The 70,857-nt window shown below is 46.6% G+C and overlaps 2 protein-coding genes and 1 long non-coding RNA gene across 3 annotated transcripts in view; 2 read left to right on the top strand and 1 right to left on the bottom strand.

The window, feature by feature from the left end:
* The window catches only part of TRNP1 (TMF1 regulated nuclear protein 1), a 1,746-nt gene extending 535 nt beyond the window's left edge, over positions 1 to 1,211 (top strand). The window contains exon 3 of the mRNA XM_044435280.1: positions 16 to 1,211. Within this exon, the coding sequence (XP_044291215.1) occupies positions 16 to 529 (514 nt within the window). The 3' untranslated portion in view covers positions 530 to 1,211. The remainder of the gene's footprint in view (positions 1 to 15) is intronic.
* An 8,929-nt stretch (positions 1,212 to 10,140) lies between these two features.
* Positions 10,141 to 20,047, top strand: LOC123026045 (metal transporter CNNM4-like). Its single transcript, XM_044435279.1, has 7 exons — positions 10,141 to 11,344; positions 12,802 to 12,942; positions 15,061 to 15,189; positions 15,906 to 16,075; positions 17,203 to 17,271; positions 19,439 to 19,603; positions 19,868 to 20,047. Exons 1-7 carry the CDS (start codon positions 10,141 to 10,143, stop codon positions 20,045 to 20,047), a joined length of 2,058 nt encoding a protein of 685 aa, XP_044291214.1.
* Positions 20,048 to 23,555: 3,508 nt separating this feature from the next.
* Positions 23,556 to 37,956, bottom strand: LOC123025871. Its single transcript, XR_006415204.1, has 3 exons — positions 37,844 to 37,956; positions 34,126 to 34,236; positions 23,556 to 24,564 (listed from the first exon to the last, which is right to left on the bottom strand). It is a non-coding gene; the product is annotated as an uncharacterized LOC123025871 (long non-coding RNA).
* Positions 37,957 to 70,857: the final 32,901 nt, after the last annotated feature.

Raw genomic sequence — 70,857 nt, 5'->3', positions numbered from 1 at the left:
GACACCGCGGCGCAGGCCAGACGCCCGCGAGCCGGAGGCGGCGGCTGCTGCGGCGGCCCGCCGAGAGCTGGAGGTGCGCGGCGGCGGGGCCGCGTCGTCGCCGCCGCTGCCCGCGGCGGTGCGGGGCGCGCTGGAGCTGGCGGAAGCCCGGCGGCGGCTGCTGGAGGCGGAGGGCCGGCGGCGGCTGGTCTCGGAGCTGGAGGGGCGCGTCCAGCAGCTGCACCGCGTCTTCATCGAGGCCGAGCTGCGCATGGCCACCCGCGCCGAGAGCCTGGGCCGCCTGGGCAGCGGCGTGGCGCAGGCCGAGCTGCACCTGACGGCGCACGGGCAGCGCCTGAAGAAGACTCTGCGGCGCTACAAGAAGGCCCGGCCGCCGGCCCTGCTGGCCTCGGCGCTGGGACTGGGCGGCTGCGTGCCCTGGGCGGCCTGGCGGATGCGCCGCGGTCGAGCGGGCGGCGCGGAGCCGCCGGAGTCCCCCTTCAAGAGGAGCCTCCAGGGGGCGACAGCGCCACCCGCCCCGCGGCCGTAGCAGGGCGGCGCAAGGCTGGCTGAAGGGTCGGGTGCGCGCGGGCGCCCGTCGGTTCCCTGCGGAACGTCCTTGGAGGAGGAGGAGGAGGAGGAGGAAGGCATTTGCCGAGGCGGAGGCAGGAGCGAAGGGTGGCCTTACCAGTGGCAGTCCTCTCGCCTCCCTCTCCACGCGCTCGTGGCCACCGAGTCCTCCGTGGCTCGTTCTCCACCAGCAGAGGACCCAGCGCCCCGCTCCAGCTGCGCCCTTGGAGACGACCGGTTCTCGGGACCATCTCATCCGGCGAAGGCTGCACTGCGGGGGTGGGGCCGCTCCGGCCAGCCTTTTCGAAACCCAGATTTTCACATTTCAGATTTAAAAAAACGCTAACGATTTGAGTTGAAACCAATAAAAGGCAAAACCTCTTAAGCTGAGAAAGGAGCCTTATAAATAACTTAGATATCAGCAAGTATTCTAAAGATCGGTAATTAGCAAAACACGTTCAATATTAATCAGTGTCCTTAGCTATATAAATATTACATATTTCATGTCTAAATTGCAAGATAAGTATCTGCAGAGGTGCACGACTCAAACAACTTGTGCTATTCTTTTGCAGTTCAATTTCTTTAATTGAAACTCATTTGAAATGTATGAAACTACGTCAATATACAATTTAACCTTCACAAACAGGATAAATGCTTCCCAATCACCATTAAAATTTCCAGTTTTAAAATGTTTCCATCTTTTTATTTAATATAGTCAGTGATACTATTTTACGATATCCCTTAATTTTTGCAAACCATGATTTTCATGTTGGCATTTTTTGAGACAAGAGTTCTTGATCAATTTGTAAGGTCACCATAATGTTTAGGCGTAAATACATAGGCTTAAAGATACCATATACCCAGAGGATCAGTTCTTGACCATACTTGACCTTTCATCAAAATAACCGTCTTCGTGCATCTCTGTCACTTGTTGGCCATGAAATCTTAAGGCCAGCTGGTTGTCAGACACATGGTTCAAAATCATCCAAGAGACAGCTGTTGGTTTGTTGCTGCCTGCTGGCTTAGTGGATCCCTGAAGACTACGGAGCTGGCTTTTGGGGTGGGGTGGGGGACTATGGTAGGGTGAGATGATAGTGAGAATCAGCTGGAAAAGCTTTGCCTTAAGAAGCAACATTTTACCACCTGATTGCAGCAGATAAGTCCAGTCCATTTGCTACTGCTATCATGCATTGGCACTGATCTCTGGGACTGTTCCTCATGTCTAGGGTTTCTACATGGTGCATCCCAGACAAAATGAGGAGTCGTGGCTTTAGGAAACCTTGAGGGGAGCAGAAGGTGGGGAAGTCTGTATCACTTGCTTCTTAGGAAATGAGAAAAGTGGCCACTTATTCTGCAGAAGCTCCTCTTTTGTCTAAGCATATGCACCTGCTATTTCATGACAGCTTCTGTATTTTCAGAACTTGGAAACATTTCAGTGTGAATAATTCCTAAAGCAGACAAGTTTTCCTGAAACAGGACATGCTGCTTCCATGGTATCTATGGGGCTTTGAATAATGAGGAGCAGGAGAAGAACAAGCCATCAGAAAGAGAAGAACAAGCCATATTGGAGTGTGTTTTTTGATGAGAGAGTTCCCAGATTATCTGCCAAAGATTCAAGCTCAAAGTTGTTCCACTGGCTTTAGGACTTTGATGCAGAGGGCTGGTTTACTCAAATGTTGGCATCTGTTGGACAGACTTTGGCCTTCACCTGAGAACCCTGCTAGTTCTTCCTTGAGACAGGTTCTTCTATCCCAGCAAGCTGTGAACCATGCTTAGCTTCTGATCTTCCACCCCACATCAGCTGCAGGGAACTAGATCCAAGCAAACTGCCTTAATTTTGCCCTTGTACATATGAACGCTTCTCTTATCTCCTAAGAAAAAATGACTAAGGAACTGCAACCAAGCCAAGAGGTACCATGAATCGCCCCTTCCTGCTCTTTTGGACAATACTTCTAAGAGAGGACTCAGAAGCCATGTTTTCTCCAGGGATTGCATTAACTATTCCATAACCAGCTGCACAGCATTTACTGACCCAGGTTGTGGGTGGGGATCACTCTTTTGAATGTGCAAGGTCTAGCACACAGAAACACTGCTATTTCTCATGTTGAGAATCTGTCCTGATTATGGGGGTGGGGGGCAATTCATCCAAGTGTAATGACGCATTGGGGTTAATGTCTGCGCCCTTCCAGTTAGCTGATGGGAACTTTTGAAGGTATTTTTACAGCACTTTTAATGTAGAAAGTGACATTTCCTTGCCATTTGAGTTCCACAGGGTATTTATTTGGGGCAGAATATCCAGTGAATATTGTATGCTTGCATCCAACTGGTTTGTGTGTATGAGGCAGTAAAGACTTCTAATCTCAGTATACAAATGATAGCTGCACTTTAGGTCACTTCACTGAGGGACTAGATTGAATCACCCTTCAAAGCATGTACCAACCAAGTCTGCAATAAAGCCATGCTAGTTGTGGTTAGGTAGGGCTGTGTATTTAGACAAATGCATTGTGCCCTCTAAGCAGAATTGGGCAAAGTCATATAATATTTTAATTGCAAAAGGAGCTAGAATTTTGTAGAACTTGGCTTGTAATGTATTATTCTTTTGCAGCAAAAATAATAGAGTGCTATAGTAGTTTAAATATTAATGAGAACCGATTGGCAGGAACTGGACTGATGGGGAAGAACAATCAGACACTGGGAGACAGTGGGCGTAGGGACTGGGGCTGAAGACGATGTGTTCATGAGAGCCCCATGCAAAAGTATGCACCAAATCTACAGGAATTATTTGGATTGTCTCACAGATCTTAAATGTGCAACCAAGAGGGCTAGAAACTTAAGAAAGAAAGATGCCTGACACTTCAGGATTGGAATAAAAGTACCAAACCAACAAAATGTTATCGTAAGCATAATTGGTTGGTTCATTAGTGCCCACAGCGGAAAGGTCTGGGGTGAGGGCGAGAAAAGGATATTAACACAGAGATTTCGAGCACAGCTCTCTAGACTTTGCCACACACATTTTCAGATGTGCATTTTAAGTGCTAAGTGAACCTTGAACTTTTGTGATGCGGTTTGAGTTTCCACCTTTCCACTTTTTAGGCTCAAACATCAAGAGGTTTGTTCCTGAACACTGTTCTACAAATTACATTTTGTCTAGTATTTGAAAGTGACATTCCCAGTATCAGAAGGGAGAGCAGATGGTGATTTTGACAGTCATTTGCATGGTATCCTAATACTCTTAAGTAAGCTTAGAAATTAATTTTAAGGAGTGCGTGATACTCTTTAAATATCAACTTTTGAATTGGCCAGATTCACAGAATGTCAATTTTATGTGCTGTTTTTCCCAGCTCTGTTAACAATCCAATATCCAGTCAGATATGTTAAGGCTCCACTGAAATCAATGTAGCGCGGCTTGCCATCTTTTTTCGGGCTTCGCTCTTGAGCCTTGGCAGCAGCCTGGCTCAGAAATGGCGCCAAGGAGCTTTCTGCCTTGCCATCCTAGTGCTGTTAAAGACAGAAGAGCAGATGCCAGCCATAAATAGGGCTACAATGCAACTCCTTGTCTCTAAGGCTAAAGACGTTGGAACATGTTGTGTGATGGGTTAAGTTCATCATGAAGAGTGACCATATACAAACAACTGTAACCGATATACAAATAAATCTCAACCTACTCAGAAGCAAGCCCTGTTGAGTTCAGTGGAGATTAGTCTCAGGTGAATGGGCATAGGACCGCGGTCAGAGAATCGTACAAGTTCCCAGGATCTCTAATAACCAGCTGTTTTAGTAAGCAGATTAGTTGTTAACAGCGTTGCACTGATAGAGCAAAGCAAATTTGGATAAACGAGGTTTGGGTAATGTATCTCACTGTACTTCAGGGAAGAGGATCAGCACTGACTCAGATCTTGCAATATTCCCTGTCCTGAATTGCAAAGCATGGCCCATTATAAGAATGTCAAAGATAGGAAGGTTTATATAGGCATAGATTCCCCCATCCCCACCTCGCATTTCTTTTGGCATCAGGAGGGACTCTCATCAATCTTTGTACCCCACCAGGAGTGGGTATATTCACACATTTTTTCTGTCTTTTGAAAAGAACTTGAAGCTAATTGCTGACATGTGTGCATGTTTAAAAAAAGCAGATTGCTAGCAATTTTGTGAAAGTGCAAAGGGTACCTTAGTGTGGATGAGAAACAGCCGGTCTGTTACATAATCTTTGCATCCCCATATGCTTCCCATGGATGAAAGCCGTCTTGCAGATGCAGCATGAGGTCTGTGGTGGGACGAATGTACTGTACGTACTTGGCCACGGGCACTCCTTGGAAGAGAGCACACGGTTTAGACTAAATAAACTTATGTTCATTGCTTATTACGTGTCTTTTGAGGATTATTACTTGAGGTGAGATGGAGAAGTAAGTACCTGCAGAAAATGCTGCTAACATTTGTATTTGCTTCGTCAGCCCAAGGCAAAGATCACAAAAGGCTGTGCAAGCTTTTGAGTTCTTCACAACTCTTCCTCGAGCAGCGCAGTAAAGAAACCAATGCAAGGACAACTGGGTGGTGGTGGGGAAAACGGGTCTGTGATCCACGAATCGTGGCAATCCAGAGCATCATTCAGACTCTGTAGTGCCACGGGGGCTGCATCTCTGCTTATAGACATAGGTGGAAAGTGGGAAGGGGCAAGAAGCATTTCTGCCTATCTGGCAGGGATTGCTAGCTCTTTTGAGTTAGTGGAAATTGGAGGTAATTTTGCAGGTGGGCTTGCAAAACGGCTGCTGTGCAGGGCTTACCCATTCATAAGCTGGCTGCCTTGATAGGTTTGGCCAATCACAAAGCACCCATTTCCCAGATGGCAAGCTGATGAAATTAAAGGAAATTATTTTGTTCAAGAACAAGTATAAGGCAGAGTTGGGATGCCATCTCCCAAACACAAAACTATCCTTTTGAAGCTAAATAAAGATGGAACTGGAGGGCAGTGCATGACTGCAACATGCTAACCTCTCTCAAGAGCTGCCGGGAAGGAGAAGCAAACAATGGCAAGCCCTAATTGAAGCTTGAAGCTGCTCCCCACTAGGCAAAGTACTGATTAATTGGTCAGCAGAAAGAGAAGGGAGAAACGAGACGGCGTTTATATTGACAAGAGTCAATAGTTTCAGAAGGTGTATTAGGCTGAAAAAAATGCAAGCCAGATGGAAGGGGTGCGTTTTCCCAGACTAAGGCTGCAGTTGTACATAGATACACCTGGGATGAAGCTCAGTGGGGTTGTCTTGATGGAATTGACACGTGTAAGGTGGCATCACACAGACACGATCCACTAATCAGGGGAGTCCAGAATAGCACCGTTCAAGATCGAGTGCTTCCAAGTAGGTTCCTGCAGGTGGGAAGGAAGGCTCACAAGCGGAGTATAAATAAACCCCGTGCAATCCATAACATGCTGATCGCTGCTGTGCTAAACATACTTCCCCCCAGCCTGGTGCCATCCAGATGTAATACAACGTTAATTGGATGTGCTGCCTGGGGATGATGGGACTTGTGGTCCACTGTATCTGGAGGATGTCCAGTTGTCATTACTACATACACTAGGTAAGCCTGAATGGCACCCCAGGTGTGAAAGCTTAACATTTGTTGGCGCTCTAAAACTGAGTGCCGTGAAGAACAAAAGGGGAGGGGTGCATTTCTTTTTCTCTTTGATGAGAGGTGTATCCATGAGGTTTCTTCAGATCCTAAACAGCATGACCATGCATCTCAGGACCAAACTGCAAGGCACTCTGTGCTTTTAAGCCTCGTGATGCATTTAGAAAGTATCTGCCCGAGAGCCAGCAATAGCCTCACTGTTAATGCAGCCCCTCAGTCCAATCATGTTCCCAGCCCAAGAAGGACACCTTCATGTACCAGAGACTGTCCAAAGCAAGAGATACTGTAGAAATATCCACTCCGGAATTTCTAGAGAGTTTGGGCTTATTTTCAAGGTCAGCTCTTCCATAATACTCATCGTGGGGTGGCAACTTGTGGCCATCCAGAACTTCCAGCTTACAACTCCCATCAGCCTTAGCCAGCGAAGCCAATGGTGAGGACAAAGGGAGTGGTGGACCAAGACATCTGGAGGTGTCAGCTTGCTGTCCCTCAGCAGCGATTTAGAATCACGCCTGCGAGTGATGAGAAGAAATGAATGAAGCTTTTTGCCACAGTATGATTTGATTTTCGTTGGCTTGAAGGACGAGCCCAAGAATGGGAAGAATGACACACACAGCCCTGTGCGCATTGTGTCACACATGTGTCCTCCTGACCTTACAGGAGCTTGGGAAATAGGCTGAAGGCTGCAGCCCTGCGCTGAAATCCTTTACGTAAATGCTGTTGCACAGGCTAACCTCAGTGCGGCTGCCCAGCTTTAGATTCAAAGTGCCATTTGTAGCTGAGGTGCTTCATGCGCAGCTGGAGCAACCCTTAATTAAGGTGGGCTGGGGCAATTTTAAAGGAACGAACGCCAGCAGTCTGTTGTTCTGACTGCTGAAATTCTCCCTCCAGCATTTTCCATCTTCCTTAGCAAGCCCGGTGATTGTTCCTATAGCTGCTGCATCATGATGTACAGACACTGCGTCACAGTGCTGAGTCAACTCCTGTGGTAGAAAAGGGCCTCATCTGGTGCTGACTCATGCCTCCGGCTTCTGCACTTTCTAGCTGAGAAGCTGCTTTCTCCTACGTTCCTTCTGCTCCAAGGCTCACTGGAGAGGATGGGCATGCTGTAGAAAGTCAAAGGCAGAAGAAAAGGAAGACGAAACATGAGATGGATTAACTCTATAAAGGATGTCACAGCTTGAAATTACACGATCGGAGCAGAGCTGTCATAGATAGGGAATTTTGGAGATCTTTCATTCATAGGGTCTCCCTAAGTCCGAGATGGCACATAATCACAAGCAGCACGCAAGAAATAAATATGCCTGTTGGTTATTCTAGCTTGCATTTCCTGCACTGAGCCAGAAGCTGGAATAGGTGGGTTCCCATAAGTTCCCATGATTAGGTCGCAGGTGATGAGGGAAATCCTCCTTTGCCTGAAACCCTTCAGAGATGCTGCCAGTTAGAGCAGAAATACATTGTGTTAGAGGGGCAGAAAGCCTGGTCCCACCTGATATAACACAGCTTCTTCCTATGTCCATTCTCCTTTCCCTGCCTCCTGGCCAACAGGGCCAGCTCTGCCATTGGGTAGATGAGCCAAGGCCTCAGGAAGCAGGAGGAGAAGGTTGGGGCAACCTCCAAGCCATTCCTCCTGAGGTGGGTGGGCTAGTGCTCCATGATGGTAATCCTAATTTGTGGATGGAGTTGTGCTCATGGATACCTCCTGTAATGCTCAAAATAGAAGCTGCAATGGATAAGGGGCCTCACCGGCATGGGTGTCACTGGCCTCCCCTGTCCCCGAGTCCCCTGTGCCTGCCCCCGTGTTGGAGAACAGAGCTGTGTGCGCCCCCGCTCATAGGATCCTATATTGCTGCCTTTCACTAAGCCAGACTATTGTTCCTTCTGGCTTAGTACCGTCAGCACTGACTGGCAGAGGCTCTCTGAGGTTTCAGACAGGACTTCTTGCCACCCTCAGTTGGAACGGGGAACCTTCGGCGTGCAAAGCATGTATTCTTCCACCCACTCACAGTCCGTCTCTAAGGCCCGCCGAGCTTTCTGCTGCCCTTGGGAGGGGTGGAAGACGCTGTCCCGTCATCAGAGGTGATTCCAGTCCAGCAGGCTTCTGGAGCAGGGGACCATCTTGCTCTTAGCCTCAGGTGGTCTTGGATCCACTTGGCTGACCACCTTCAGAAATCAGGGTGCCTTGCAGTAAGAGGAGGCGGGGAAGGCAAAGCAGGTCCTCTCTTCCAGCCACTGCCTTAATCTCATCCAGGGTCTCACTGGCCAAATGCAGAGTGCAGAGGATGATTTTAATAGCAGCTTAGAGGACTCAAATAGGAGAAAGAACACATTACCTCCCAGAGGGTTTCAATTAAGGGTATGAAATGCACAGCTTGGCCTTAAATCCTCCCATTTCAATCCCCTGCCCAGTGCACGATTATTTGCAAATCAGCTTTTGACCCCTATTATAGAAAAATCTACTTACAATGAATGGCAAAGAAAACAGAAAGAACCCCATGCTGTCAATGAAAAGCACGGAGATAAATATGAAGGCATTTTGTACTTTTCCCTGCAACAGAAATATCCCTTGGTCCTGTGCATGTGTGTTGTCATTGTCCTAAGCTTTTGCAATTTTGCACTGCTCCAGGGAGATGAAAATGTCCTATGAACATTCATGACTTGGTTCTACAAGGTTAGATACTGTATTTACATTAGCATATATCTGTTTGCTATGTCAACATAGCCTCATGCATTTCTCTCTCTCCCATAACAGCGGAGACTTGTCATGCCCCATGAATACCATTTTCTGAGAGCACTCGTGACACTCTCAAAGTTCCTGAAGTGCCCACCAATATAAAAAAATGGAGGACCCCTGACTGGTTGCAACACTCCAGTGATTCACACAGGGGTCTTTCCCTGTACTACCTGGAGATGCTGGCACCTGAGCCAGGGACTTCCTGCTGCAAAGCAAGCATTCTGAGAACAGGCAAGAATAGGCAGCAATGCAGACCACGCTGGATAGCAAGGCTGCTTGGACACCTAGGACCTGCCTGGTGGCTTTCTCTTCCCACAAGGGCATGTGATGGACTCCCACTCCCCAAACTGAGGCAGAAGAGCCTGGGGCCCCCCCCCCCCCCCCCAGTAATCAGAAAGCCATGTGAGGCCTCTACCCTGGAAAATGTCAGAGTTCCAAGGTTCACCTTTTCCCCCCTTTTTGAAGATGGGGACAATGTTGGCCCTTCTCTAGTCATCTGGCACTTCTCCTGTTTTCCAGGATTTATTGAAGATAGTAAACAGTGGCTCTGAGAGTCCCTCTGCGAGCTCTTTTATGACTCTGGGATGGAGTTCATCAGGCCCCGGAGATCTGAATGTGTTTATTCCATCTAGGTATTCCTTGACCACTTGTCTGTCACACTTGGGCTGCCGTCTATCACTTTCAGCCAGTACTTCCTCTTGGTTGTAGATTTGCTTGTGGGAGAAGATATTGTGCTCCTCCTCGGGATGGTGTGGATGTGCCTATGGAGACTATCATGATGAGTGCCTGAACTTTCAAATGTTCTGCTTTAGCCTCCAGTCTGATGAGAAGGTATTGCCTTCCAGAAGCAGAGATGCTGAAGCAGCCAGGAAGGAATGTGGCATGCAAATAAGGTGGGCGTGTCTGCCTCGGAGTTGGGTTTATGACATGTGCTTCTTGAGCCCACTGAACGGCACTCTGGAGGTAGTGTCTGTGAGAAGGCCTTAAATGCCTAGCTCTCCATGAACACTGATACAATGAAGGGCTTGGGCAGGTGCTTGAGGGGGAAGGATACAGCTGCAGCGCTGGTTCTGGTGCTGTCAAGATTATCCTTGGCTCTCCCAACCTTCTCCTTGCCAGCCAGTGCAAGCAATAGTATTGGGAGCCATAACAAGACAGTCATCATAGGTATGAGACTGGAGAACAGCTCTAAGCCAGGGACTGGGTTCTTGAGGAAAGGAATAATTCAAGTGATGGAGGAAAGCCGCATCCAGCTTCGGATTTATGGCCAGGGCATCCATGAGCGTATCTGGAAGATGGTCTACTTTGCTGAAATGTCTGCCTTGGAGACTGCAGCTGGTGGTCCAAGGAAGGATCCTTGCTCCGAAAAGACAAGTGATTTGGTGGTGGAACCCTACAGTCTGGATGTACGGGATACTTCTGCAGTGCTGTCTGTGATGGTCCAAACTCTGCGGAAGAACATCCGCTACAAAAGCTACATGATGTGTCTTGGAAATAGTTCTCGGCAGGCACAGCGCTGGCTCAAGAACCCCGATCTGTTCCTTCGCGTGGTTGAGGGGAAAACATTGGAGTTGCCTTTTTGGCTCGAGATCATCTTAATATTTTTCTTCCTGGGGCTCTCGGGCATGTTTAGCGGCCTCAACCTGGGCCTGATGTCTCTCGACCCAATGGAACTCCGCATCGTGCAGAACTGTGGCACACCCAAGGAGACGAAATACGCCACCATGATCGAGCCCACCCGCAGGAAGGGCAATTACCTGCTTTGCTCTTTGCTGCTTGGCAACGTCTTAGTCAATGCCTCTCTCACCATATTGATTGACCACATTTTGGGGGAAAACCTGGTGGCTATCGTGATCTCCACTTTTGCCATTGTCCTCTTTGGGGAGATAATCCCACAGGCCCTCTGCTCCCGACACAGCTTGGCTGTGGGAGCCAACACCATCTTCATCACCCGGTTTGTCATGTTGCTCACTTTCCCTCTGTCATACCCCATCAGCAAAATCCTGGACTACATGCTTGGCAAGGAAATGGGGACCATGTACAACCGGGAGAAACTGATGGAGATGCTGAGGCTGACAGAGCCCTACAGTGGCCTCCTGAAGGAAGAGATGAATATTATCCAAGGGGCCCTGGAGCTCAGGACAAAGACGGTGGAATGTGTCATGACCCCGCTCCATGATTGCTTCTTGCTGAACAGCGACGCCATCCTGGATTTCAACACCATGACGGACATCATGGAGAGCGGCTACACCCGCATCCCCATCTACGAGAAGGAAAGGCCTAACATTGTTGACATGCTGTATGTCAAGGATCTCGCCTTTGTTGACCCTGACGACTGCACCCCACTCAAGATCATCACCAAATTTTACAACCACCCAGTTCATTATGTCTTCCACAATACCACGCTGGATGCTGTGCTTGAGGAGTTCAAAAAAGGTATCGAAGCAGTGGATCTAAGGTCAGGTTTCATCTCTGTTGGCATGATCTCCGAATAAGCTAAAGTGAGGGAGCCCTGACAAAATTCCCTTGAAGACCATCTCTCTTTACTGGGCTCCGCCCCTTTCCTCCAACCACTGGTCTTTCTTTGGTGGTTTCCTGGTTTTGGTGCAATTTCCCCCTTGTTCTGAAAGGTTCAAAAGCCTCTCCTAAGATTTAATTTCAGCACTAAAATGTCCTGTTTTTCCATGTTTGGACCCCACCCTTTCCCCCATTGTCTTTCCCTTCATGCACCACTGGAATGCAGCTGCTGAGGAGTCTCTGAAACTGAATTGGACTGAAAGAGGTTCCCCACCCAGTGTAAAAGGTATTGGTAATAATCTGGAGTAGGTGACTATGCAGAAAGAGGTAACCATCTAAAAAGGGCAGCTCTTCTCAGTTAAATAACTATGGATAATATGTGTTTTCTGTCCTGGGGCAAGCTCTGAAAAAGCATTTGGTTCTGCAAGCCAGGACTGGGAAATGCCAGCTATAATTACTGTCTGTTGGCTAAGTGCTTCTAACATCTTTGGCACCCCACCCCACCACAGTTTTAAATATTTCTGAATTATAATTTGATACAGTGAAATATTCTTTTTATTTTGTATATTTATCCCCCACCTTTTCTTTTTGGGGAAAAGAAGAAACACCATAAGAAGGATTAGAAATGCTAACTACTGGACACAAATTTTAAAAATGACAATCTCTACCTTGTAGGTTTACAATCTAAAAAGTACAATGTGAAAGGACACCAAGATGGTGGAGGACGTAGGAAACAACAAGTATCGTATGTAGGCTATTGGTTGAACTGGAACTGGGGAGATGGACATTCAAATCCCCATTTAGACACAAAGCTCAGGGTGACCTTGAGTTCGTTAGCACCTCTTGGCCTAACCTGCCTCAGAGGGTTCTTGTGAAGGAGTTTGGACAAGGGAATTGGGCAATCTGTCTCGAGCTTTTTGGAGGAGGGTGCAAAAAAGGCAAACGAGCCAGATTTTTTTTTAAAATTGCATTCACAGTACCTCTTATATTACCTATTTTTTCTGTTGAAGATAAAGGAGTAATGGTAATTTGGATCAATTCCGCACATTTCTGAATAAATAAATAAATTTCCAAAATGGAAGCAAGGGCTAACTGCCAAGTGTTGTAAGAAAATCTATTATGTAATATGAAGACAGGACAACCTTCCCCAAACTGGAGCCTTCCAGGGGTTGTCCTGCAAATTCCAGCACCCCCAACCAGCATAGACAGAAGATGCATGGCTGAGTGGGGGATGCTGGGAGTTGTAGTCCAACATGTTTGGAGGGCACCAGGTGGGGGAAAGCTGGGGAAGAATGCCCCATGTGTTGTTTATTCTTTTAAAAAGCATTACCTGGGGTGGCCTGACCACAGTAATATATCCAAGGTCTATCCTACAGGTAAATCTCACCTGGCTGTCGTCCAAAAGATGACGGAGGTTGAGCAAGACCGTGTCTGTGAAGTGGTGGGTGTGATAACCTTGGAGGATGTCATTGAGGAGATAATCAATTCAGAGATCCTGGACGAATCGGATATCTACAGTTAGGTTCTTTCTCTGGTTGCCTTTTTGCTAGGAAACAAGAGTGTGTGTGGGAGACATTCCCTCCACCAAGCTTTCCCAACCTGGTGCCCACCAAACTGCAATTCCCATCAGTCCCATGCAGCATGGCCAGTGGGAGTCGTAATCCGAAGCCCCTGGAGAATACTGCTTGGGGAAGGCTGTTTGCTTCAGAAATGGCTGCCTTCGACGTCCGCCCAGCCTACAAGCTTTTCTTCATGAGGCATTTATTGTGTGGGGGGGATTCTTTGTGCTTATGGGCTCTTCAGATGATGCTGGGATTTTCCAGCTGCATGCCTGTTTTTAAGAATGCTTTCCCAGGTTTTGTTAGGGCCGGGAAACGGGGTATTATTTTGGAAGGCAAAAGAAAAGTTATTTTGTTAGTTGTGTAATGGTAGCATTTTGCCTGAGCCCATGTAGCAGACAAGCAGAAAAGGAAACAAATTTTGTGTAGCTCTGATCTCAGTTCTGCACCCAAGGCAAATGTAGATACAGCCTTGCATAGAAAAGCTCTGCGTTGGAGGTCTTTTCTCTCTTGTGGCGAGGGGCTGTGTGTCCTTTGCTTTAACAGTCCTTTCTCTGAAGGGCTACCCAGTCCCACTCTGGGTTAAAGAAGAAGCAGAAAAGCTGGACTACAGCACTAATTACAGCAATTTAAGCCTGAATCATAAACAAGCATATGCGATTTTTCCGCAAACTGGTACCCTTTGGGGTGTGCATCAGTGGTAAGCCGATGCAGCTGGCTGCAGCTGCAGGCTGCCTTCCCCAGCCTGGCTCTCTCCAGATGCACTGGACTGCAATTCCCACACTCCCCAGCCAACATAGCCAGTGAGTGTGGATTATTGGAACTGCAGTTCAAAATATCCAGAGGGTGCTGTTCGTCTCCTCTTAGGATCTTCAGTAAGGGCTCCCTTTTGGTCATCCTCACCATAGGAGTCTTGGCCAGTGATGGGAGAAAGTGGGGGCTGCGCCTGGATTCCTCCTCCCGGATGGGCTCCCCTGCCAACTGCTTTGCTGTGCTTCTCTGTCAGGAAAAGGCCTTTCTATTCCCCGTTTTTAAAAAGTCCTTTGCTGATCCATGGTATGCTGCTGTTTTAAATGTTGGCACTGGAAGGTTTATTTTATTGTCATTGTTAATTCTGTGGAAGTTGGCTTGGGAATGTGTTGAAGGGCAGGCTATGCATCTTTTAAAAATTAATAATATACATGTAATAAACAAGCAACCAAGCAAACTGCTTTTCCCCAGCTGGAAGGTGGGGATATACATTCACCCAAACAGTATATTAAAAAATACAATGCTTGTGCCTTCTGCATTCCATCTGTAATATGCGGGACAGAAGAATCTGTCAGATCCTTTTGATAAGTGTTGCAAGGACAGGAGAATCATCCAGCAGGGGTGCAAAAGCAGCATGAGGTGGGGAGGGCACAGCCTAAAGCCCCCCACTGAAGGGAGCAGGGCAGGGATGCGCAGAGTTTCACCTCTTGATCACAAGCCATTTCATCTCAAACTCCTTTTTCTGGGCCATCTGCAGAGACTAACATTACTTTCCAAATTCTCTTTAGTGATCATGAGGACTAGAAACACATACCTGTTTTACATAAAACCTCTGATTGTGGGGTTCCACTATCTGCGTTTTCTCCCATCCCTTTTGAACCCTGTGCAGGGTCCAGCACTGCTTCTGCAATTGTGCCCCCGTAACTGTTGCAGGGGCTGCAGGTGGTGCGGTGGGTTAAACCGCTGTGCTGCTGGGCTGGTTGATCAAGAGGTCGCCAGTTCGAATCTGCACAACGGGGTGAGTTCCCATTGCCCCGTCCCAGCTCCTGCCAACTTTGCAGTTCGAAAGCATGCAAATGCAAGTAGATAAAAAGGAACCACCTCGGTGGGCAGGTAACAGCGTTCCGTGCACTTGGGTGTTTAGTCCTGCCGGCCCCATGACCACAGAGACTGTCTGCGGACAAACGCTGGCTCCCTCAGCCAGGAAACGGAGATGAGCACCGCCCCCTACAGTCAGGCATGACTGGACTTCACGTCAAGGGGAAACCTTTACCTTTTTTGACAACTGTTGCAGAGTGATCCTTTCTTTGCCTACTTCCTTTGCAGCCGACAACCGCACCAGAAAACGAGTCACCAGCTCAAGGAAATGGGACTTCTCTGCCTTCAAGGGCAATGACAGCGAATCAAAGCTCTCTCCTCAGCTCCTCTTGGCTGCACACCGCTTTCTCTCCACTGGTATGAGCCCATCAGCAGTGGCTGTTGGCTGCTGGGTCATCCGGGTTTCACTCTGAAATGTAAAGCAGCTTTCTTTTTATTTGGGGATGGGGGCGGGTATGGTCTGGTACCATGCATAGCTCCTTGACAGTTCTGGCCAAATGCAGCGGGGATGCACTGCCCCTTGGATGCTGGAGCCCATAAGGCCCACCTCTGGGGCAAAGAGGCACCTGCATGACCAAGCTGCCCACACGCGAGAAACGGCGGCCGCCACTTCTGCATTGCCCGAAAAGAGGAAATGCACGACCAGAGAGGGGATGAAAGAGGACACCGATCTGTGTAATGTTTGTGCAAACAAATGCACAATATGGGAGAAAACAAAGAACAAATGCTTATCAATTAAGTCAGCACAGAAGGTGCCCCACCTCAGGGAGAGGACTGCGTGGGTGACCAGTCTCTGTCCACTTCCTGGGCCTGAGTGTCAGCTGCTGGACTGCACTATCAAGGCTGAACAACCACTATGGGCAGCGGTTCTCAAGGCCAGAGAGAGGGCCCCTCAGACCGCTGCCAACTCTCCAAGAGAGAGAGCTTCCCTCCGCGAAGTACGACCTCTTGGAGAGGAATCCTTCCAAGTGGAGCGGGTAGCTCCTTTTGGTGGTGTGTGGAGAAGAGATGCAGCCTGTCTGGGGTTTCCTTTGGGCATTCTCTGACTCCGATGCTCTCTCCCCATCCTATAGAGATCCTACACTTTTGCCCTAGCCTCATCTCTGAGAAATACCTCCTGCGCCTCCTGAAGCACCGCGATGTCACTTGTGAGCTCAAATTAGATGAGGGGAACAAGGATGCCCCGGGCAATTACCTGTACGAGAGGAGTAAGCCGGCCGACTATTTCATTCTCATCTTGCAGGTACGTTGCGGATTTCCAGACGCCAGTCTTCCCACCCTGGTCCCAACAGACAGTTGTGACCTCCTCTCCCATCAGCCCCAACCAACTTGGCTGATGGTCAAGAATGTTCTGCAAAGGCAGGACAGAGGGGCATAAAACTGGTTGTAGTGGAGAAGGTGGATTTTTAATGCTTCTCTTGTAGTGCTGGAGCCCAAAGGGCCCATCCAGTGAAGCTGACTGGTGGGAGACTCAGGACATGGGCCCATCTTTGTTCATGCAGTCATGGGGGGCTACCGGTCATGTGGGCAATATGAACCAGGATCAGGGTCTTTTAATATAAGCTTCTGGGCAACGGAGGAAGACCTGCCTTCTTGCCTCATTTGTGGCTTCCTAGCCGCACCTGGCTGGCCAGAGCAGATGAGGAGGTTAGATTAGAAAGGCCTTTCACCTGATCCTGCACAGCATTTCTGAAGCAGCCAGGTGGCCTCCAGCAGGTGGCTTTTAAGGCTTATGGTGCTTTTCTTACCACACGCCCCACCCTGGCTGCTTGCAAGGACCAGAATCCCTCTGCTACATAGAATCAAACAGGTAGAAGAGGCCTAGCAGGCCACCGGGTCCCACCACTTGCTCAATGCAGGATTCAGGTCACCCATCCAGGTTTCAGCCTGGCCCAATCTTGCTTAGCTTCCAAGGTTGGGCTGGATCAGGCACTTCAGAATACAAGAAACAACAACTTACAAGACAAAGTCTTACAGCCTCTGTTGCATTTGACTCTGACTCATCTATTTTTTTTTTTGCTGGCCAAGCCTCTTCATTAAATAAGCAGACGAGAAGAAACATTGTGTGATAGCATTCCTCTGAGCAAGCAAAGAGTGCCTTTCACATGCAACTGAGAAATTGCAGTCTGTCCCCACTAATTTAGAATTAGGGCTTCCTGCTAGGGCCTCCCATGCAAGCTTAAGGTCCAAAGCTTTTCTGTTCTCATTTTTGTCCACGTGAATGAGTGGGTCGCATGGGTATTGCCTACGCATAGCTTGAAAAGGCAATTGTGCAGTTCTAGCTGTGGCAACAGGGGATCCCAGCTTGATTCCTCTGTATTGGAACAGCAGGGCTGCGGGTTCTAAGGTTACCTCTCTGTTCTGTTACAGGGGATGGTGGAAGTGGAGGTTTGCAAAGAAAACATGAAGTTTCAAAATGGTCCTTTCTCATACTATGGGGTCATGGCTTTGGGACCATCTGTCCCAGGAGGTAATCTGCAATGCCTCTCCCTCTGAAAGCACACCTCCTCCTCACCTAACGGCGGAGTCCTGGTCGACTTTCATCAATCCTAATCAATCACGGGGAAGGAGGCAACAAAGAAAGGGGTTAGCTGGAATTTTTGCGAAAGGGAGACCTTTGATGAATGCTGATTAAGCCAGTCAGCAGAAAAACAAAGTTGAGAGTGATGGAATTCTAGTGGGGATGGTGAATCAACTCCAAACAAGATAATAACAAAGGCTTCCCACTATGCCTCCTGGGCCTCTTTTGAGGCTGGTGTGATTCAGTACATTGTCAAACCAGATACTGCCATCTAGTGGTTTGACACAGAAAGAGTTTCCAGAGGCAGGTGCTCGGAACTACAGCTTGCAAAGCTCAGAAGACCAAGGCCTCTTCTCATTTCTTTCTCTTGCCTCCTTCCTTCCTTCCAAAAAGAGCCACCTTGAAAGGGGGCTTAGGGAGAAAGGGATATTTAATGGACAACATATTCTCCCTCTCACCATTATTTCTGCCTTCCCTCCCCAGAAGGACCCTTAAAGCAAATCCTAGCCAAGGACAGGCCTGGCAGCCTTGCTTAACAAGCGGCTGGAGTGGCTCTGCCACTGCCTGTCTGCCGGATCTGACACGCCCCGTGGGCATCGGCACTCATGAAGAAAGAAAGAAAGAAAGAAAGAAAGAAAGAAAGAAAGAAAGAAAGAAAGAGTTATCTAATCCTGGGGGTTAGGATTTATGAATTGCCAAGAGAGGACATGCATCACCCAAAATAAATAAAAAAGGACACTAATCTGCACAACTTTTGCACGTGTTAGTTTCATGCATGTTCAGAATCCAATATAATGGAAATAGAAATATGTTACATCTTGTCAAGTACCTGCGTGTCCACCTGTCTAGGTGCTCGTGTTGATGGGCAAGAGTTCCAGTGGCTCCTTAATTTTAAACCAGGACAGCCCTTCAAATCGAGGATGCTCTCATTGTTCTTACAGTCCACCTTAACCTGGCACTGTTACAATTGCAGTTATGTCTGAGTTGGTGGCCTTGAATAATGTGTGTCTCCATCCCCCACCCCCTTGAGAGGCTGGAATTATGAGCATTTGCTCCGAAATGTGTGTACGCCTCAGTTCCCCACCCTAAGGCAAGCCTGGACAATACAAAGTTCACTTTTACAACACAAAAGCTGCAACAGATAGCAGATTCTGTAATTGCAGTTCAAGTGCTATCTAGTTACAAATTTAAATGGCTGAGGTAGAAGTTTCTATTTCTGATTCTTAAGAGAGGGCAAAGAACCTGTGGGAAAATGGCATGGCATTAAGAACCCTCTTCTAAAGAAGAGATTAGATCCCCTAAAATTGCATCCAGTGCAGCTGACTCCAACCTGTGCACTGGTTGTAGCTGAAGGTGAGTCGCCAGCCCATTTTCAAGGTGGAAATAAGCTATTTTATATTTTTGATTGCTTAGGTACCTGTCCAGAGAAAGGAGGGGTCACACCAATGAGTAAGTAAAATTTTCTATGTGTTCTTAATGAATAGCTGTTTTTCAATTGTGTTGTGTTTTCCAGTTAGTTATCCCTTTCACCTGCCTTTTCCCTGCACCTTTTAATCCCTCTGGCATTTTTACCAAGACTACAGTCTTCTCTTTCTTGCAAACATTTTTCTTTCTTATAATCCTCTTCTAGAGAAGAATTGCCCCTGTTCATTTTCAGTTAATTTGCACTTTCCCTCCAAATCTGGTTACTAGATTTGCAGTCCACCACCAAGGGTAGTTTGATTCTTTCTTGTCCTTTCTCTCATTGAGCCTTAGCAACTTCCAGGTCTTGTTCAAGTCTTTAAAACTTCCAGGTCCTCTTTCAAAACAGACCGCACCAAAAAGGCCGAAAAGCATCCATCTGGGAGTTTGGCCCAGACTAAAACTCCCCCTGTCCCACTCAGCAAGTTCTGCTGGCAGGGATGATAGGAGTTGTGGTCTGCCACAACGGGAGGGTGCTGGGTTGGGAAAAGCAGTGGAAGGAGATGCTGAGGCAGAGGAGGCATTGAGCGAGGGAAGTGACTGGGAGAAGGGAGGAGCAGAGAGGGAGAAGGAGGGTGGAGAATGCAATGCCCAGCTCCGCGCCATTTTTGTTTAGCTCTAGAGATGAGCTCCATGGCCTGCCTGAGCAGTGTGAATCGCATCAGCTTTGAACACGTGATGCCCATCCTCAGTGGCAACATCAGCACCAACCAGGTGTTCCCCAGCACCAGCCCACAGTATGTTGCAGACTTCACTGTCCGTGCCGTCACTGACCTTCTGTACCTCAAGGTGAGGCTTAGATGATCGATGGTTTGATGCATGAGAGGAGATTCTGGGAGAGCTGAAGGGTGTCCATAGAAATAGCTCAGCACTATATATTGTGGCTAAGACAATTCATCCCCTGTTGCCAGCTACTGTGAGGATGGAGCGCTGCTACACCACTGACGAATCTGCTGGTTAAAAGGTATGTGCAAGACTGCACTGTGCTGCTGTGCAGTTGACCTTCTGCCTCTGAGTTCCTGCCTTTCCCCTCTCTCTTTCTCTCCTGCACAGATCACACGGACTCAGTATCAGAACTGTCTGATGGCCTCACTGGTAGACAGCAACACCAGCGAGAACCAGCCCTCTGAGACCCCCTCCATCCTCAGGAAGCCTGACCTCCTAATCCCTTCCCAGGGCTCAGTCGGTGTCTTTCAGGCCAACGGTCAAGGAGAGAAGTCTGTGTCCAAATGAGGATAGTTGTGCATCATTCCAATGGATCACATGGACTGGATCCCAAAGCCTGAGTCTGCTGGTTCAGCCAATACGAGCTGCCCAGGTGGAACTGTGTGGTCCTTCATTTCCCTGAGATGATGAGGGATCAGCCCCAAGAGGGGAATCACAAATATTGGGATTTCCCATTCTTATCAAATTATGATGTGTGCTCAGTAAAAGATGGGATGTATATGTATGAGTTGGATAATAAAATACGCAATTATTTTTCCTCTTTCCAGTTTTTGGGCTAAATATCCAAGAAAAGGAACTGCAATATGGATTCTGCGGGGATTTTACTACTCATAATTGTTTATGGGTTCTTTAGATGTCCCCGTAATTTTGCTTCCGTGCCTAAAGAACACTTGTGGTACATTTCTTTAAAATATGGAAAATGCAGCATTTGAGAAGCAACCCCCCCCGCCCACTTTTCACTTGGCTCTTGAACTACAGGGCTATACCAGAGTGCCATCTAGAGGTTGCATGGTGGAAAAGCAGAAAAGAAATGCTTGACATGTATAATGAAACTGAAAGTAAATACACCAGATTAATGCAGTCTTAATGGCCTCCTGAAAAAAAGTTCTGACATTTCTTGGCTGCCAAACGTTCACCTGCTGATTTTTACCTGATGAAACAGAAGGACTGTCTGGTCCAAGATAAAGAACCTTAAGAAGGAAGGGAGAGCAGAATAAGGACTTTCAGGCTGCCTGACCAAAGTTGGCATCCGGACACAGTCTGCCCCGTGATGGTGAGGTGAACTGCATTTCTAGTCAGAAACGAGCATCGTGTCATGGTCTAAACAACAGTCAGTGGCAAATGCACAACACACAAGGCACAACCAATGCACGTTTTAGCCCTTTACCATATATCTCTGGGCCTTCTTAGGGGTTTACATTTTGACAGGTAGCCTGCAGAGATCTTTGGAAAAAAATATGTGCCTCCAAGAATAAACCCTGTGACTTTCAAAGATCTCTGTGGGCTACCTGTTAACATGCTCATCTCTGAAGAAGGCTCAGAAATATATGGTGCAGAACCTAAATGTGCTGAGCTACTCCGAGGAGTGAAAGGTTGTGCTTTGGGTCTATGCCTCTCTTGTTTACTTTGCGTTCTGCACTTTATTGCCTGAGGCAAAATGGCATCTCTGCTGTGTTCCAGGCACCAAGGCCAGCTGGACCAGCAGCTGAATCATACTGGAACACTGGCAGTGGGATAGGGTCCTCCAGCACACTTGAGGGTACCAATCTAGTTTATGGGGCCAAGCACGGGTTGAGTGGGAGATGCACCCCACCCTTTAGCAGAAGGGGATGGACTGGGAGCTCAGGAGAAGCAACCAGGGATCTGCCACCACCCCTACCCAGCACCTGCTGGCGGCAGCAGCTGCCTCACTTTGTCTAATGGGTGGGCCAGCTCTGGAGTCCTGTAATTTTCTGTCGCAGGGTATGGCAGCATCCTTCATCTGCCGTTTAAATCTGACCCAAGTGCTTCCTGTTGCTGACTCCAGAGCACACCTGCTGCAGTGGAAAATGCTGAGAGAGAGTGCCGAGGTCAGCCAATTCCCTCCCCAGAGGTATTCCAGGATGTTGCCCTGTTGCGGGGGACTTGCCGATCCACTGAAACAAACACGTGCACAAAATAAATAACCACATAAAAAGTCTGTTTGCGTCAGCCTTGGGAAAATGTGTGTACATCCGGGGAGAGTTTACAAGATTTGTTTAACCCAGAGGTAGCCCTGAGGCTCGCTTTGAAGGCTTGCCAGTGTCTCCAGGGGGAGCAGGTAAGGCTCCTCAGGAAGGCAGCTTCATGCTTCCTGACTTCACAAGATGCGTCCTTTCAATCTGTGTCAAAACAAGTGATTATTCCTCCAGCAAATTTCCAGTCCTTCTAAGGCAGATGTGTATGTGCAGCGCAGGACCCGTTCTTTACTCGTCTGGGTCAGTGGTCCAAAGCAGACTTCCCCTGGCCTGGTGCCCCCAGGTGTAGTAGACCCCTGGCTGGAGGGGATGGAGGTTGCTCTCACAAAGCCAGAGGGTTTGCTGCAGTGGCCCTGCTCACAAGCTGTTGCGTAGAAAGAGCCAGATGGCTGTCTATCTTGCACAGTGTTTCCCACGCTGAAGCCCTGGCAGAGCCCCAACCCAGAGGCTGGAGAGGTTGCAGCTTGACCTGGAGACCCTTTGCCACCGCTTTAGTGACACTCATCCCCTGCTGAAGTTAGAAGGGGCACCCGCGAATGCCCTATATGCCCGGATGTGAGCACCTGGTGGCCTTCCCAGCATCCCTCACCAGGGCTCAGGGGAGATACTGATTGATTGATTGATTTTCTATACTGTCCTCTTACCAAGAGTCTCAGGATGGTGCAGAAAAGATACAGCCCAACAACACCAGAACGGACAAAGCTGCTCAAACCAGCTGCCTTGAGCTTTGCGGAAGAAAGGACAGAGTCTTGGACTGGAGACCTGGGAGATCCAGCTTCTAGTCCCCACTCAGCCATGGCGCTCCCAGGGAGGCTCTGGGCCACTCACTACTCACTCTCAGCCTAATCCACCTCATTGGGTTATTGCACTCAGGACAGGATGGAACTCTGCAAGCTGTCTTGGGTTCCTCACAAAAGGGACAAAGGCAGGATATAAGTGCCTTATAATAGATAATGTAAATGTAAAAACTAAGTTTGAGGCCTCTCTGCCTGAGGCATGCAACCTAGAGCTTTCCCAAGTCGTCGTCTTCCATTTTCTTTGTGGGAGAATATACTGTCTTTCATCTGGGTGTTTTGTTTTGTTTTTTTCTGGAGTTTTCCCCTCTGCCTTTCTGTATGTACCTTGTACGTTCCACTATTCGATACAAGGTGGTGCTGTGGCACAGAGTGGAAAAGAACTTCATAAAAGCTCCCCCCACCCCACCCCCCAAAAAAGTCTGTGCATTTATGCCTCATGTAGAGAAGTGTTAGGTAGCATTTTCTTGTACTGGATGCAATTCTGTGAGCACACTTTATCTAGGGTTGCCATCTTTTTAAAGTCCGCCTGGGAGTTTCACATCTAAGAGCTTCTCTGTGTGAAAAGCTTTGGGATACTTTACACAACATGGGTGTCCTCCCAGAGCCCCTCCAGCCATTTGAGAGCTTTCCTACACGAGACATTCGCTGTGCTGCTCTGATTCCTCGCTCACAGTAGGGTGAGGGCCGTTTACACAACAATCTAACCATCCCGGGGCCTTCCCTGTGTTTTCTGAGCATTTCTGCGCTGTTGGTTAGAATGTGGCTCTTCAGGGGAGAGAACACTATAACATGCCACAGAATGGTGGTGTATTTTTGTGCACATCGCCACCCTGTGGCTGCTTCGGGTAATGCAGAGAAAGGCAGAGAAAGAAAAGCCCTGGAGGAAAAATGTTTGAAGGAGCGGATCTTAATCTTGTAAAGAATGTGGGAGCAGGAGCCTCATGGAGATGTCATCCTTGATTGTTTTTTTTAGAGTAAGGATAATGCAGTTTATTCCTGGAAGATGCCAATATTACCTACAAAAGGCTTGTGTAAATTCTAAACCTCGCTCTATACCACTGTGCCACCTTGGGCTGCGTAAAGGAATATAGACAATGTTTAGAAAGACAGAGAGAAAAATTGGGCAATTTTGAAAAAGCCTTCCTTGAGTACCTTTTGCTGCACAGCTCATCATTTCTGCCCACTCTAAGCACATTCCAACCATCAAAATCATACAAATCATTTTTGTAATCCTAATCCTTACCTGGTGCACATCCCTAACCCTAATATAGGGCTAAAATTCCATTAATAATAGGGCAATTTTGAAAAAACCTTCCTTGAGTACCTTATTCTGCACAGCTCATCAAAATGAAGCTGTTGCACTACAAATAAATCTGTGTTTGAAACCTTGGTGAGCATTTTATATTACATCTCACTGTACGTTTTCTTTAATATCTGTATGTCATTTAATGTTTCTCCCACTTTAAACATTTTGTTGTAAACGAAGCTTGTGTGCTTGTTTTAAAAAGAGAAAAACCTCCATGTGTTCATGACAAGGACTTTAGCATATTATCAGCTACAGCTGATTGTTATTTAAAATACATTTTGTTGCTTAAGGCAAAAGCCAATGCATAGAAGCTACCAGGCGTGTTTCAACATTGCCAGTGGGTTAGAAGCCTTCACTGCCTGAGGCAGCCTGTAAATGTAAGGCTCCCAGGACAGGTGTGTGGCGTGCCAGGACAGCACCACTCGCCTGGACTGATCACCTCACTCCATCTAATAGCACGCTGACCCCTAAGATCCGTCTTTGCAGCTACCTGCACATCAGTCTTCTAGAAAAGACACAGCAGCTCTGGATTTTGTAAAAGCGAAGTTGACAGCCCCACCAAGTGCCCCAAATTTCTTGGAGGATGACTTATTTGAAAAAGTCTTACATGTCATGGGAAGTGGTCGAAGAAGCCCACAGATCAGTCCCGACTTTCTTCTGATTCTTCTGGAGCCAATATCATCCACAAGAGGGCATTCTGGTTTTCTAGAAAAAAAGATGTCTCTGTGAAGAGCTGTCCAGATATGCCTGGTAGCATAAAGATTTTACATCAGATCAGATCAGATCAGAGTGCTAGTTTCCCTTCTAGCAATATTCCATGCTATGGAAAGATGATTATTTACACATTATTTTTCATTCTAAACCTGCCAGTTAAAATTGTAACCCTCTGCCCCCACACCACTGCCTGCTTTTGGGCCAGGTTGGCTAATTCACAAGTTTTCATTTCAAAAATAAAACTTTCATTTTCTTTCTTTTTAAAAAAAATATTTTTATTAATTTCCAAAACCATTCATTTTTCTTAAAACGTATCTTTTCTTTCTTGTTACCGAGTTTCTCAAGCCACACTAGTGAGAAGGGAAGGCATTTCCTACATATGGTCCTTCAATTAGTGTGTATGTGGCTGAACATACGAGTGTGATAATTTTGAACATAGTAAATTTTATTCTGAGTTGGAAGATTGGTCTAGTACTGGTCCAGTAATGGGGTGCACAACCTTTTTTCTGTTGGGGTCCAGGGGTGTTGGGCAAAGTATTAGAAATATTCCCCTCCCCACCACCAAAAAAAAAAAAAAAAAGTATTAGTAAAAGAGCTCTTTCAGATGGTGTTTCCAACTTGGGCATCAAGTCTGTATTCCCAGGATAGCAGGACAGGTGATGCAGTAAACCTCTGCAGAAGCCCCTTGCATCTCTAAAGCAGCAAAAAGCTGGATTGATGTTCCCAAAAGCCAGTGTCGATGAAGAGAGTTCAGGCAAGCAAGAACATGGTACACCTGGTTGAATGTTGAAGGAGCGAGTCACTGAATCCAGGAGGGATTGCACTTCCCAGAAATGGCAATCAAGCTGGAACCCTGGACAGTGGCACATGGTCATTGCATCACCAGGTGCAGGCTTGCTTTTCAATGCGTGGTGTTGCTATGCAGCACAGGAAGCTGCCTTATCACAGGGCTGGCTGCTCTTCTGTCTACCCTGGCATTGACTCACCTGACTGGCACTGACTCGGCCATGTTCCAGAAGAAGCCAGGGTTCTGACAGCACATGAACCTACATTCAAGAGTTGAGTGTAGGCTGGTGTTGAACAGTAGGTAATCAGTGAAATGTGGGTTATTGTGTTGTCTGAGCCCAGATAAGTGGTTTGTTAAGCCACGCACAACCCACAGTTCACAACCCAACAACAAACCATGGACTCTCTTCATGAGCTGATTGTGGTTACCAAAATATAGGCTGTTAGCATGGCTGGTCCAGATACCATGATAACCCACCGCTCAGCAACAATCCATGATTCATTGACAACCACACCCCACACGCAACCCTCACTCATTCTTTGAATGTGGGTCATTGTGTTGCTTGACCCTAGTCAGAGAGAGGTCCTCTTCTCTATCACCTGTTTCCTGGACCCCTTAAAGTACCATTCACTGTATGTTTAGATAGAAGAAAGGCCTACAATTCTCAGTATGCTGGAAATTTGCAGCCTTTCTTTCTGTCTGAGTATGTACAGAATTGGCCTTTTAATTGATGCTATCAACTGGACCTGGGACTTTTTTCATGCTAAATCTGTGCTTTTCTAATGACACTGAACTATGGTCCCTCTGGAATAGTCCAAGATACTTGTGAGAGAAAAGCACAACAGGATGTTAGTCCTCGTGGTTGTGACAACTGCCCAGTAATACATAAACAGGGAGCTCCAGTCCTCACGAAGGTGCTCAAATATCCCAGCACTGAAGAATAAGTTTCAAGAAGAGCCCTGAGAAAATCTGACTCCAATGATTCATCTCTCCCTTAGGCCATTTGTGTGAAAGGGTTTAAAGAATTAAGGAGCAGGTTGACCTCACAGCCCCTCCCTAATACCTCACTGTCTTCCTCTTTAAAGAAGTCTTCTCTGTGAGTTACAGGTTCCAATCCTAGCAACGCAGCATTGGGAAGGGACCCCAAAGGTCATCTGAACTGGCCCAGGAAATCAGCACCACAGAGGAGACAGGATCTGTTTTTCTAGCATGGGGTTCAAGTGTCAAGAAATCTTCCCTGGCTTAAACCACGCTGTGGTTCAAAGCACAGCTTCATAAAACCCAGCTTTATCCCTATCCCTGTCACTCTGGCTTTCCACTCCCTGGAACTGCAGCTATCTTTCCATGGTCCGGAAGGAAAAAAGCAACAGTAAGAAATCAGATCCAAGCTTGAGAGCAGGCACCTATTTCTTTTCCATTGTGGGTCTGGAGCTAATTTTAGCCGTACTTGGAGCAGAGCCATTGAACTCAATGGTCTTTCAATGATTCCTGATTAACTTAATTCTAGATCTGATGCACCATATTTGCCATGCTGTGAGCCACGCAGAGCCCAGATATGGGCTATTGTAGCGGCATATAAATTCATTAAACAAGCAAGCAAAAGTTTGGTTACAGAATCTGGAACTAGTGGGTGGGTTGCATGGAATTCAAACCACAGCTGTGAAATAAACCTTGTGCATATACCTCTGTGCCAGCTGTCCCAGAGATGGTGCCCACTAGATGTATTGGGTGACCAGTCCCATCATCTCTGGGATGATGGGAGTTGCAGTCAAACATATTGGACTCTGGAGGACACCATGGTGGGGAAGACTGTAAAAAGCCTCACCTGGACTTTTGGGGAACAAAGTGCTAGCAAAGGTATGTACCCTCTCAAGCAAGGCAGGCAGGCAGGCAGGAGCTGCAGTCCCTGACTCAGCAGGAAGATTGCTGAGTGTTAGAAGAGGTGCCCAGTCCACATTTGGTTTGAAGTCAAAGAGAGCAGGTAGTGACCTGGATGTTTGCCTATCTTCTGCACGATGCTGTGGTATCGCACGTCTCCATTCAGATTCTAGGTATCATTTCTCAATATGCGCCCATGCAGGTACATTTGCATAGAGAAACGCTAGGTGCATTGGAGCCCTTTTCCCCCTCATCTCTGGCCACATGTAAGTGTCTGCCCTAGATTCCTTGCCTCTGGGCAAGGGGAGGTGGGAAAAAGAGGACTGGGGCCAGATGGGTGTGCTGGCTCCCATCCAGCTGTGAGCATTTGAAAAAGGAAGTTTGTCTTCGTGACTCGTGAGGGCCCTTTTCCCAAGCTGGTCCTGCATCCTCCTTTGCATATGACATTCACTCTTTGAAGGGCAATTAGCAAAAAGACACCTAAACAGCAGGCTGAAGAGGCAAGGGCACTCCTCATGGGTCACACAGCTGTCTACACCCTGGTAAGTGTATCTCTGTTTTAATAATAATACTAATGATATCTTCAGAATGTGCATCCATCTATCCAAATTGGCCTATGCAAATTCTGTGCAATTGTCTAGCATCTTGTGCCCTCTTCTGGGGTGATGCATTTCCTCATTTTCAGTGATTCATAATTAGACTCCTGACTCTCCTTGAATGCTTGTGACATCTCTAGCACAAAGCAAATGGTTAATTATGCAGTGGCAATATAATCCCAATGGAACCAGGAAATATCTGTCCACAGAAGACTTTACTTCAATGCCTGGGCAGGGAATCAGGTGCAAGAAGAGTTATGAGCTTAAGAGAAGCTCAAGAGGTTTTGGACCCCTGCCAATTTGGACCTCCGCCTTGGTTAAGCACCCACAGCTGTCCTGGGCATCCAGAGCTCCAAAAAGGCAGGGATTGCAGGCACGGGGCTGCCCAAGTCTCTATGCCATCTGAAGAAGCAGGAAAGTCAGCCTCCCATGACCTCATGGATTGGATCCAAGAAGACTGCCTGGCCCAACCCTGGAGCTGACGAGGTTTGACAGGCAGGGCTGTGAATCAGGAAAACCTTCTTCCCAGATAACAAAAGAAACGGCTGAGTCAGCAATAATTCTTACCCTTTCGAATCATAGCGGCTTAAACTGTTTGTTTGCTTGAAAAATATGCCATTGACTGGGAAACCTTTGTTGCAGTCAAGTGCTCAGTGTCTAAGACAAGCTTAGCTTTCTCCAACCTTCTGCCCTTCAGATGCATTGAATTCCTATCCCTACCAGGCAGCATGGCCCGTGATGGGAACTGCAGATAGACACATCCAGAAGACATGAGGTCTGGGAAACCTGAGATAATTCAATGGGGAAAAACCTGTTTTATCTTGTGAATCACCGGTGGAGAGACGCCAAAAGGCAGCCTCACTCTTAGAGGGCTGTGTGTGGTGGGATGCATGTTTTAGAGGATCTGAGCAGGATTTACAGAATTACCCCTTGCCGTATGCTTTGCCTTATTGGGGCAGTGTGCTGAGCTTATGCTGGGTTATGTTTAAAAATACTGTTCTTACAAGCAGCAAAAGCATTCAGTTTGTATACAGTCCGTGTTTAGAAGGGCAAATCATGGTAAGTGCTTAAATTTCTCACCCATGGGCTTCTGAAACAAAGTCAGGGTGTCCTCTTTTTAAAGGGATGCCAGGTAACCATCCTCTGCTGAAGACCTCTGTTATTTGAAAGGCTGGTCAGTCCAAGTCCAGTCTGACTTCATAAGTATCATAAGAAGAGAGGGCAGCAGGCATATGAAGCTGCCCGCCAACCCTGCGCACCTGGATGGCACCCAGAGCAGGTACACAGGATGTCTGATCTGAGAGCCCGTGTGGCGTAGCAGTTAAGAGTGCAGGGCCTGGACTCTGGACAACCTGGATTCTAGTCCCTGCTTGGCCATGGAACCTACTGGGTGACTTTGGGCCAGTCACAGACTCTCAGCTCAACCTACCTCACAGGGCTGTTGTGGGGATAAGATTGAGAGCAAAGGAAGCGAATGATGTGAGCCACTTTGAGTTTGTAAGAAAAAAAGCAGGATATAAATCCAATAAATAAATAATCACAGTGTTCTGCCCTGTGGTGAGAGGGACTTGCCTGCCTGCCCCTTAAGATCTGAGGCAGAGGCCCTTCTCCGGGAGCCCTCCTTGAAGGAGATTAGGAGGGTGACTACCCGGAGAAGGGCCTTCTCTATGGTGGCACCCCGATTGTGGAATTCGCTCCCCAGAGAGTTTCGCCTGGTGCTGTCACTTTATTCTTTTCAGCACCAGGCTAAAACCTTTTTATTTTCCCAATATTTTAAGGTTCGATTGTCATTTTAATATGGGTTTTATTTTTCACTGGTTAAGAATTTGATTGGGATGCTGTGTTTTGCTTCGTTTTGCTTTATTTTATTTTTATCTTTGTCTTGCTGTTAAACTGTCCTGGGACTAGGTAAGGGTCAGTCTGAAAACGTTTTAAACAAACAAACTTGAATTATGCAAATTATTCCAAATTTGCATCTATCTATATAAATTAGCACGTGCAAATGTTATGCAAGTTTGTGTCCTCTTTTGTGGCGATGCATGATTATCTTATCAGTTCATAAGTGGTTCCATGCTAAGCTGAGCACTCCCAGGGTTGCTTGCTCTCTTTTGATGCAGAAGGGCAGTGAAGGCTGGGGCAGAGAAACAAACTGATACCACCCCCATTTGCAGAACGGCACATGCTCAGCCACAGGATCATGATGACCACAGAAATAGCATGGTGCCAAAGCCATTTACCTGGGAATAAGCACTACTTGTTTATTTTTGAAAAGGATAATATTTTTTCAAAGTAAAATAATAAAATGAGCATTTGTACCAGTGCACACGGCTGTCAGCTGCCCCTGACTGCAAAATATTTTTGTGCAAGAAGAAAGGCTGCTGAAACAAGCAGTCAGCTCTCTCCGGAGGGTGCGGGGGGTGGGGGCAGAGTTTCTATGGTGGCCCAAGTTCTGGTACCAGCCCAGCTCCCTGTTCTCTCCATCGCCTCTTTGGGTGGTCATCTGGGTTCCACCCACCCTGAGCTGCAGAGCCCTGGGTTTTGCCCTCAAGCGCCAACCTAGGCAATCCTCACCAACAAAATGAACTCCGAAGAATTGGGACACAGTGCCTTGTTTCTTGGAGCCGGGGGTCAGACTAGATGGCCCAGGAGACCCCTTCTGGCTCGCTCTGTTTCTATGTTTCAGTATTTGCCTTCTGAGCAGGCCTCTATGTGAGGGGAGACATGCACCCTCCTTCTCTAAAGGTAGTCCTTTCCTTGAAAGATGCTTCCTTGTAAGGGTTAAAGACCCATAAAAGTTGTTGCTCACCCTTACTTAGCACCTGGACGGCAAACAGAGCAGCGATATGGGACACCAGGCCACAGTCTCCCACAGTATAGTGGATTGGCCTGCACTTCTAATTAAACTCTAAAAATAATACATCAATTTGTAAATTCTTCACATAAGTTAGCAAATACACACTGTATGCAAATTGCAGTCCTTTCTTTACCTCTCTTTTGGTGATGCATTTCCTATTTTTTGGCAATTCTCTAGCGACTGCTCTATGCTGAGCTCATTTTGTGCTGATTTCTTATTCCTCATTAAGCTGCTTAAATCAGTGATCCAGTTAAACCTCAGAAAACCACTTTGTTTTACCCTTTAGGTATGAAGAGCACTGATTGTCCCTGATCTTTCCAGCATTATCCGCTTCATTGCTTAACAGCTGCGCCCAACCAGTACCGCCTCTCGGTGGGTCTGCTCCCGCACTCTTGGCCAGGTGCAGATTCTCCATTGAGGACAGAATCCCATGCAAGTTTAAGGGAAAGACATCCTTTTTCCTGGGAGCTGTAGGCCATTTAGTTGCCTGAACTTTCATGGGACTGTGCCTGAAGGAAGCACATGCTGATAGTATAGTAGTGGAAAAGGCTGTCTCAGCAGATGATGATGATGGTGGTGATGATGATGATGATGATGATTGGATGGAGGTTGGATGGCCACTCATCAGGGACGAGGTTTCAATACAGATTTCCTGTATTGTTGGGGGTTTGACTAGATGACCTCTGGGGATCCTTCCACTTCTTTGATTCTCTCATACAGTCTCAGGGGCCAGCTATACTGAAGATTCTGCGGTTGTATAAGTATGTGGGAGAGTTTCCCACATTTCAATTTATTTTAGTCATTTTAGCCAGAGGCCATAACAAACAACTAAAAATTGAAAACAGAGTATGTAAACCTTCAAACAATAAACAAATAGAATCTTTCCAATCAAGAAAATCCTATATCCTTTGTGTTGATCCAAATGAAAAACAAGGATGTGGACTTCATTAAATTTCTGCTGTGTTCTGGCCACAAGGAAAGTCAAGGAAAGCTATGGCTTGTGTAATCTATTTGCTATAATTAGTGGGCAAGGCAGTGAGATCCACAACAAAATGTTGCAGCATGGAGTGCAGCTGTCCAGGGCTCAAGACAGCTGGTGACACATAGCCAGTCATTTTATTTTCCAGTATACTCCATTTCATTCCTTGTCTCCAGTTTTCTATATTTTTTTCTTCCAGCAGGCACTCTGCATTCTACCATCTCTTGCTGGGATACATTGATTCCAAGGCTCATTTCTAGCCACAGCCATGGAGTCAGCTTAATGTGGAGTCAAGTTACATATACACAATCTAGACTACAATAGACTGTAAAGAACATTAAAAACATAACTGATGTCCAGTTTGCACAGGAGATCTCCGACCAACAGCTGAGTACTTTGACTCAGTTTGCTTGACTCTCAGAGGCTGAAGGCCATTGGAGGAAGATTTAGCGCTCTATCAGATTTTCTGAAATTCTAACAATGGTAAAGGCAATACCAAATAGTGGGAGAAATACCAAAAGATAATTGAGAATACACACAATAGGCTACACAGGAGAAATATGGAGGAATGATAGTGGTAGTAAGGAAAGAAGAGACTGCTGGGCATGTTGAAGGCAGATTATTTTTCCAGAGTTGTGGCATTCATTCTTGAGTTTGTGGAATAGTGGCACACCTGAGGTTTTTGCACGCACTTCTTCCTCTGTTCCAGGCCTATTTGAGGCCCTGTTCCAAGGGGAAGCTGGGGCAAGATGCCTGAAGGCTCCAGGTGAACATGCTTGTTTGGTGTATCATGAGTTTATCACAAGAGGAAAAGCAAATATAAACACAGATATATAGTAAGCTTCTGCAGGGGCATAGTAGTAGCTTCATAACTGGGTATCTAGTTCTGCTAATCATGTGATCGCTTTTGGTGTCGCTTCATACAGATCTTATAAGGAGCCAGGAAATGCATGTCTTCGGCATTCTTTCACAATATGTTTGATAGTTTGCACATCGGCGCCAACAAGGAGAATCTTTCCCTCCCTGTTGATACAGAGCAGAGGCGCTCCTTCCAGTATCACATCTATTTCTACTCAAGTTCATCCAGACAGAGTGAGGCAGGTGATAGCCAGGGAGTTTGGGTTCACTAATATCCAAGCTGCAATAAGGCAACTTGGACCATTCCTCTCTCCAGGCATCCTTAAGATTGAATTGGACAGATGTAAGATAAACGGCTGTTTCCCAAGCTCTCCTCTGAGATTTCAGCCTTGTGATGGGCTGTGTAATATCCTGATGAATAGGGAGGTCCTTGCTTTTCAGCATCCTTGACCATAACTGAGCGAAAGCAAGTTGTCTTCTAATGTGGGGTGGCGTAATGTTGCCGAGTACTGGTAACCAGTGCTTGCTGGCTGAGCAAGCTGATCCATTTCTATTATTTTGCTTCCTTTTTCTTCTCTCTCCCCTCCACCCCCAGAATCATCCCTAAACTAGATCAAAGTGAGTCTGATCCCACATTTTCTAACTTGGAACTGGAGGGAAGGCAAAAGTCCCCCTTCAAATTAGGGATTCGGAGAGCTTTGCTTAGCTTCAGAATTCATGCTTGGTATTCTGAGAGAAAGCATCCAGAAGCTCACCGACTTTATAGGTGTAGCTTTGTAATTTTTGGTTTTGGGCGCAAAAGTTCTTCAGTTGGCTTTCTCTTACAAAGGAAAATAGGCAGTTGTTCGCTTTTTTTTCCCTATGAGGCACCTTCATGGACTAATGAACCAGAGAGACACATTCTTGCCAGTTGTTTCAGCTGGACATGAAGCAAGACAAAGTAGTTTCTCTTGCCTGTTAATCTTTCCCAGTCATCTTCCCACCCAGCGCAGCTTTGCTTTTTGGGTTAGTGAAAGGGTTTAGAGAGGGATTGAGGACAGAGTGGTCTCCAGTGGTGCGATCAGGAAAATGAAAGAATCACATGGTGGAGAGAAGGACCATGGGGCAAGAGAAGTGGAATGTCTTTCAGCGTTGCCATTTGTCCTTTTATCCCCCCTGAAATGCTCCGTTTTTTCTCAACCATTTACTACTCTCAATGGACTTTTGAGAACTGGACTGAATCCCCAAAAGGCCAGTAGAAAAGCCCTTTCAAGGAGCCTGATTTTGTCCCAATCATAAACTCTCAGACCTTGGGCCACTGACCGTCTGCCTCCTTTTGTGGCTTAGAAACAGTGCTTCTTAAAGACACAGAGGGCAGCATCCTAGCTCCCAGACTTCCTGATCACACCCCTCATTTTTATTTTTATTTTTAAAAAGATGGGAGTCCACCAGAAGACCCTCCAAATGATACCCACAGCTGTCTTGTTATTCTCCGAACCCATTCTTGTTAAGCATGGCCGGCCCTGCTCTCTATTGGTTTCCTTGGAATGTATCGCCCTGACATTAAATCAATGAAATTTTCTAGAGAGAATTTTTATCAAGAGAAAGGTCTCTCTCTTACCTTTTTTAAATGCCAGCAGGAATGCAGCAATGATTCAGTGAAGTCAAGCAGCACCAGGATCCCATCCTTGTTGCCAAATGTTAGATCTTGCATGTAACAGGCCAAAATAGACTGAAGAAAAACAAACCGGGAATACTTATTAAAAATACGGCATGCAAGGCTGTTGACATATTTTTACACGTTTAAGGCAGAATGCCTTGGAACTGCACAGCACAGACTTAGACCAAGCCTTTATGGTTAGTTTATCTCATCCTCTGACAACTTTCTCATAGGCTCCCTCCCTTCTTGAGGCTGGGAATCACCCTCTCTCCATTCATCCCTTATCTAAGACCAACCCTTCTCAGATGTGACTCAGGTGCTCATCCTTAGCCTGGTTCCTTCTTGTTCTCTAGGAGCAGTTCTCCTAGAACTACATATACACAAGTTTCCTTTGTAACCTGTATTTGTAAGAGCAAAGGAGGCACCGTCTTCTCCAACACGGGATTACTGAGACGGCTATGCCTCCTCTCTTCCTGTCTGCTTCCCCTTTCCACTCCCTCAGCTTTGTGCATTTTAGAAGACCAAAGTGCCTCCCCTGGGGCTCGTCACTGGCAGTAACAGCTCTAAGCTAAGACAGGTATTTTTGGGCCCTCTGGGCCCTGACTTTTTGATTTTGGCCCTGCTTCTTCTTCCTTGACCCTTCTGGGCTCTGAAATGCAGCTACTGAGGCCTTTTCCGAAATGAAATTCAGCCTTCAGACTAGAAGAGCTTGAGCACTTTTGAAGCAGAATATAGAAATGATTCTGGAAAAACTCATGAACTAAATCCCCACAATCCTCAGTCTGGCATGATTGCAAGTCATGCTTTTTTCTCTGACTTGTGTTTCTTTTCCTTTTTTCAGGGGCTTGGGGATTGCTGATGTCTTTGACTGCAATTATTATTTTGGTTCTAGTATTTTTTTGGCAGGTGGGATGTCCTGATTATTAATTTTGATTCTTGTTGTGTTGTATTTATTATTGTATCTTGTGAGCTACCTTGAGAAGGGTACCTTTGTACCCTAGAAAAGCGGCCTAAAATAATAAAAACACATCTGTGAAATGCCAGAGGGCATCCATGAGTTGTGCAGGATTCATCTGCTGCTGAGCAAAGTCAGCTTGCCAAAGTATCCAAGCCCTGGGCTCTTCCTTGAGATCGACAATCTGTGATTTCCAAAAGGTTAAAAATAGGCTCGGTTTCAGCCCCTGTCTCTTTAACACCCTTGACAAGATTCCTTATTAATAGCCTTATTATGTCACAATGCACCCAAAAGACGCTGCGTGCCTATTTTTGCCCACTTCTCTAATCCATCAGTTGTGCTGTGCTGTCCTCTGCCAGCTGTTGGGCAGTGATGCCACTTGGCAAGACACGTTTAGAGAAAGTGGTGGAGCCAAGAGACCTTAATAGTAATAGAGAAGGTCCATAGATAGAGCACTGAGTAAAGTTGCCCCTTCACCTTTAAGTCCCGTACAACTCATGGCCTACTTGTGAGTGCAGGCACATTTATTTCTGAACCCCGCCAGGGTCCTGGTGAAAGGCGAAGGTCAGTGCAAATATTCCCACTGATCCCCTGGTAGCCATTGCAATATTAGAGGCATCTGAGCCGGCCTCACATGCCTGAAGGGCTGTCAGGCAAAGGTTCTGTTGCTCCGGCATAGTGGTAGATGAAGCCGTCAGTTTTGCTTTCTCCTGCAGTCAAGTACTTTAACTCTCACGCTCTTTTCATCCCAAAGATGGAGAAATTTACAGACCGAAAATGAACTGAAGCAAAACAGTTGCCCATTTCACTGGCTAGTTTCAGCAGAGACACCTATTCCCAGCTGATGGGCTGACCATCTTGTGCCCACCTACCATGTCACTATTAAAGATGGGAGCTGGTCAGAAAACAAGTGACAACCCTGAACAAACACTGACTATGTAAGGAGTCAAACTCAATTTTTAAAGAGCTAAGCAGCTGAATTTCTACAACTGGACAGGTATGGCTTCTTTCCTGTTTGAATATTTTGAATCAAGTTTGTTCTTTCCCATTTATGGTGGAAAATTAGAATTTAAATTCTTATGCAAAAAGAATTGAACTGAAATTCTCACCCATTCACAAATTCTCTCCTGTGTCAGTGCTAGCTGGGAAGAATAAGAGCTGTAGCCCAACATGTCTGCAGGGCACTGAGTTTCAGAAGGCCACTATTAAAGGGCCAGTCCCACTGCTCTCTTCCCTGCTTTTTTCCTTGCAGTATTACCACCAGGCCTGTCCATGTGGGATTCATTACCCCGTCAAAATCCTATCTGAATAGGTTTCTCCTTCTAGCAACCTACTTTTCAGAAAAATTTCAGCAAAGGCCAAAATTAGTTCCACATACATACCCTAAAGAGAACATTTTTATTCCAATGAACCCTTAAATCCATCTTCTTCAGCCTGGGCTCCTGAGAAGTCATTAGGCAATCATTTTTTCACTTCCCAGGAAGCAAGTCATGGTCAAGAATGATAGAACAACAGTCCAGCAACATTTGGGGGTTTGAAGTTGGTAAAGCCTGCTTTTAAACTAACATGCCAAGTCATCTTGGTACTATGCTCTAACCACTACACCACACTGACTCTGATTCTCTCTCTTCTGTACTTCAGAAACAAGTCACTTAACAACCACTTCACAGGACCTGCACAGGAACAAAACAAAGCCTCAGGCCAGCAGAGTCCATGAAAAGTCCAGAACCACAAGAGCCTCATAGGGGATGGTTCTCCACGCTCCAAAATAAGTAAAGACAACATGTACAGGGAAATAAGTATCTCCTCACAAGGAAGCTGAGTGCAGAGGGTCAGATCTTGAGATCAGATCCTCTGTGAAGGCTGCTGCAAAGTACAAGTTTGTTCCAGGGTTTACCCAGGTTATTTCAGTGCAGCAAGTCCCATCATCCCCTGTAGGGCTGGTTCCAGGTTTGTGTGGCATCCTGGGCAAGACACAAGCCTGGAGCCAGCCTAAGAGTACAAGAGCAGATTTTCAGCGTGTTAAAGGCAAATTCGCAAGCTGTGTTTCATTGTAAGCTGTGCTGTTTAAAAGGGGGGCAAGGGATATTTAAGGGGGGCAGAGTCCCCCAGCCCACTCCTGGCTATGAGCCCAGCAAGAGGCCCTCCACGAGCCGCCTCCTGCCAGGAGCCTCCTTCTCACCACCATTTTGCCGGCTGCTCTGGTGCCTCGCTCTCTTCCTCGCCAGGGCTTCCGCTCGCCTGCTTGGCGGGCACAGAGCCAGAGCCTGAGGGTCAGCCATACACTGCTCCTCCTCCTCCTCACCTTTCCAGTTGCCCCGGCCAGAGCAAGAGGCAGGTGAGCAAGTGGGTTGCCATGGCGACAAGGAAGGTGCTCATTAGCAGGCCTCTGCCAGGTCGCAGGCCCTCTGTGGATGCCTGGCCAAGCTTGCCCTTGACAGGAGCAGCTGTCCCAGGCTGGAAATAGCTTGTTAGCAGGAAGAGCTGTCACAGCATCTTCCCAACTGCCCACACTATTGCGGGGTCTCCTGCATCCAAAACCACAGACACCTACCTGATGGAAAAGTGGCCGTTGCATCATTCAGAAGGGACACCTGAGCATCCCCACCTTTCTCCAGAAAGGTGCTTTGCACACGTACCAAATGCGCACAGCAAAGCTGTCTGCCGTGTTGCTGAAGCCCTGTTTCACTGTGGCTTTCCCTTCCCAGCACCTGAAGAACTTACCTTTGGGCAGAAACAGGGAAAGGCAGCGGATCAGGGTTGCCACAGCTGCCTCCACCTGAGCTCTTGCGCATATTCGCCCCTAGCCCAGAACCTGATCAGCGCCGCCAGTGATACCTTCCAAGCCTGCTCTTGCCAATGCGCAGCTTCCACAATGCCGATTCTGCAACTGTTATTTATTGTGTTTTAGCACGAGGTTTGCTTCAATTTTTGCTCTGGTTTCTCTTTAGATCCTATAAATATAACACAAATACACAGACACAGACATGCATATAAATATAGCGACCTGCAGACATAGGGCCTGTATTGTTACCAGTCCAAAAGTCCAGTGATTTTGCCTTTTCCTCCTTATTGGATTTTCTGTGGTAAGAAATAAACAGGGAAGCAGCTGCGGGAAAAGGAGTGAAAGATGTCACCTGTCATGTTGTGTGAAGGAGGCAGGAAACAGCCTGATAAAAGCCTCGCCTGAAAGCACTTGGAAACCAAATAGATACTCAGACTTTTTGCATGAGCTTGAGGGTGTGCGTGGGCACATGGCCAGCTTCAATGCTTGGCACGGTTGGGCCCCTGCTGAAGAGCACACCCCTGAAGGGGACCTGTGGCCAAGGCCCAGAGCGTCATTTCTTCCTCTGCCTCTGCCTATCCACCAGCTCATTCTTGGCATGGAAGCAGAAACTAAGAAAATGTGGATGAGTTAACACAAGGGAATTTGCTCCCCTGCCCCAACGCACAGCTCTTTGTGATCCAAGCAGCTCCCCTGCAGGACTGAGGGGCCTTGGGGTAAGGCGTGCTGGGAGGGAGGGGGAACTTCTCCAAGGTGGTCTCGGATCCTGGAGGGAGAAATCCAACAGCTCTTACATAGCTTCTGTTGGGTCACAGGATATTTGGGATTCCTAACCCTGACTCCCCCTCCTCCTCAGATCCTGTGCAGGAAGAACAGTGACAGCTGCTTCAACTAGGTTGGGTATGCGACCTCAGAGAACGGTGAAAAGGGACATTTTGGTGGGTGAGCAGGAGCGATGACCGGGGAAGCCAGGATTTTCATTCTCATGTGCCTGATTGCCATGGCTTAAAGGATGGGTTATTTGCGGATTATCTGAGAGTTGGTTCCCCCTCCAAGAAACCACGCCAGATGCCTTGACAAAACATGTCCAGATTGGCAATTAGGAAACTTGTCCCAGGCAAGCACTGCAGCTGAAACAAGCCTCCATGGCTTGTTTAAGCCAAGAGGATTGTGCAAACCAGGGCAGCCATTTTCCCTTTTCACCACCATTGTCACCAGCTGCTGTTGTGTTGCCTTCTGTGTCTTTCTAAGTGCTACTGCTTGCTTGCTTGCTTGACAAGCAGGGAGCCATGGGGCAAGTAGACAGCGGCACTGCCTTGCCTCCTCACCGCCACCCTCGTCTGGGCCAGAGCGGAGGGCAGATGAGCCAGCCGACTGCAGGGGTGAAGAGGAGGAGCAACCCCAGGATGCTCTTGTCAGTGGGCCCCCACTGGGATGTTGGCCCTTGGCAAGGAATCCACCAGGCCTACACTTGACCCCAGCCCTGTGCATTTAAATTATAATATTGCATTCTAAATGTGCATCTGCATGTATAATGCAATGCAAACTGTATGGAGTTCATGGTACTATTTTCTCCTTTTTATCTTCTTTTTCCAGCAGTTCATAGGCAGCCACTGCCAGGGCGTGAATTACAGTCAAATGCATTTCAGTCACTTCTGTCTTCTGCAGTTAATTCTAGGTCTAAATAGTTTAAGCAGAAATTCAATGCCTCTCATCATAGCATGAAGGCCAGAACCAGGTGAGCTACGGGCTTACCCCTTCAGTCTGCTATCCAGGTGCTTCTGTGGCTGAGCAAACATGCTGATGCTCCTTTATGTTTAAACAGGAATTGGACAGGACAGCCCTTCAGAGTACTGACCCCTGCAAATAAAGGACAAAAAGAAACCCTTGAATAGAACAGCACAGCAGTAGAGTTGGAGGCAGCTCGTAAGGCCAACGAGTCTGACCCACTGCTCTGCTTCCGGATGTGGTCACCCATCTGGCTGCAGGTCCGTGCCTTTCCAGCTTAGCAAAGGAGGCTTGGCATGCTAGTTCAACGTACAGCTATGCTGGACATAGCAATGGAGGGTAACTTACAAGAACAAGTGTGCGTTACATTTAGACAATGCCAGCAAGCTCGCTGGTGAAGCTAGCAGACCCAAGCCCTCGAACATGAGCCCCCGGCGCTGTTAGGTTCCTCCCAGAGGGCTGCTCCAGACGTCAGCCAAGAGTGAAGCCAGTGGCTATATCTGTCAGTGACAGGCCGGAATGGAATGTGGGCCAGGTTGCCAAGTGTGCGCGCAGGAGTTCTCTTTCTCCGGTCCACCTCTCCTCTTATGGAGAAGAGAACAAGGGAGGGCAGAGGGAAAGCCTGAGGTTTGCCTGAACAGCTCCTCTTATGGAGAAGCAGGGGAAACCCACGGTGTCAGCAGGGGCTCCCGAGAGGCTCTCCAGGCCTCCGCACAGCTCAATACCAGACGCGGTACTCGTAAAATGAATTATAATGCCTCTTCGTGGGTTTCTGCGGGTGGCCATCTCCCAGCCCAGCCTAGCAAATTTCCCAGGAAGCGGTGCTCCTGCTCTTTAAGGATATATAGGGAAGTAAAACAGACCCTTCGTCCTCTGAACAAAAGGGAACACAATGTGCCCCCACTTAGGAGTGGAAATTTAAGATCACTGAAAGTGGGTGGATCGACTACTCCCTAATTAACCCACTTTCTGTTGAGCATGCCATTAGAGTGTTTAAAGGAGTTATTATGTAACACCCTTTCAGTGCTTTCTTTCTTTGCTTTTTTCCCTTATATTTTTAATCCCACACTTTTTTACAATTTCTAAAATGGCAAGATGACGTACCCGTGGCTTCCCTTTGCCATTTCTGAAGCGAAGAAAGCCAGGCTAAGAGGGGTTGTGGTATTCACTGCCAAACGAGCTGTCCCTCAACCCTGAATGGGGTCTGTTCTTCACCTTGTAACATGCATCTGCCTTGGTATTTTAAAAATGCAAACCATTTGAGGTGGCTTGTCAGAAAGTGGCATATAGATGCAACCAACCGATCAAAAAATTTATTCAAGCAATGAGGCAGTGAGGTAGATTAGGCTGAGGGAGATGGCAACTGGTTGAAGAGCACAAAGTGAATTTCATGGTTAACTGAGGATTTGAAATCTTAGTCTGGTTCTGTGATATTCAAGCTGTGCTCCCCAGAACTCCAGGGCTCCATGAGAATCATCCAGGGATCCAACATGAGAGTTTACTCTTATGACGACAGTGAAATGGTAAGCTGTTCATGAGGCAAAAACCAAGCAAATCCAGGTCATTACAATGAAATGTAATTTTTCATTTTGTTTGTTAGCGATGCTGTACTAAAATTTAGTATGCATTCAATCACTTTTGTATTATTTAGTTACTAAGTGATAAATGAGTTCATTAACACATTTATAAACAGTTTCTGTTTACACTGTACAAAATGTATTATTGCAACATTCTCTGTAACATTTCGTTCAAGCAAAATGCATTGCATGAAAGGAATTTATTAAAGGGTTCTGTGCTGATTTGTCAAATGGGGAAGAGCTCTGCAGCTATCTTAAGCTCGAAGACCACTGCTTAGCTTCCACTACCTGTGGTGGCCTCCGGATCAATTGGCCTGCCACTCCTATCATTCCCAGCTAATTTGAAATGTTAACATGTAGTATGGTATCCAATCCAGATAATGTGAATGGTCACACGGGTGGGAAGTTCATCGCTCTATATTTTGTTTGCTTTTTAAAAAAGTACTTGATTGTAGTAGGGCATGTCTCTGTAACTTCTACAGCTACATGACAAAATGGATATTAAACAGGTAAAGACCTTCCCTCTATGGAGGTGCAGTAATGGTATAATATATATGCATGCACATGTAGATTTTATGCAAATTCCTCTCCTCTTTTGACCCTTTTTTGTGATTTTGTGATACTTTTCCTCTGTTTTGGTGAGTTACGAGTAGCTATCTTATTCGCTACTAAGCTGCCTTGGTCAGCTGAGAAGACACGCTGACTGGCGCCCCAGATGAGAACTTTATTATCTAATCTAAACCAAACCAAATGGACACACGAAGCCCCTGACTCCACCCAGGTGCATTTAAGTCTAGTGCCACCTACTGGTTCAGCTAATAATACCAATATTCAAACACACCCTTTATGATTAAGAATAATATGAGAAGCTTCTTTTCCATGGCTAATCATGGCAAAGCTGGGTCAGGATTAGTGCTCAGCATCTTTTAGGAGTGACCTTTGGGTGCTGCAGTTAATCTCTGCACCATTGTTCCTTACTACATATAGTAAGGTACAAGTTGTTGTTGTTATTTCAGCTTTCCGCCACATGATGCCCGCCAGAAGCTGTGGATTCCAACTTCCACCAGCCCTAGCCAGCAAGGCCAGTGGCCAGAGATGTTGGGAGCTGTGATCCAGAACATCTGGAGGGAGCTAGGCTGGGGAACGCTGAGTGTCCTCCATGCAGCCACGTGGCGCAGGGTGGCCCTCTGGGCCCTCATTTCCCATGACTGCTTTCTGCTGTATTCCTCCTCCTCTTCTCACCTTCCCTCTTCTTTGTTCTCCTCTTTCTCAGAGTTGCCAAACAACTTTCCTGAGAAGGAACAACTTTTGCCAGCTGGGTTTAGATTTCTGTCACCACAGCTTGAATGCGTACATCTACGAACAGTAGGCGCCTTGATTCATCACAGAAAAGATGAGCTGCTAGATGGAAAGGGGCTGGGTTAGGGAGCATGACTCAGGGCAGCCTGCATCATTCCCTCCCCACGTGCTCAGTGACCAAGAGGGAATGTTCCAGATCCCTCTTGCTTGCTCTCTTGCCCGGGGGCTCATACACAATGGCTGGTTTGGGGATGATATGGGATCTGCAGAGCATTAGGTGGCCTTCAGTTCAGGCTACTGAAGTTGCACTGAAATGGCATTTCTGCTTCAGTTACTTAAATCAAAGCATGCACATGCACACACACACTCAAGAATCTAGTCCTTATTGTTGAAAATCCACAGGCAGTGCCAGGTCCGACTCTCTGAGAGCCCTTGGGCAAGAAAGCATCCTCCGCGGCCCCTCTCTCAAGTGAATCTGCCTTCTCAGCACCATTCTCACGTGCTTCTCTTGCTCCTCACCCCCTTTCTCAGTACTGCTGAAAGATCCTCTGCAAGGAAAGACAACACGGTCTTCTTATCCTGTGTTCAGGCCACTTGTCCCTCGTTGCCTAGTTGTTCACATTCGCTTATAAGGGACAACTCTATGCAAGACTAGTCTGAATGCTGGGCACCGTGGTCTCTCTTCAGTCTAAATAGGCAGCAGACAGCGCCTGGTACTGCTACGAAACATGCACAGGACACAAATCCGGGAACAGCTGGGGTGGACGTGTCCCTGCACACCCCCAGCCTCCAGTTCTGGCAAATGGCTGCGAGGAGCTTTGGCTGTGTCTTGTTTATTCCATGGCTTTTCCTGTATGTGTGTGGCTGGAAGTGGGGGAAGAATGTCTCAAATGCCCTTTTGGCCCTTCTCATCCGTGGGAAACCAACAGAGGGCAGAATGTGCGGCTCTTTGCAGACACACTGGCCACACCTCTGAGCTGGGCATGCGTGCGCCATCTGATGCAAGCCATCAATTAAGCAGTCTGAGAGACAGTTGTCATAGCAGTGTGTTGCCTGTTAAACAACATGACAACAATCGGATGGCCGCCCTGCCTGTTAAGCAACAATGGGTGCTTGAGGACTTCCAAGAGTGCAAGAAATGCCTGGGTAGTCGATGGGACCCAGCGGGGGTTTTTCTTGGTTTACTTTCTGCTGTTTGGCAGATGAAGTCAGCAGGCCTGGCCTTATGCTCTCTGTGACCAGCTCCGCCCTTTCACACCCAGACGGCCAGCGGCTGACATTCGAAAGAAAGACGAGCACAGAAACAGCAGCCATGCTTCTTCAGGGCCACTTAGAGTCTTCTCAGAGGGTGCCTGTTTTGAGAGGGGAGCAAATGCAGAGGGGACCAATGCTGGGCATTTTTAATGGGATTGTAGTGCCAGCATGCCATGGGACAGTGCTCAGCCCCAGTGATCAACACGCTAGTTCTGCTACTGCATCCTAGAGTTCTTCAGATCAGTTATATTGCAGCTTTTTCATGTGTTCCATTTCCCCCCATGGAGTGTAGCTCCTTTGAAGATGAGTTTTGCATGCACTAGCATGTCTTATGCTATCAAAACTACATTTATGATGCTTACTTATAGTTTCTAGTAATGAAACACATTCACATATTTGAAGGTATGCTCTATTGAACTCCATGAAACTTATGTAACACAGCATAGCAGCTTTCTCCAACCTGGCACTTTCCCTGACGTGTTGGATCACAACCCCCACCATCTCCAACACATCCACAGGGGAGTGCCCAGTCAGGGATGCTGATGACATGAGAGGAAGCTGTGAAATGAATTCCCCTGGCTCAGATTTTGCCTGGGGACAAACGCACTTGATGCTCCTGTGTTTTTGTTTCTGTTTCATAATTCTATTGCTCACTTGATGGTCTTAACAAGGCCTTAGCCATGAATCCAGGCAGAATTTGGAGTCTGCTGTTGTTTCAGACAAGTTACCAGACAAAATACATATTTGGACTGGCTGAACTGATTAAAATACTGGCTGATTTCAAAATCCTACAATTTCTCCAAATTAACACCAGATCAAAGACTTCCTTTCCAGTCAAGTGAAGGCAGATAGCAGCTGAAACTCTTTCTCACACACTCATTATGTGCTAAACACTGTGCTATCTCTGCTCAAAAAGCCACTTGTGGGAGTTTTGTACACTTGAGGCCTCACTTAAAGCGATAAGCGGCTGCTTTCCCTAATCAGCTCTCAACAAGATTCTCATGCTTTGGCTGATGTTTGTCTCTGTAGTCAAGCAGCAATGTTGTGGAACAAGCAAGGGATACACCTTCGCGACTGTGTTCTTGAGCCTCGCCCCAAAGAGAAGTTTATGCAACGCAAGTTTGTTGTCATGACTGTCATCTGTTCCAAGTGTACCTGGTAAATAGGTCTAGTATTGAGTTTTATGGCTGCCCATTGTACTACTTCCCTTATTGTGGAAGCAGTGGCTGAAAAAGTCATGCCAAACAAGGCAAATAGGTGTTGCCGTTCTTTAAAAGTTATTTAAAGGGTGTAGAGATTAAGGCAGGAACAGGCAAGTTTTTTGGCTCATATGCACATTTGTAAATCTGAGAAACTCTCCTGGGCACAACCATCCATATGTTGCAATTACATAAAAACGGTGAGGACCAGGATGCCAGGGAAGGTGGGTTCCCCAGGGCCCAGGGGTCATTGTCCACCTCTGTCTCAGTGAAGATCCTCTCTTGTGGCACAATCCTGTGCCTGTCTATTCACACTTGCACAGACTGCTTAAAGTTACACGCGTCCCTCTATGCATCACCAGAACAGACAACAGTGCTTGGCACACGAATATCGCATATGCTAACTCATGGGAATACCAATGATTACTGCAGTGTAAATAGATTAAAATGCATCTTACCGTAATGGCGAGGATCCATGACCTCTTCTGTCTGCTGACCAGGGACTAACCATTGATGGGCAACTCGCAGGCCACTGCTCTTCCTTCACACTTTTTTAAAAATTCCCCTTGGAAGGGACAACTCTTCAAACAGAGGATGCCTTCACCCAGAAGGACACTTGGCCACTCCAACAAGGTTTGGAGGAACAAGCTTCTTCAGATGCTTTATGCACTTATGATCTTCACAACAAGAATCATGCCCATTTGCCATAATGAGTATGATTTGGGAAAGTGACTATTCACTCTCTAGAGAGGAAGCTGAGGTCAAAGTCTCAGCATTGTCCCCTTTCACCCGTAAGCACTGGAAGCTGCCCTCTCCCTGGGCTCTTTTCCGTGCCCCCCAGAGTGTGCCACTTTCTGCATATGAGAGCCATCTCCGTAGCAAGCCGCACAGATGAGTGGCAAAAGAATAAGAACTATTCACCTGTGTGCATCTACTTTGAGGGGGAAGGTTGAGACTTTGACACATGGATGTGCTTCATGACTTGGAGAAGACTCCTGAGAGTCCCCTGGACTGCAAAGAAATCAGACCAGTCAGTCTTAATGCACATCAACCCTGACTGCTCTTTAGAAGGCCAGATCCTTCTAAGTTGAAACTCAGATACTTTGGCCACCTAATGAGAAGGAAGGACTCCCTGGAGAAGAGTCTAATGCTGGGAACAATGGATGGCAAAAGGAGAAGGGGACGGCAGAGGATGAGGTGGTTGGATGGAGCCACTGGGGCAGCAGGTGTGGGCTTGGGTGGACTCCGGGGGATGGGGGAGGACAGGAGAGCCTGGAAGAATGTTGTCTATGGAGTCATGATGGGTCGGGGACGACTTTGCAACTAACAACAACAAAATGCATCTGAATTTTACTTTGGAATTAATGCCTTAGGATCAAATATATTGTAATTCAATTCCTGGTGTCTAAGGAATCCAATGAGCTACATCTGCAACAGAAGAGATGGAAGCGATAGGAGGTGGAGGAAGAAAATATTTGGAGCCAAAATTGGGCAGAGGTTGCCTGCATGTGTGTGTGTGCATGTGCGTGTGTGTGTTTTGGAATGAAGGCGTAGGGTGCGCAATAGGTTATCTGTAACTATACACACATCCTTAAAAAAGCCAAACCGGCCTAGATGGCCTGAATATTCTTTCACTCTGAGCTCAGTCAAGGCTGTGTTTGCAAACACCCTGGAACGGACATGTGGATGCTTAAGTTGTGGGAGCCAGTGTGGTGTAGTGGTTTGATTTTTGGGCTGGGACCTGGGAGATCAGGATTCTAATCCCACTCCACCATGAAACTCACAGTCTATTTTGTGGCAGTCACAGATTCTCACCCTAACCTACTTCACAGGGTTGTTATTAAGAGATAAAATGGAGAGGAGAACCCTGTAAGCTGCCTTGACTTCCTAGCAAGAGGAAGAAAGGCGGGGGTATAAAAGCAGTGTTCAGTTGGCAGATAATGAGTGAGGTCTGATACAAAATATTACCGCATGGAATACTCTGTGCAGAGTTCTAGTCGGCCAGCTGTTCTGTTAGTTCTTCCTTGATGGATGGTTTTCTGGTAAGAAAAAGGATGGAAGAAGCCGTGAGGAATCATGGGAGGGTGATACCATCTTTCCTCCTACCCCATAAATGAGGCAGTGCAATTGCACAATCAAAGCCCCATCTGCCAAATTTCTGTGGCCACTTCACAAGCCTAATCCTTACAATCTTTGTCAGTCTCTCCACCACTTAATTTTTTTCCCTAAAGATTGTTTATACATCTACAAATCTTGGGATTGCCATGTCTTCTGATTCATCCCTTTTGGATGCAGGGAGTATCTTGCCTCCATACCTGGAGAATGATTTTGCTGTTAGAAGATGCCTTACTCAGACCCAGCACAGAACTTCCAGCCTGGGGGACCAAACTATTCTTCTTGGTCCAGAGCCAAATTGCCCCAGATTCCAACCTTCTCCAACCTAGTGGTCTCTAGTTATGAGAGACTACAGTGCCCATCATCTTGCAAGAGTCTAAGGCATGCTATCAAAATAAGATCCACATTTGTATCAGAGCTCTAACTTTCATAGGTTTTGAGGGGATATGTGTAATAGATTATGTATTAATTTTGGTATGAGTATTTAATTATATATTATGGAATGTTTTTAGAACAATTTTGTTTGTTTGGTACATTTTTATACCTCCCCCCATACCCCGCAGTTTCTCTGGGTGGCTTACAAATTTAAAAGTCATATATACAATTAATAAATTACTCATATTAAATAAACAACAAGACAATAAAAAATGTAACAAGACAACTGCAGCACTGTAATAACTAACCTTCTGGCACAGCAGCAAGTAATAAAACAACATTTAAAACTGCATGGCAGTAGTTTTAGTTTTGGTTCAGTGTGCTTTTATTTCTGCATATATTTTATATGCTAAGGCCCATTGCTGATATAAATGGATTTTATGGATTATGAATTCCCATCATCCCCAGCTAGCATTGCCATTAGCTACCAAGGAAGTCCATGGCACACGGTATCTCTCCCCAAACCAACAGGAACCTCTGTCGCATCCAATGGCCATTTTAACAGCTGTGTTGGGACACTCCCTCCCAAGCAAGCTCTACTGTCCTTTGTTGGCCGAGAAGTCTCTAAAGAGGCCCGGCACATCTGTGCAAGATCTGTGCAGCGCAGCACATCCCACCAGGCCAGGCCAGCTGCAGAGTCTGCTCCCTCCCTTTCTCCGTCTGTTCCTCCAGCCCCCCCCCCCCCCCCACAGCCTCCTCACAACTGTTAATCTGGAGTTGTTGCTCTTGGCTTGTGACTCGGGACTTTTGGCTGGACTGCAAAACAAAACCCCTGGTCTGGTCGGCTAGAAGCAGCTGTTAGTAATGGCCGGGGACCAGCTACTAGCAGTGGAAAATACAAGGAGATTCATTAATGATGGGTGCAGCTGGGGATCTGGGATTCTTGCTAGGGAGCATCGGTGGGTGGTACCCCTTATGCACATCCCGTATTTCCTACAGTTAAGTGGGTACATTGGCTGGGGACCCCCCTCACTCCACATAAACACACATCATGCACATAATGACATTCGCTCCAGCTGTCCATGGCATGACTGACACAGCTGGAAACATGGGGCAGGCCTGCAAATTTATAGATTTCATGGGCGGGGGTGGGCATAGCCATGCTAGGGAGTAGCTAACACGACGGTGACCCCAGCACAAGTGGAAGATGTGCCTCTGGATGAGGTGGCCACGAGCATCTCTCCTTGTTGCTCCGGTGTGGCTGAATGGGGAAAAGTTATGGCTCGGGGGCAAGGTGCATTAGTTGCCTGCAAAAGGGCCCACGTCCGATCCTGACATCACTGGTTGATACTGAGACAGAAATCCTAGAGAGCCAGTCAGGGTAGGCTGGGAGGCCCAACCTTGGGCTCCTACTCTGAGGAACTGCTATGCGCACCAGGGCCTAATCGGGAGATAACCGCATCTATCTATCTTAGGCTGCATCTTATTTAGTGGAAATGCTTGTTTGTGTCTGTTGTTCACTGCAATGCCTCTTTAATTAAAGACTGTCTAATTTGACTAATTGCTGGTGGTGCAGTGCAGCTAATGCTTCTTTTAAGCACATGTTTTGGCAATATCCAGGAGTTGCTTCTTTTTGGGAGGAGGTTATTACACAGATAAACTGTGTGCCGGAATAGTCTTTAATATTCACTTTAGTGTACCTGACATTGGAAATTATTTATGGAGAGTAACTAATTTTTAGCACACACTTTTGACAGCTCATTCCACTGTGTTAGAGGAGGTGAAAGTTTCTCCTTCTGATGCTATAATATCACTCCTCCTGGGATGGGCTTCTCCTCTTCCTAATGTCATCGCTAGAAGAAATTAGCACCAACAATGGGAATCCAGTCAGTGAACCTGGGGAAGAACAGGGTTTCCTTGGTCAGCCAAAGCAACTTGTTCTCTATCTCAACAAGGGCTTTGGAGGGAGAGGACCACCCCAGACTTTATTTGGCCCCTGCTGAATGTTCTGAGAGTTGATCCCGGCTCTTTATTTTATTTTATCATTTGTTTATTTATAGCGTTTCTGTGCTATCCATTACTAAAAAAGTCTCTGGGCTGCTTACAAGGAACAAAAAAACCGAGGAACAAAAACCATAACAGCCTCTTAGCTCTCCAGTAGGTACCATTTTAGCAGCATATGACATTGTACTAAAAAATCCCCCACATACCTTTTCGCTTCCCCATCCAAACTACTAACACATTTGCACAGGACAATACAGAAACAAAAAGCACTTTAGCATGATCAAAAAGTAACCAAAGGCTAAATAAAGAGACGCAATGCCAATTGTAGTGTCCCTACAGGTGTTGTTACTCCACTATCCACAGGGCTACGTTGTCCATTAATGTGAAAAGAATGTTTATTTGTTATTATTTATTTAAAACTTTTATATGCTGTCTCCACATATATGTTGCAGGATAAGCACACAGAGAAAATGCATCATCTGCAAGTCATAGGGACAAATAGGGTTTGCATCCAAAACCCCACTAGCAGCCCTCACTTCCTTTGCTTTCCTTTTTGAAAATGAAAGCTGAGATTGCCGAGAAGCAGAATTCTTTGCTTGGTGTTGCTGTGTGCTTTTTGAGTACTTGTGCAGAATCATAGCTCTCTCTCTCACACACACGCACGTGTACGCTCAGAGCCCTGGCTTTAGTAAACCAGCTGCTGATGTATACAGAATTTCTAGCCATTATGTCAGCATATCTTCCAACTTTACCCAGTGCTGCGGGACTTCCAAATACTGTCAGACATGCAGTCAAAAGCTGGACTCCTCTTTGTTGGAGCCTGAATTCAGAAAAGAGAGATATGGCTTACTAAGCTGGCTTCTGCAAGCCACAATTTCTATTTTATTTATTTATTTATTTTTCGGTTTATACCCTGCCTTTTTCCTACAAAGGGCTCAAGGCAGCTTACATCTCCTCCTCCATCATATTCCCACAACAACAACCCTGTGAGGTGGGTTGGGCTGAGAGTCTGTGACTGGCCCAGAGTCACCCAGCTGGCTCCATGGCTGAGCGGAGACTCGCACCCGGATTGCCTGAGTCCCAGTCCCACACTCTTCACCACTGCACCACACTGGCTTTTGAAAGCCAGGTCATTCAGCCCCAATATACAGGGGTATGGACTGTGGTGATTCAAGGAAAAGGCATTCTGCACATGCTCAGTGGCACCAATAATCACCCTTATGACTTCCGAAGTTTCAGGGCTGAACCTTGGCATTAAAAGAATTTCCTAGACTAGGGTATGGAAGCAAGCAAGCAAGCAAGCAGCCTCTTTGCTGTTTGTACAGTCATGCGTATGTTTTTCTAGACAGCTTGTTCATGCCAGAGCTGAAGGTGTGTACTTAGCTCTGTGCAAATTCATCCGCCTGAAGGGAAATCGCTTGCTGGATTCCAGGGCCCTGGTGAGTGCGTATGTGTTGCTTTGCAGTCCTTTTGCTCGGAGCCTGCCTGAGCTCTCCCACCCCTTCTGAGCTCTCTGACTAATCTGTTATCCATTCCTGTGGCCGAATTCCCCACCAGAGAGAGCGGTCCTATATCTGGAGGAATCCCCCGCCCTGTGCTGCCGCTATGTCCCATGCAGAACGCAGAGAACAGATCTCACGGCTGGGTCCCTGGGCCTTCCCAGGATGGAAAGAACAAGTCAATACGGATCTTTCCAGGCACGTGTCCGAGACATCCGTGCTGGAGAAGCGGGTTGTATGATGGCAAGTTCAGGAGGGGAATTGTGTTTGCCTTTAGAAGCTTGCAAGAGGGACCTGTGGAGTGTTCTTGTCCAGGGATCCAGCCAGACAGCCACGCACTCATCCAACACACTCTATTCCATTCCCTTTCTCCCCACTATTCCTTTCCCCACGCCACCCCCTGTGAATCCAGGGATATCACAGAAATCCACAGTAGATCAAAATGACACGGCATTTCTATGAATTTACCTGTAGAATTTGCAGAGGCCTGACTGTTCAGAATCTTTTGGTACCTGTTTCAGCTTTCTGGAATTGTACACAACACTGGTCACATGAAACTAAGGATTTCATTTTCAAAAAAACACAGCAAAATACCCTTCTCTGACCTATCTCACAACCACCAGCCAGCATGCGATGGGGAATATACACCGTCTGTGCTCAATGGACCATTTTGCTTTCTTATAGTTTTTCCCACTTTCCTAAAGATGTTTTGCTCTTCTGCAAACCTCAGGGTTCTTTCAAGCATGATGGTAACTCCTTCTTCTGTGCAGCTGGTAGTTTTGGCTCCAAAGCATCAGCACTCATGCCTGAACATCAGAAATGGAGGGAGCCGTGGTTCTCTGAAGGTCCATGTTTGGGGAAAGCATGCAGGAAGCAGCCAGAGAGGGCTGCAGCCAGTGGGTCTTGCCTGGGGGCTCCTGGGGGCATTTTGTGGACTATGGTAGTAAACAGGATGCCAAATTGGGAGGAAAGTATTATCTTGCAGCAGGGCCTTTGCATGCTTTTAGCAGCCTGGGACCTTTCAGTTCCCTGGTCGACCAAGAGATTTGGGGGTTCTGGCATCTCCCAACCCACTCCTCCTCCTCTTGGTCCCCTAATCTGTGCCTTTCTCTTTGCCCCATCCGTTGTGTGGCTCAGCGCAGAGAGAGGGTACAGCAGGGTGCGAGGGTGCCCTGGGCAACCGGTGTTGGCTGCCAGCACTGGGAGCAGAACCAGCCCCGCGTCTTCAGATCCCTTGGCCACGTAGGTCCTTTGCACTGGGCTTCTTTGCAGCCCACCTGTGTCCTTAGAACTGTCCTCATAAAGTCGTGAGTCCAGGAGCAGAGAGTTAATCAACAGCAGAATCTTTTAGGAAACCTCCTTCTCTGTTTCTGCATTCAGCACTGTGTGTACAATACAGACACTGGTCAAATCTCAAGGGGCATATTCTTTAACCAGCGGCCAGTGAAGTTTCTCTCTCTGTCTGCTTATAAACTGGCCTTTTCTGCACACAGTTCTTGCATGCCACTGGACATAAGCCCTGCCTAGCGATGTCAGCTCTATATTTGGTTGAGCAGTTTCTCCATCACTGAAGTCATCAGTCAGGGAGGCACTGGGAAAGCTCTGTGGAATAGCATTCTCTGAGTACATCCAGAAGCAGGCAGGATTTCTCCCTAGGAAGAAATTTAGGACTCCTAAAAGAGTACGAATCATCCACTTAGGAGTCATCAAAAAAGAGGAACTAGTGTGCATAAATGTGCACATATTAATTTTAATGTAGAAATGAACATGTATAAGGAATGATTATAATTCAAATAGAATATGGTTCTTTCTCTTTAAACGGGAATGGAACAGAACACAACAACTTTCCAAAGAGAAGACACCTTCAAAGACTGCCCCATAAAAGAGGAGGCATGACCACCCTACTTCTCCCTTTTGCCTTCCCCTCCTGGCTCCCCATTCCATGCTGCATTTAAAAGCAATCAAATCGCACTCATAACAGCCTTATAAAATGCCTCTTGCACAAACCATGTCATGCACTAGGAAACTGCACACAAAATGCTTTGGTGTCACCATCTTGGTTCTCTCCAGGTGTGCCACTTCCAAACAAAGTACATGTTCCCGGCATGCCTGGCTTCCAAGCAAACGCCGCTATTTCCAGTGCCACCAGTGGGACACACATGGCTGTGGTGGCAGGGGGCAGGAGGGGCCACAGCAAAACAGGGGCAGATGTCACCCCTCCCTGGCTTAGGGTGCACTCCTATGGCACCCTGCCAAAACCACCTAAAAGTAAAGAACCATCCTGAAATAGCATTGTTACTAACGTTATGGGAAAAGAAATGGAAATGGAATAGCAAAGGATTAATAATAAATTTGGTATCTGCAGCAACATTGTTAATAGCAAAGAATTGGAAGGAGAAGTGGGATCTTCAGTTAACTGAATGCTACAAAGAAGTTTGGAATATAGCAATTAATGACAAGTTGACCTGTGAGATAACAGTGAAAAAGGGATTGGTGAAGAAGAATGATTTGAACAATATACGGGATATATTTATTGAACATGTATTAATAAAAGGGGAGGGTTATAAACCCCCAAAGGATGTTTTGCAATTTTGGATGGAAGGGGGCATCTTGGGAAGAATGGAAAAATGAAGGACAAAAAAACAACAACTACTAGGCAGCCATGGTCCAAGCGGAGGGTGCACTAAGGGTGATGTCTTTTTTAAAATGTATTTTGTGGATTCTGTTTTTTCTTATATGATTTTTGTATTTGCATTTGTATCTTAAATAAAAAATAAAGGTAAAGGACCATCAGAAATGGTACCCATTTACAGCAAACACCTGGACAGCAGCCTGAACAGGCAGGCACTCATCTCACCTGGCCATTCTTCCATGGTGTGGTGAGATGGACTGCAATTATACCTAAATTCTAATACCAATGTCTAAATTTGCATCTCTGCATAGCCATTTCATGCCAATTCCTAACCTTGTTTTCTTTTCTGTGGTGATGAATTTCCTCTTTTTAGTCATTCATAAGGGGCCTCCTGAAGTCCCACGCATACCTGTCCCTCCCTCTATGAGCTTGTTTCTGAATGAATTAAACCAACCAAACACACCTGATCCAGCTCCAGGTTATATTGTTATGAAATGCATGCACATCCAAAGTGGAATGATGCACATGATTTCAGCAGTGGCATTTTGTGACTGTTGGGAAGGAGAAGGGGTCGAGGAAGCTCTGTGAGAACCCTTCATCTTCCAGGGGAAGCAGGTTAAAGGGCAACCCTATGTGAAATTAGGCAAAAAAAGGCCTACAACTCCCAGCATTTCTGGCCAGCTATGCTATGCTTTCTGGGAATTAAAGGTCTTTTTTCTGTCCAAACTTGCATTGGTTTGCACACTTTGCCACTAAGTTGTTCATCGTTTTAGATTTTTTCTTGCAGTCACTTTTTTATTTAATATGTCCCTCCAAACCCTCTTAACATTCTCCTGGTCAAGTTCCAGAAGTTTTCCTTGACACAGACAAGGATAGAAGGTCGGGAATGCATCCCTGACACAGAATGAAAGTGGAGGGTGGCATTCTTGGAATAGCAACATTCTGAGTTAACAGTTTGACTTTTTTCACCGAAACAAAAGCCCAGACATTGGCAGGCCTGTTCCAGCCCCCATCTGGCTGCCTGTCCGGGGGCCGGAGCTGGGGAAAGACTCTGGCACGGTCAGAAAACCTTGCATAGGTTTCCTTCTGACAATCTTATTTGGGGCGTCCTCTCCCATTCCGTCCCACACAGCAATTCTCAGCTACCCCAGGAAGTCTGATTAACACGTGTGTCCCCAGACCAGAGCGTTGCAGATTCCAAGCTCCAGCTGGTGCTGCTCACCCTGACAGGCAGCTGATCTCCAAAGAAAGCTCTCCTTTACAGCCCAGCTGCTCAGGCCCTTGGGACCAAGCCGACAAGGCTTTCTGTAGGCAAAGTGTGGGGCTCTGCCGTGCAAAGCTTTGCCTGCACCATCCCTGAGAGTTGGGTTGTTTGAAGGCATGGGAGCAGGGGCCATTTCAAAAGTGGCAACCTTTATTCCTCTCAATGGATCCATCTTGGGTTGAATTAAATCCCCAGCCTTTCTTTGTTTAGTCGCTAAGTCGTGTCCAACCCTTCATGGCCCCATAGACAACATTCCTCCAGGCTCTCCTGTCCTCCACCATCCCTCAGAGTCCATCCAAATCCACACCAACCACCCCAGAGACCCCATCTAGCCACCTCGATCTCTGCCGCCCCCTTCTCCTTTTGCCTTCCATCGTTCCCAGCATCAGGGCCTTCTCCATGGAGTCCTTCCTTCTCATTAGGCCGCCAAAGTATTTGAGTTTCATCTTCAGTATATAAAGAACAGTCAGGGCTGATTTCCTTTAAGACTGTCTGATTTGATTACCCACATTCCTTTTCACACCTCTCCAGAGTCTCCTTGGCATAATGCTGGCAAATGTATTGCTTGCTTCATGGTGCAAATGGTGATGAAGAAGAGGGTCTTGCTAGTGGTGGCACCACGTGGAAAATTTTCCACCCCGTGCTCTTTCCTTAACTCCCAAGCATTGGATGGCACATGGCCGGATTTTTAACATCAGTTGCTGGAGCAGGTCCTGGCATTTTATTCTTCATTGCCTTCATCTGTTTAACACGGTTGGATGATTTTGTATCTTACAGCTTCTATATGACATTTTGATCATGCTGCACTTGGGGCCTTAACTGTCTTTTGCAAACTGCCAAGAGAGTTCTGACTACTGGGTGGCACAGAAATAAAACACAACTGGTGATTGTCATGGTGTTGCTGTTCCGTAGCAAGGCTGAATGCACACATCTCATTTACTGCAGCCTGAGTGGGAACACGCCACAAAGTGCTAATACAGGGAGCTAGAATTGCTGGCATGAGCTGGCCAAGAACGGATGGAGACACTCTGCCTGGGCTGTAGCCAGCTCACTTTCCTATGCAAAATATGTCTAGTGCATATGAGCGGAAGGATAAAAATAAATGCCCTGGTGAGAACCACAGCCCTCTATTGAGCCAAGACTCTCTGTGTTAACTCATAGCAACTTGCCAAAAGCTTTCAGGCAGAGCCCCTTTCCTAGGTCTGTAGCCTGTGCTCTTTTGTAACTGGACTTGCTGGGGTTTGACTGAGAGACAGGCTGTCCGGCTGCAAAGGCTTCCTGTCCTTTTAATAACCGGATGTGCAGGAGCGCCGGCCTTGCCCCGGGGGACAGCTTGTCGCATCAGAGCACCTCAGCAGTCATGTGAAAAGTTCCACTCCCAGAAGTCAACTGCTCCCCCTCTTATTAGAAAGAGCAGATTTTTGAGGCAGTGGCTGGATGCGTTGCATTATGTTCTCGCAAATGCTGGAAAAAGTATTTGGCAGCCCCGCTCGGGATGGTGTCGAATAGCCATAAGGGAAAGGTTGGCTGGCAAAGGAAACAGCCGACAGGGTAGGGCTCGCAGGAGCAAAGAAATAACATGCTGCAGAAGTTGCTGGGAAATTGTCTTTGTCCAAGTTGCCTTAGCTGGGGTCAATGAATACGTTACCCTGGGTAATACAATCCCAATGGCTCCCTTCCAAGGGGAAAGGCCAGAAGGACACGTGGTAGGAGAAATGGGAGGGTGCCTAGCCATTTCAGGACTATGCTAGACTGGGGCCTAAGGGACTGTGCCCCCAGTAACGTTCCCAGAGCTCCAGTGGTGCCAATGGAAGGTGTTTTATTCTCAGCATAATTGTCATGAAGGGGGCAATTTTCAGGGGGAATCACAACCGGGGGGGGGGGGAATTAACCCTTTCCACACATTGCAACTCTCCTTTAAGCATCCCCCATGGGTGGCAATTATACTTTAATCTTCCATTGTTGGTGTCAATGGAAGCTTTTTTCCTAAGAGTAATTGCTTGTGGGCTAGTGGCAAAAAGATTCTTGGAAAAGCCTGCCAGCTAATTTTTTAAAATGTTTATACTTGTTCACATTCATTGGAAATTAATTGTAATTGAGGAGGAACTATGGACTTTTGGATGATGTGGGCTTGGGCTGTGAGTTAATTCTTTTATTTGGTATGATTTGGATAGGAAATTCTCTGGCTTTTCCTTCTGTGAAATGTAATGCAATCTAAATTTTAGTCATTATTTCTAATATTGCAAATAAATATTTTTAAATGAGCATAAGTAAATTTTATGCAGATTTGTCTCTTATTGACCTGGGTCCTGAATCCTTTAAGTACCTAGCAATGCCGCTGCCAGGTCACCAGCTCTTGTCCATTACCTGCTCCCAAATGCATGTCTGTTTGGATTCCCTAAAGATCTTGCAAACTATTTGAAATCACACTGGCTCTGTCTCCTTTCCTCTACGTCCCTTCTGCTTAACATCCAAAAAACTCTGAAAAACTCAAAAGTTTTCTTACTCTTTTCCAAGGTTTTGGTTGCTCCTAATCAAGGTTTCACCCAAATCCTAGGTTTTGGCTGGTGGCTAAATTGAGACCCCAGCCCAATCCTCAAATCTGCATGAACCTGAGGCTCTTGCAAAGGACGGCATAGAAATATCCTAAATAAATAAATAAACCTGTTTGACTCCATGCATCCTAGTGTATCATCTGCACAGGCGGCCTGAAATTGCCGGTCATTTCCGCAGCAGCACCAAGGCTGCAGAGGATGGTGGCCTCACAGGAAGCCAACACTGCACTCTTTTCCTCTAGTTCTTCAGCCATCTGGATTTGGGCTTTATCTCCTGATAAGAAAAACAAATGGAAATTCTCCCAAGCCCTGTGCTGTGTACCTCTCGATCCAGGCACAGTGTGTTCTTCCATGCCCTTGGTATCATTCTAAACGGAAAAAACAGTGGCCTCTCAGGGCAAGGAAACCCGGCCAATCAGGGCTGTTATTATCCAGGATGGCCATTCCTTTCCTCTCCACTGATAAAGCTCAGGCATGGAACGTTCAACAGTAGCGCTCACCTTCGGTTGGTCGTACCGATGCCTCGCTTGACTCAGCCAAGGAGGCAATCAGCACAGGCAGTTCTGAGCGAGAAGGACATAGGTGTGACTTGATCTAAGCGTGGTAACGCATCGGTTGGCGAGCAAATTCTGGCTGTACTCACACATCTCATCCAGCTTGTGCTTAGGCTGCCCAGGTGCTAAAGAAGTCTGGGCTTGTGCAAATTCAATAGCTGGGCAACAGAGAGAGCCGGTGTGGCATATTGTTTAGAGTGCTGGACTGGGGACAGTGGAGATCCAGGTTCTAGTCTCCACTCTGCCATGGAGCTCACTGACTTTGGGCTAGTTACAGATGCTCAGCCCAGCCTACCTCACAGGGCTGTTGTTAGGAGGATAAGATGTACAGGAGGAGAACTTGGTAAGCCACCTTAATTTCCTTGCAATGGGAAGAAAGACTGGATATACATATAATATTATCAGTCTAAATATATAACATAATTGTATTAGCAAGTATATTTAGGGGTGGGAGGATAAATTATGTGCAAACTCACCTTTCCATCTTGATCTCATTCCTAAAGGTGAGTGTTTCTCCCTGCCTCACCACCCGTATAGGAAAAACGTGCATTTCTGAATGGGAAAATGCAAATTTTGTAAAGTATGCTCACTTCTCCTCCCATTAAGCACAAAAATGCATCCTTTCTGAAAATGAAAAACAAAACCTAAACTACACGTTTTAAAATGCACTTTTTAAAAGATATATTTTGCCAACATGATTGTGTGTTTTCCCCCCCGAATGTGACCACATTTGGTGTTCAGCCTGGCAAACAGGGCCATTCCAGCTGTTTTTCAAGCTGAAACAACCTTCTGGACCAACCCCATGCCCATTTTGCAAAGGTGCTTCCAGACAAGGCTTTTAAAGACCATCTCCATGCCCCTGCCCAATTGGTGGAATGTGATGGTGGGTTGCGATGCTGCTCTTGGCCTCCTTGGCCTCTAATTTGTCTGTCTGCTAAGGAAGAAAAGCAGGGAGAGCAACACACTACCTTCTGAAGCTTAGCCCAAGGAGCTCTCGCTCTTGGAGTTTCTTGCTCAGGAAGATCAGGTACCTGTTGACTTCTTTTTCTTTTTTGGTTCCTGATATAATCAGAAGATGCAATGGTATAAGCACCTAGCCTGTGACATGCTCTCACATGAAAATCTCACCTGTTTGTTGTTTCTGGAAGGATGGCAGCCCTGCCATCATTTTCTGCTGGGACAATCCCAGGGCAATCTGGTTCCCAGAGAATAGTTTTTCAGCCATGGAATAATTTCCTTTCTTTTCTCAGCTCAGATTTGTACAAGGCCACCAACTCACCGTGGCACAAAGGTGAAGCTGGGAGACAGTCCAGGTTGCCTCTATTTTCCCTTCCTTACCCAAAGTATTCTCTGGGAACCAGATTGCTGTTCTACCTTCTGCTCAAAGCACTGCAAAATGTGGCCACGTCTTGCCACAGGCAGCAAGCGGAATACCTCCTCCTGCAGAAAAGGATGCCCCTTTGAAATGCTGTGCAGTCTTGTACTTTATTTTTTAAAGTCTGTAAAAGTACTGTTGTTCTTAATGGAACAGAGTGAGGAACTACATGTCTCAACTCTGAAGGTTGTGCATTTCATAGCAATAATTTTTTATTTAGTCAGTGTGGTCTATCTTTTCAATTTAACCCTCATTTCTCCAGCCTAAGAACCACCGGACAATTCCTTTAGTTGCATGCAATGCCATCCTAGACATGTTTAATCAGAAGCAAGTCCCTCTGTGTCTGCCGGTGGTACTCCCTAGCAACTATGTATTCGGGGCTGCAGTCTAAAAATCTATACCGAGATGCAATAAAATAAATATTATGTTGATTACCTGAACTTCTCAGTGTACCCTATATTACAGATGAACGTTTCCCAGGGGGGCAAAAGGCCTCCGTCCCCACCTACTCCCTGCAATGTTTGATTTAGATTTTCAGCCCATTTGAGGAATACGTGTAACAAAGCATTAGCCTTTAACCTTGCACACAATGTGCCATTAAACACGGATTTCCCTTTAGTGTGCAGCTTGACAAAATAATAGTCCAAACTCCAAATGTCAATATTGAACAAGTCTTGACTGAAATGACCCTATTTGTTGACAAGGGGCAAAACATATCTGGCTCTCAGGAATATTTTTTTTCTTTAGGTAGATGCGTAGAGAAGCTGGGTGTTCCATTTTAGAAAGCACAGTCCTCTATTTCAAGGGCAGGAAACATGTTGTTGGACTGCAGTTTCCATAAGCCCTAGCACTAGTGAGCATAGCCAGTGGTGGGGGATGATGGGAGTTGTAGGCCCACTACATTTGAGGGGCCACAAGTTGTTGGGCTGTTTGAACCTTCTGAAGGGAGACCTTAGAGACTGCCCATTAGCAACATCTGGGCAGCAGATACATGCCGAGATGCAGAAAATACTTAAAACTGACTTTCCGGTGAATGCGAAGAACATGTTATTGAGTATTGTGCCAGAGACTATTCCAAAGATTATGGCGGACTTATCTAAATATATGATAACAGCAGCAAGAGTAGAAATTGCTTCAAAGTGGAAAACTAAAGATTGCCCAGTTGTTGGAGACTGGAAAAACAAGCTTGCTGAGTATACAACAATGGTGCAGTTAACTAACTATATCAACAGAAGACCAGTCAAAGAGTTTACTCAAGGATGGAAGACTTATTATGAGCAATTTAAATAATTATTAATGAAAATATAATGTTTGCAAATGTCTGTGATTTTCATTCTAAACCAAAGCAAAGTTATAATTTATAACTAATTTTGTAGACTGGATGAATTTCTGATTGAGAATTGAATGGTTTGGATGGGAAGGTGGTTGATAGAGACTTTTGCTTAATATAAATGTGTTTAAATGAGGATGTTCAATGTCAAGTTTCAGGAATGACCCTTGGCATCTTCTTTTTTATATACTTTCTTCTTTTTATTGTACTTTCTGAAAATAAATAAAAAGATTTGAGGAAAAAAAAAACAGCATCTGGGCAGCAGACAGAATAATGCACACCGTCTTTGCCACTATGGTGAGATGAACTGTATCGCTATTTAAATGATATTCACCTAGACAACTGAAGTAGCATATGCTGATTTCTGGCATATCTATGTCCTCTTTCTTGCCAATGCATTCCTCTTTTTTTGCAAGTGTCTAATTCCCAGCCTGAATCCTGGGTGGAACAGCACCTGGGTCTAAGGCAGGAAGACCAGAATCAAAGCAGGCCTGGCCCATTGCTCAATGCCACACACACATGCACACACACACAGGTGATGTACAAGGGCCATGCTGGCCGGGTGCGACAAAAGTTGTAGTGCAGTACATCTGGACAGCACTGAGTTACAGCTGAGATGATAGCATTGCAACCTAGAGATATTTTGTCATGTTTTGCAAAAAGTACAAAAAACAAGCAAACGGAAGGAGACAGTGAGAGTTGCATTGGTGATATAACCCTCTTCATTTCACTGGTATGCTTGTGTCTGTTCAAGAGGAGGCTTCAACACAGAGAGCAAATCTTTGTAGCTTGGAGGGATATAAAAAGCCCCCCTTTTAAGTCAAGATCCCCTTTAGAGAGCAAGAAAATGCTTTGCTTCTTCCTAAGCAATTGAAAGCCACCATTAATAGACCAACTCAGGGGAGATAACCAGCAGCTTACCATTTAAATCAAGCTATTTGTTCTGGTTGAGCCTTGAAGTGCTTTAATGGGACTGGCTGTTGTGCACTGTAAGGGTTGGGCTACTGATCTGGCCTTTCATAATTGCTCCATATCAGCTCAGGACTTTATAAATGGCTGCTATCTCTTAACACCAAGCTCTTGCTGATAACCTCACTTAAGCTACCTACACAAACAAACCTACACAGAGCACCTATGTAAGGTGCTTTGCACAAAGACAGCACATAATCTTGAAATCCTCGAAGAACAGGGTGTGGTGAATTCGCAACAGATTGGTTTGGACTGGGCCAAAAAACCCCAATGGAATAACGCAGGAAAGTCACACTGGTTTTTAGAAAATGACTAAATAAATGCCTATAGAATCAAATTGGTGAGCACTTTCACTCTGCTGCTGGTTAGGAAAAAAATCTCTCTCTATGCACTTATCGATGAATGTATGTATAAGATCTAGAGGCTGTGGACATCTTCACCAAAAGAACACGCAGAGCTTTTGCCGCTTGTGAATTGGTGCTTGGTTTGTTTCTGCTGATCTTTGATCTCCCACAGAGATCCTAGAAGCAAGTAACTGGTGTCGGTTGTCCACTGCCTCATAAAAAACTGAGGCTGCAATCAAACGCACACACAACTTGCATAAAGTCCCACTGAAGCACATGGGACTTCCTTCTGTGTAGACATTTCTGGGATCGCACTGTAAGGCAGGGGTGGCCACAAAATAGATCTCCAGATGTTTCTGACTTCAGTTCCCAGTAGTCCTGGCTGCTGGTTATGGTAGCAAGGGCTTCTAGGAGCTGAAGTCCGAAACTCGTCAAGATCTACCCTCTACTTCTACAGGGCTGCTATACTTTTGAGCCATGCTTACCTAATAGAAAACCCAACTAAAAAGTGACTTACCTTTGCAGATTGTTATAAATGTCAAAATATGCAAATTAGTAGAATTATATATGCTAATGAGGCTTATTATGGGGTTCAAGCAGTAACATAAATGCTGATTTCATAAGATCCTAAATTTAACATATATTTCATTCCCCCCCACCTCATAACCTCCTGTTTTCTTTTTCTTCAGTGGAAAAAGTGCCCCCCCCCATCCTTAATGGCTTTAAAATTTCCAGAAAGTTTTGTATCTCTAATTAGGAGTACTTCCCCCACCTGATTTTAATGGGCCTTATTTCTGAATAGATATGTATAGGATGCTGCTATCTGATACTGATTTTTGCTTCTGGTTGTTCTATAACAATTCTCCTGAACTGCCAACCACCAGATCACTTGGACTAGACTGATCATAATCCCCAGCTACCCAACACATCTGGAAGCTGGGGAAGACCATCCTAGCCGATCTGACATTCTGCATTCCAGGGTTTTGCTTCCACAGCCTCTCAGCAGACATGCAGGAAACAGGTCAGTCACACCTCCCTGCTTCTGTCAAAGGCTGGTGCTGAAGCAGGCGATCTCCTCCTGTCCCTCTCCAGAAATTCTTTCCAACATTCCATTCCTTGATGGGCCAACCCAGGACATATGAGCAATACGACAAATACGTTAGGCTTGCACGCTTTGCATAACTCTGCCTTTTGCTGGTAGGAAGCAGCTTGGCATCCACTGCATCACAGATGTCAAAGTGCCAGGAGCTGAAGATCAGCTGGCAGGGGTGTGTTTCTTCAATATCTTTCATATAGATCTGGGCAGGGAAACGTGTGTGTGTGATTGAGGGCTTCGAGCCAACACAGACATTTCTTTAAATGTGTGTCTAGCAGCTATATCTTGTTTCCTTTTCCTGCTCTGTGTACAGGAACCCCAGCCCAGGTCTTAAAATCTTAAAATGCATTCCCCCCACCCCGCACACATACTCTAGCATGAACAAGAAGGGGTAAATAGGTGATTGTTAAACACTATTCAGAATCGTGTTTGCTTGGATCCGCAGGCTCCTCCAGGGTCTACATACAGGTGGTGGGCAGTGAGGAGTCCAGCAATGGCCAGGGGAAACATTTTCTCTCTCGCTTTCTCCGAAAATGGTTTGCCAAGGGCTTTTGCAATCAAGCCAGGGCTCCAGCGGTGCAGCAGAACCAAGCCAATGTTGATGCGCGCAATGACACATGTCCCCAACATGTCCCTTCCATAGCAGCTGGTTGAGCACAGTTCTTTGCAAAGGGTAAGTGGTGCTGGATGCCATTCCTTATGGAATAAAGTGTTGCACTTGGTGATCAATCGCATGAAAGGGAGGGAGAGAAAGATGCCTCTGAGCATGCAAGAACAGTCTCTCTGCACACTCTCGAAGTACCTGTGGCATTGGTGTCTCTGGACAGCTTACAAACAACAACAACGTACCACCAGATGCATGCAGATGTAACACATACACCCCTTTTGACAAAGGCATTCACCACTCAACCTTGTCTGCACGCCTGCTTGTGTTTTTGCTCACCAAGACAGGAATGTCACACCATACGAAGCTCTGCAGAGCACACTGGCCATAAGGAGCAGGAATGAGAGAGAGCCCTGGTGTCTAAGAAACTCCACACTTGAGATGGATGAGAGCAGAACTTAGAGCCCCAGGGTTTGTCTGTGCCTTCCTTTGTGGGGCACAAGGCCGTGGATCGATATAGTGTTACACTGTGTTGTGTCCTTCTACCTTCATTCCACTGCATTTTCCAGAACAGCTTCCTTGGAAGATGCATTGAGAAGAAAATAATGTTTCTCCAGCTTTCAACAGACCTCTTGGTGTTGATGGAAGCACGCATGCCTGTGAGTAACAGTGGACGTAGCTGGACGAAAATTAAATTTAAATTGAGAACTCATTTAAGTGGTGATCATCTCCTAAAGCATCCAATGCTGTTTTAAGTCAGCCATCATAAAGTAGATAGACGAGAAAGCCCGTGACACACTCCCCCAGCTAAAAATAGATGCCTGCCATGTTCATGCATGTTTTACACAAACAACTGCGATAATGAGGAAACGTGAAAACAACGTGTAGAAGCCCTTTGGCTCACAAGAGCCTTCTGGCAGTGGCCACAGTTCTTGTGAACAAACCGCCCAATTTGCACATAATGCAAACCCACTTGGGATGGAGAAACATAAAAGAAGAGTTGGTTAAAATATAAAGGGTTGGACTCAGCTTTAGGTGCATGGGACTGGGCAGAAAGAAGTGGACTTGCTAGCCCATTTTCTTCCCCGAAGTCTCATGCCAGCTGCTCTAGTCCTCTGAAAATATTACTAAGAGGGCCGGGGGGCATGCTGAATAGGACGAGCTGTGGCTCATGGAGGGAAGGGGGTCCCCCAGAATGAAGCAGAGGCAACCTCCAAAGAAGGCAGGCCCTCAGTCCTACTCACCTGTGCATGGCAACTAAAGCACCACGGCTTTGAAGCCACCATGGCTTATGATGCTGTTTATGCTCAGTTCTCCCCTGCCAGGTGGCTTCTTTACAAAGCCACCCCAGTAGTCCATGGCCCCTTGTAGGCTCCTGTAGCTGCTCCTGGTCTTTCTGTGTTATCTGAACTTGGATGTCACAACAAGCCCAGGTGAGGCCACAAGTCTACCGAGCCTCTTGGCAAGAAGGGGAGAAAGCGTTGCTGCTCAAGCAGCTCAGAGGACAGCTACCCACAGAGTCTGTGGCGGGCCCAGAGTCACCCAGTTGGCTCCATGGCTGAGCGGGGACTAGAACCCAGATCGCCTACGTCCCAGTCCCACGCTCTTAACCACCACGCCACACTGGGCTTCACATGGATTTCCTGTTTGCTCTGAGATACTACAGTCAACACAGGGATCAGGTTGAGCTGATTGGGAAACTGCACACCTGCCTCTGGTTAGCAAATTCTAGAGATGAACGGGAATAGCCGCCCTCTTTCGGAAGAGATGAAAACACCAGAAAACACTACAAAGGATTGTGAGAACTGTAGTGTGAGGAGCGTGGTAAAAATTCTTTTTAAAATACCCCCTAACCCTACAGCTCCTAGAGTTGCATGCAAAGAGCGAAGGAGTCCATGTTAAAGTGTGTTTTTCTTTTTCAGTTATGGTTTTTAAACAGTCTGTGAAGATCAATGATCCTCCCAAAATAGTTTAGAATACTTATCAAAATAGTAGCATAAAATTAGCCTGTCACCACCACAATTTGGATGGAAACTCATACATAGCTAAAAAAAAGAGAAGAGAAAACCAAGTTTTGCATCCTATTTGCCTATGCGGATTGGTATGTGTAGATGAATGTTTACAATGACTATAATTTGAAGAGAAGTACAGTTCATCTCTCTATAGCACAGATGACTGTGACCATGTGATTTATGGGCCTTGCTCAGCCAGCTGCTGAGTGGAGCAACCAAGCCCTCTTTCTGCTCTCCTTTCTCACGATCTTTGATATTTAAACTTTGGTTATCTTGGGAAGCCCTGCACATGGCCCACATGGGCTTAGTTCCAAAGCTCTCCATGGACAATCATCTCAGAACTCCAGTAGCAGTGCCAGTGTGCCTATGGACACCAGCTGCTGGGCAACTTGGGCAGGAGGGTGCAGTTGGTTGAGGGTTCCTGTGGACGGCTGGCTGGCTGGCTGGCTGGACAAGATGGACCATTAAGCTTGCCCTGCATGGCTCTCCCGATGTTCTTCCCTCCAGACAGAGCAGTTTCTCCCTTTCCCGTCAGCCCACTGCACTGGAAGAAAGAGAGGAAGGCAGGCCCTCTTGCTTACAATGGAGCCCAGGTCTCGTCTGCTTCTCTCTCCTCTCTCTTGCTGGCTTGTGGATGTGCTACTTGACCTGTCATAGGTGAACACTTTCTATTTAAACTGTAATGATGATTTCTAAAATACATTTATCCTATACGTTCGAATGTATGTTCATGTATATGTGTGCAACCCACAGTGTTCTTTTGTCCCCTCCTTTGGTGAGTCTCACGGGGCTGGCTTTGTCTCGACAGGAGCTGCAGAATTTCGACCAGCTTCTCCATTTGCTGAGCTCAGTGGTGCAGCAACTGTTTTGCCCATAAAGCACTCAGTTCTCAGCAGCTTCAGCTTGGACTGGGAAGGAATCCTGACTGGCTAGATGGGCCAGGGGATTGTTTCAGCCCAAGGCAGCTTCCTATGCTCACCTACAGCTAAAGAACTGAAAATATCATGAGAAAGAGAGATGAAGGTATCAAGAGAAAAGGACATGAGCTGGCGTGGTGGCTGGATCACTGGACTGGGGCCCTGGACCCTGTTCAGCTAAGAACCTCATGGGATGACTTTGGGCCAACCACTCACTCTCAGCCTAACTTCCTCACAGGTTTGTTGTAGTGAGGATAAAATGGGTCCAGAGGAGGGCAACAAAAATGATCCAAACACTGCCCTAGGAGGAGAGACTGAGAGAACTGGACATGTTCAGTCTTGAGAAGAGAGGATTGACGGGGGACATGAGATCCCTCTATAAGTACCTCAAAGGCTGTCACAACGAAGAAGGTCATTGCAGGATGTGGAATAATCAATTCAAGTTGTGAAAACCCAGATTCAGGCTGGACATCAGGAAGTGCTTCCTCACTGTCAGGGCAATACAACAATGGAGCCAGCTGCCTAGAGAGGTGGGGGGCTCTCCCACACTGGAGACAATAAAAAAGACAGGGTCCGCAGCTTGGGAGTGCTCCTCGACCCAGAGCTGACTCTTGAAGCTCAGGTGTCGGTAGTGGCGAGGAGCGCTTTCCATCAGCTCCGGCTAATCCATCAGCTGCGTCCCTACCTAGAGGACAACTGCCTAGCGACAGTGACGCATGCATTGGTTACTTCCCGGTTGGATTTCTGTAATGCGCTCTACGTGGGACTGCCCTTGAAGACAGTTCGGTACTTCAGATTGTGAAAATAGAGCAGCCAAGTTGCTGACGAGGACTGGGCATTATTCTCATATAACTCCAGTCCTCTACCAGCTTCACTGGCTTCCCATCAAAGTCCGGGTTCAATTCAAGGTGTTGGTAATCACTTATAAAGCCCTTAATGGCTTGGGACCCAGATACCTGAAGGAACGCCTGTGGCCATATTTGCCCTCCCGGCCCTTGAGATCGGCAGCAGAGGCTCTCCTCCGGGAGCCTTCGGTGAGAGATATCAGGAAGCAAAGTACCCAGAGGAGGGCTTTCTCTGCGGTGGTGCCCCATCTGTGGAATGCGCTCCCCAGAGAGGTCTACCTGGCACCGTCGTTATTTTTTTTTCAGCGCCAGGCCAAGACATTTTATTCAAACAGTATTTTAATAATGTTTAATATTTATAGATTTTAAATGTGCAGCCAGTCTTTTTCCAGGTTTTAATTGTAATTGTAGTTGTTTTATTTATTTATTTCTGTGAGCCGTCCCGAGGCTATGTAGCAAGGGAACAGCATATTAAAACTTTAAAGGAAGGAAGGAAGGAAGGAAGGAAGGAAGGAAGGAAGGAAGGAAGGAAGGAAGGAAGGAAGGAAGTGGATAGCCATCTGAGTGGGATCGTGTAACTTGGTGTCCTGCAACAGCAAGGGGGTGGACCCAGTGGCCTTCATGGCTCCTTCCAACCTTACCATTCTATGATTCTATGAGTGGAGAAGGAAGAATATGTGTTTTATGTTCCTCACAAGAGGAATTCTCATGAGGGATATAAATGGAATGCCATAATAGTGATGATGTTGATAATATCTTCTGAGTTTGATTCTGGGATAATGTGTGGCTCATTCTCTCTCCTTCACAGGATCTGAGTTTCCACTGGAACGTGAAGTTACATGGGCCAGAGATGGAAGGTTGCTGGTCTGTCTTTTGAACAACCAACAAGACAGAAAGAGGATATGACAAGGTTGCTCTGTGGCATAGATTTGGTTTCCATATACAAAGACTGTACCTTTTTCCTTTTCTGCAATGGGTTGGATTTACAGCCCAGATGAGTTTTCGCAATGTTTATCATATGTGGGAAGTGTGGCTTGCTGGAAGCTGGGCGCTACCATGACCCAATATTAAATCTGGCAAGTTGGCACTTCTTAAAAGCAAAGGAGAGGATCACCAAAATAGGAGGAAACCAGTGTAAGGACCTAATTCTATGTTATTTTGCACTGTGGATGACCCTTTGCTAGTCAGGTCTCACCCAAGGCTGATTACTGTGTGAAGGCTTGTCTCCCAGTGTTCTCGCCAAAAAAAGAACAAGAAGAAATTACAGGTGTCCTCTCCCAATTTGTGTTCATTGAGTCAAAGCAAATTGTTATGTTTGGTCACTGTGTTCCACATGTATTTTGATTGCACAGAGGTAGCAAGGATTCAGGCTTCTTGTCTCTGGCTGAATTTGGCAACCTGAATTCGGCATTTTGAATCAATTTGACACTGTTTCTGGATACTCCCCAGTGAGGAACGATGGCGGGGGAAGGCCGCCGGTGTTCTTGTACCCTGTCTGTGGGTTTCCCATTGGTGCCTCTGGCCAGCCATGGTGAGAAAAGGATCCTGGACTAGATAGATCTTGGATCTGGTCCAGCACGCTTCTCGGCCTCCTCCTGCCAAAAGTCCTACACAGAGCCAGCCCAGAGAGGGGCAACAGTGGCATTCCCCCAGCTGCTTCCCCTAAACACCCTGGCCATTCTCCTCTCTGGGGACTGTGTGCCCCAAAACGTGTTCTGCACCCCTTCAACTACCATGCTTAGTTGTGCCAACAGACCCTTGCCTACTGCTTCCATGAGTGGCAGAGTCAACCACTGCTCCAGTCAGCAGCTGTAGGAGGAATGGGGGCAGGGGGCGTCTTGTCCTTTGCCATGGGAGCAAACTGCCTCAGTCCTTGCCATAGGGTGGCTGGCAATGCCCCCTTTTGTATGCTTTTCCTGACCTGCTCTGCCCCCACTACTTTCTCTGTTGTCCAAGCAATCCATTCATTGCAGACGGAAGGCAGGAGGTGAAGAGAAACGGTTTTTTAAAGAGTCCTTTGCTTCCTCCCACTGTTTTTTGGGCATTCTCACTTGTTGCCTGTACTGGCGGCAGGAAGGTGTAAGTTTTTCACAAGAATTGCCATGCTGACAAATGGCTCACACCAGCCCTCTCAAAAGATTAGAAAACACCTCCTATTTAACACTTTTGCAAAGTTAGCTATCCAGCTGTCACCTTCCTGGCTCAGCGCCAGCTGTGTAAGCATCAGAGCTGGCCGTCGTCCCCCTCTCAGCGATGGTAATACACAAGGAACAACAGCCTGGAGTGCCCTGCTGCAGATGAGAGTGTGTGCCAGTCACTCGAGCACAGCTCCAGCTTTCTTCGCTACCCTTCAGACCATTCCAGTGTGTCCAGTTCACTGGTGGCAGCGGTGGGAAACCAGAACCCCAAACCTGAGCTACGTTGCACGATGACGTTGCTCAGAGTGGATCATTTCTCAGAGTGCTCTAATATTTCCCCAGCTTAGCAGCCCTCGGTAGGTCTTGGAGAGATCCAGTTACCTGGCTGCTGGGCTCGTAGATACTGCCTGTGGCCATCTGCTCACAGGGATCCCGCAAGAAATCGCTGAAGGGCATAAATGGCCAGAGGCTCAAAAGGACACGGTGAACTCTGACACTTGGATGCCTTCTCGGGAGGACTCCTCCTGACCTGCACACTCGTTTATAGATAAATCACTCTGGTGGCCTTGCTGAATGCAGAGGCTCAGCTGGTAGCAGAAAGGAAAGGGACTTTCTTAGAGGTGGCCCTCCACTGGTAAAACATGCGCCCCACTGAGGCCTGCCTTGTGCTGGCTTGGTCACCTTTCCAGTGCGAAGGTGCGTGAGACTTCATGCCTCTGTGCTGAGGCATTTATTAGCATTTGGAGAGCTTGCATTCGTAGCCATCGAGTTTACTGATGTTAATTGTTTTACATTTTACAGTGAATGCTACACTGTTTTATTGTATATGCTTTGGATTTTATTTATTTTTAAATGAATTGTTGTTAGTCTCTCAGAGTTTTGCCTTTGGGTAGTATACAAAGATACAAACAAACAACAATGATAACTACAAAATAAAAGCATAAGTAAATGATATGCATAAAGTGTTTTAATACTCAAAAGTGCTGTATAAATGCTAATTATTGCTCACTCTCTTGGCTTAGGGGATGGTGTACATTAGACAGGTGCAGTGTGCAAACGGGGGGTAGGCAGCCAAGTAGGAATGGCAGCAAGCTTTCATTTGGTTCCTTTAATTGCTAGAGTCCATTTTTAATTGCAGCTTTACATGCTAATGGATTAATTGAAAATGCACCTGAAGAATGTGTCCCTTTTTATTCAGCATCCTGCACCAGAAAAGCATGTGGATGTGTGAAAATTTAAACCAATTCATGAACTAATGAACTGGGGGA

The sequence above is a fragment of the Varanus komodoensis genome, unplaced genomic scaffold, assembly GCF_004798865.1.
Source record: "Varanus komodoensis strain SLA01 unplaced genomic scaffold, ASM479886v1 scaffold29_1, whole genome shotgun sequence".
Taxonomy (NCBI): domain Eukaryota; kingdom Metazoa; phylum Chordata; class Lepidosauria; order Squamata; family Varanidae; genus Varanus; species Varanus komodoensis.
Note: the sequence above shows the minus strand (reverse complement) of the source record. Positions and strands in the feature narration are given on the sequence as shown.

Coding starts and splice junctions, on each gene's coding strand:
- LOC123026045 (XM_044435279.1), top strand. CDS start 10,141: ATGGAGGAAAGCCGCATCCAGCTTCGGATTTATGGCCAGGGCATCCAT. Junction 12,943..15,060: donor GGACGAATCGGATATCTACA/GTTAGGTTCTTT, acceptor CTTCCTTTGCAG/CCGACAACCGCACCAGAAAA. Junction 16,076..17,202: donor ATTTCATTCTCATCTTGCAG/GTACGTTGCGGA, acceptor GTTCTGTTACAG/GGGATGGTGGAAGTGGAGGT.